The sequence below is a fragment of the Spermophilus citellus genome (genome assembly GCF_964194105.1).
Source record: "Spermophilus citellus genome assembly, chromosome: 5".
NCBI classification, from domain to species: domain Eukaryota; kingdom Metazoa; phylum Chordata; class Mammalia; order Rodentia; family Sciuridae; genus Spermophilus; species Spermophilus citellus.
In genome coordinates, this window is record NC_138186.1 from 38,857,161 (window position 1) to 38,929,249 (window position 72,089).

The 72,089-nt window shown below is 37.4% G+C and overlaps 2 protein-coding genes and 2 pseudogenes across 4 annotated transcripts; 1 reads left to right on the top strand and 3 right to left on the bottom strand.

The window, feature by feature from the left end:
- Positions 1-5,841: 5,841 nt before the first annotated feature.
- Positions 5,842-6,792, bottom strand: LOC308650523 (putative olfactory receptor 2W6; annotated as a pseudogene). Its single transcript has one exon. The product of its transcript is annotated as a putative olfactory receptor 2W6 (transcript).
- A 20,345-nt stretch (positions 6,793-27,137) lies between these two features.
- LOC308649660 (phosphoserine phosphatase) lies at positions 27,138-28,227 on the top strand. Its single transcript, XM_081295395.1, has one exon. The coding sequence runs from the start codon at positions 27,152-27,154 to the stop codon at positions 27,827-27,829; it is 678 nt and encodes a 225-aa protein (XP_081151521.1). The 5' UTR covers positions 27,138-27,151; the 3' UTR covers positions 27,830-28,227.
- Positions 28,228-51,944: 23,717 nt separating this feature from the next.
- LOC308649016 (olfactory receptor 2W1-like) lies at positions 51,945-52,889 on the bottom strand (the record flags this gene model as incomplete). The annotated part of the gene is made up of 1 exon (XM_081294289.1): positions 51,945-52,889. The coding sequence occupies one exon, from the start codon at positions 52,887-52,889 to the stop codon at positions 51,945-51,947; it is 945 nt and encodes a 314-aa protein (XP_081150415.1).
- Positions 52,890-70,354: 17,465 nt separating this feature from the next.
- Positions 70,355-70,885, bottom strand: LOC308649308 (mitochondrial nicotinamide adenine dinucleotide transporter SLC25A51-like; annotated as a pseudogene). The gene has a single exon. The product of its transcript is annotated as a mitochondrial nicotinamide adenine dinucleotide transporter SLC25A51-like (transcript).
- Positions 70,886-72,089: the final 1,204 nt, after the last annotated feature.

The following is a 72,089-nucleotide window of genomic DNA, read 5'->3' on the forward strand; positions in this document are numbered from 1 at the left end:
TAATTGTACATATTTCTAAGGAGTGGTGTGATATTTCAGTACATGTATACAATGTGTAAGTATCAGAGCAGAGTAATTGTTATGTCCATTACCTCAGAAATTTATCATTTCTTTGTGTTGGAGAGCATTCATAATCCTCTGTACTAGTTATTTTGAAATATACAATTAAATATGATTAATCATAGCTATCCTACTGTGCTATAGACCATTAGAAGTTATTCCTTCTATCAAACTGGTCCTGTACCTGTAACCATCTTCTCTTTATTCTCCTCCTTCCACTGTTTGCAGGCTCTGGTCACTGCTATTCTACTCTTTACTTGTAGGAAATCAACCTTTTAAGCTTCCACATGCAAGTGAAAACATGCAGTCTTTGTCTTTCTGTGTCTGACTTATTTCATATAACATATCCTTAAATTTCATCCAGTTGTGGCAAATGACAGGATTTAAAATTTTTTTTGTGGCTGAATAATAGATATACCACATTATCTGTATCTCTTCTTATCTCACTTTTATCTATCCCTCCACTGATGAACACATAAGCTGATTCTTTTTCTTGACTACTGGGAATAGGGCTGAGATAAACATACAAGTGTAGATGTTTTGTCAATATGTTGATTTTATATTCTTTTGATGTATACCCAGAAGCAGTATTGCTGTATTCAATGGCAGTTCTATTTCTATTTTTTTTTGAGGAGCCTCCATTACCATTTCCCATAATAGCTGTACTGAATTATATTCCTACCCACAGTGATAAGTGTCACCAATATTCTGCATCCTCACCAGTATTTCTTATGTTTTTAAAAATAATAGTTATTGTAACTGGGGTGAGGTGATATCTCACGGTGGTTTTGATTTTCACTTCCCTGATGATTACTGATTTTAGCATTTTTGGCTATACTTGCTGGCTATTTGTATATTTTCTTATTATTTTAACTAGTTTTGTCTTTTAACCTTCCTACTGAAGTTATTTACACATACATTACAATAGGATTCTCAATTTGATCATGTACTTACTCTTCCAGTGTGTTTTGTACTTTCATATATTTTAGTATTACTAATTAGTAATCTTTATTTTTTCAAATTGAAGACTACACTGTTTAGTTAGATATTAGGAGTACCCTGAAAACTAGTGTGTGAGATTATGCAAGAAAGTTTAGAGGTAAGTGATCAGATTATCAAAACCTGAACTTAATCAGTCCATTAATCCACTTTGAATGGATTAACTGGGTAGTGACTATATGCAGGTATGGTGTGGCTAAGGGAGGTAGGCATTCTACTGTCTTGTTGAGATATCCTGACCAAAAGTGAATTCTGTTTATTTTTTTAAAAAAGTGTTTATGAAGTAGCATGTAACTAATACAATGAAGAAGAAATGGGATGTCTGTTTCCCCAAATTACTAACAACACTTTACTCCCACACTTAAAAAATATATATAGTGCCAGTAAATTTCCAATATTTTAACTTGATTAACTAAAGGATGCATATTGAATTCTTAATGTTAAGGCCTTCATCAGGTGCTGGAACCTGAGTGTGCCTATCCTTTGCTTTAGAGGGAGACTTTCTTCCAATTATCTTTACAGAGAGGGAAAACCCAACACCAAGTATTCTCAACCTGTTTTGTTTTTATTATCATCATTTTCTTCCTAATGGTTTTAATGCCATACATATACTGTGTATATATGTGGTGCAGTGCCTTTTGAAGAGCCACCAACCATTTTAATATCTGATTTTTGTCACTTTTCCTCAGTTTTGACTTTTACCCCCTTGGGGGTGATATCATCATTGATATAAAAGCATACACTGAGAGAAATATTGGATACTAAATGGAATATGATAAAACTTTAATATAAATAGGAATAAATAAAATCAACTAAAAATTTCGATGACTATTTATGGGCTAGAGATAATGAGTATGATTTTATTTTTATTTTTCTAGTTTCCAAGGAAATATATTTGAAGAAAATATATATTGAAGATTTTACAATATTATGCCTGTGAAAGAAAAACTGTATTACCTTTCTCTTCCTCTAAGTCAGAGGTGTTTTAAGTGAGTTAAACATTAACATAAACTAAAGATATTGCTTTCATATTACCCAATGGATATTTTCCTTATTCTACAGAATTGATAATATTTTCATGAAGATTTAATAAATGACTACTAATTTACTTAATCACTCTATAGACATTTATTGAATATGCAATTCATGTCAAAAATCAATTTAGACATAGCAAAAAATATATTGTTAACAAAGGGTATTCTCCCAAGTTGTTACTGGGGGTCATGTTGTGTTTTTTAGTTCTTATGTTCTTGTATGAGAATATTTCAGGCAAGATGCAAAACATAGTAAAAAATATAGCAGAATTTATTATAGGAGGGAGGAAAGATGTCCTCAAGGGAGAGAGTGGGTCTTCTTAGAGAGGAGAGTGATGTTGTATCCCCTTGGTTCCCCAGTTTCATCGGGGGCTTTAGGGAAAGTTTTAGAGAGTCCTGCCCAGGTACCATCTCTTAGTTTTGACTGACAGTAAGATTGCATCAAAATTTTAAGTCTCTACTGAGCATGATCTTACCCATAGGTATCCACGTGAAACCCATGGGGGGATATTTTCATCAGCTTTTTCATGGTTGTGGCTAAAAGACCTGATAAAGGACAATTTTAGAGGAGGTGCCCATGGTTTTAGAAATCTCAGTCCATAGATGACCAACTCCTTAGTTTTAGGCATAAGGTGAAACAGAACATCCAAGCCTGGTGGAAGGGCTTGGGGGAAGAAGGCAGCCTAGGACATGGCAATCAGGAAGCAGATGGAGAACACTGCTCACCGGAGACAAAATATATACACCAAACGTATGCCTACAGTGACCTACTTCCTCCAATCACAACCTTCCTGCCTGTAATTATTACACAGTTAATCCATATCAGTGGATTAAGCCATGGATTGTTACACCTCTCATAATCTAATAATTTCACCTCTAAACATCCTTACATTGTCTCACATATGAGCTTTTGGGGTACACCACATATCCAAACCATAATAGAAGAGATTTTACCATTGTGGTGAAATTAAAATGACATGTTAAAAACCTAAACGCAACTTTCCGTTCCTTTGACCTGTGCTGATGGGTTCTGATTGGAATTTGGTTTTTACAGATTTTACGGTTGGTAGACTTTTGCTTTTATTTATTTTTTTTGTCTTCTTGAGTGTTGGACTTTTTTGGTCTGTGTAGTGGTCTGTGTTAAGGCCACATGTTCCCCTTTCAGGTCCATTTATGTCACCAAGGAGGAGTCTTTCTTCATGTATTTTTTGACCCTGAGAGAATATCCCTGAGGATAATAGTTTATTTGTCAGGGAATGTGGCATCCTACTGAATTAAGACAGAGCAGTGCCATAATGGCCACAATGGTAAATTGCTTTTTAAAAGACAGCATGTGGACAGCCAGCATGTAGGTCCAGTTTGTAGAATTATCTCCTTAACTTCATGTTCTTACTACTCATACCTATTAATAGGAAGCTCTATGTTGTTGAGAAACTCACCAGTGCCTTTTCTTCCAAAACACATACAAACTCAAATAAAACGGGACAATGAGTTAATTTTTTTTTTTTTGGTGTGTGTGGGTGCTGGGGATTGAACCCAGGGCCTTGTGCATATGAGGCAAGCACTCTACTAACTGAACTTTATCCCCGTCCTGGACAATGGATTAATATTTATATGGTCTGAATTTTGAGAGAGTTTAGAAGACACTGAGGTTTTTTAGGAATTTTCATGTGAGGTAAGATTTAATTGGTTAGAGAAGTTGCTTATAAGGTTTTAAAGTGATAAATATAATATCTGTCAAAAATTGAGATAGGCTTTCATCACAAAGTTGATACTCATTTTCAGTGGCCATAATTTTGTCAGTTTTTACCTTTGTCTTTCTTCCATAGTCCTTATAATACTATAACCTTGGTATTGTTTGCATGCTTTAACTGTTGTGTGATATCACTCTCATATTCTTCACTTTTATCAAGACTTACACAACTGACAATTTTAAAGACACATGCAAAGACCATGATTGGTCTTGGTGCTTGTGTTTTACATATATATCTTTATCTCCTTAGTATTTCCTCAATTTAATATCTATTTACAAAGTTAAAAGTCTCTGGTACAAATTCTGGTAAATTTTAGACATGTATTCATGTAAAAGAAAGATATCATGTTTCACCAAAAAATTGGGAACTACAGGGTTTAAGTATTGGAGATAGAAGATTATAAGTCCTTAGTACTCTTATTCCTTCACCCCATTACTTCATGTAGGTTGTGGACAACTCTGCCTATGAAATGTCACAGTAAGGGTATTGCAGAAATGGGGAATTTATCACTTGCAGAGAGGATTTCAAATCTCTGAGTTAGTTTATTTATAGAGAAGTAGATTACTTTATTCTCCAGGACAGGGACCTCAAGACTTTGAATGTATTTACCAGCAAAACAAGGTGATAAATGTGGAGCAAAGAAAAAAATCACTAAATTTTGTTTTGCTAATTAATAGGTTCAAGCTCTTTTGTAAGAAATAACCATAAACTACCACCACATCCAACAAAAAATAGAATACCATAAAACCAAAATGTCTAAAGAGTATGGTATTAAATAAGAAGTACACTTTACACTGATTTCATTTAATTTTAAGTGAAACTTCTTATTTTCCTCATTTTTCTGGTGATAGAAAAGAGGTCTTTAATGGATTGTTCCTGATCTTTAGTCTGACATTTTAGGGTATTTATGTAAATGCTTTGAGAAATTGGTATTCATTTTATCTTCTATATCTACCAGGGAGGAAAGTAATTCAGATCTACCAGACCTCATATATTTAATGTTTAGATACACTTTATATCTCCTAGTTTTTCTACAACAGTGGTTCTCAAACTCTAACCTGAGCAGAATCACTCGAAATGTTTGTTTAAAAAATGTATATTTCTGGATTTATCCTCAAATTATTTATTCAGTAGTTCTACGGTGAGGCCTAAGAATTTGTATTTAATAATTTTTCAATTGATGTTGATGCTTCTGGTCCAAGGACCACAGCTCCCTCCAGGACATAGCCCAAATTCCTTATCAGGTCTTATAAGGGTTAGAGCTAAGCTATTCCAACAGAGAGACACAAATACACAGTTAATTGATTATTATTACACAATGGTCTGGAGGCATTGCTCTGCCAGTGAGCTACTGTATATTTTCTCTTAGGGTTCTGTACCCATTTGCATGGTCCAAGTGACATTCACATTCCAGCTAACAGGAAGGGAACTGAGGAAGGTGAGAGTAAGTAGGTTCATATTAAAGATATTCAGAATTTGTACCCATAACTTCTGTGACATTGTACTGATAGAGGCTACACTAGGAAATGTGATTTGCAGCATGGTGACCATATGTCCAATTAAACTTTGAGGTGGAATGTGTATTGTTTGATTGTTAGTGTTTACCACATTGGTTGATCCAGTCCATCATGTGAATGAAGGGATGTGTTATTTCTCAGAGAATTAATAAAACAGGGAAGAAAAAGATTCATAGTTTCAAATAATACTGATTTAAAATAGATTCTTTAATACCTTATATTTACTTATTTATTATATTTCATCATTACATTTTTACCTATAGTCCATGATTGGTCTTGGTGCTTATGTTTTACATATATATCTTTATCTCCTTAGTATTTCCTCAATTTAATATCTATTTACAAAGTTAAAAGTTTCTGGTACAAATTCTGGTAAATTTTAGACATGTATTCATGTATTTGAATAAATTAATGAAACTTCATTAATAAAGAACAATATTTCTTTGCTTTTCTGTGCTTTGATGCATTTTTTCCTTGTCACTCATGACTTTGTTGAATGTTTTTTTAATCTGTAATATTCTCTTCACTGCACTCTTCACATCTTTGTTTCTTAAAGTGTAGATCAGAGGATTAAGGCTTGGTGTGATGACTGTGTAAAAGAGAGTAAAGAACTTTCCTTGTTCTTGAGATGTGCTGTTCTGTGGTTTCATGTACATATAAATGAGTGTTCCATAAAATAGAGTTACTACTGTGAGGTGAGAACCACATGTATTAAGGATCTTTTTCCACCTTGCTGCCAACTTGATTGTCATTACAGCTCGAATGATAACTCCATATGAAATGAGAATTAATGATAGAGGTACTAGAAGAAATATAACTCCAAGAGTAAAGACAACAATCTCAATTACTTTTGAATAGACACAAGCCATCTTGATCAATGCTGGCATTTCACAGAAAAAATTATCTACTTCCCGGTGTCCACATCTTGGCAACTTTATAGTCAAAGAGCAAAGAATTAAGGCACTGCCAAGACCACCCAACCAGGAGGTCAGCACCAACTTTTGGCAAAGCTCAGGGTGCATTATTACTGTGTAGTGAAGAGGTTGACAGACAGCAGCATAGCGATCATAGGCCATCACAGCCAAGAGAAGACATTCTGTGGCTCCCAGGTCAAGGGCAAAGAAGAATTGGAGCACACACCCTCCATATGTAATAGATTTTTTTGGGACCCCATAGATTTGCCAGCATCTGGGGTATAATGCTAGTTGTATAACAGAGGTCCAAAAAGGACAAATTAGATAAGAAGAAATACATGGGGGTATGAAGCTGGGTGTCTAGATAAGATACAAGAATGATGGTTGTGTTTCCTACCAGAGTCACAATATAGAAGATAAAGACAACCACAGAGATGATGCTCTCTAGTTGAGGTTGATCAGAAAACCCTAGAAGGATGAAGTCTGTTCTGAAACTTCCATTGCTTGTTTCCATTGTTTCTTATGAAAGACAATAATATGGTAATCAAAGACAGTATTAGCTTTAGGTAGAATTCTAAATCTCTGATGTTTGTCATGGGTATCAAAACTTAAATAATTGAATGCTTTTCCCCCATTTGGCTCATTTTTCATATTTGTTTTCGTGACTTTAGTATCTCCATATTCCACCATAGCTAAAGTGATTCTAAAAATAATATGCTATATGCAATCACACTGAATTGTAAATCATTGAAAAGCCTTAATATGCCATATTATCCATGGTTCCATGTATTTTAATTGAGCAATAAATCCATAAAGTCAATCACTTGATTTTAAGAGTGGGATATATTTTGAGGAGTTTTTTCTCCTTGGAACCATGACACTATTTGTCTCTTGATCACTTGATTATGATGTCTTTCCTTTATCAAAGGAACTGTGCTTGAGGTAAAAAAGTAAAATGGCATGTTTACTTTTTAAACTCCACTGTTTGGTAGCAGAAAATATTTTCCATATTCACTTCTAAACATCTTTATCTGATTATCTCTTTTACTGCACTTATTTTAGTACTCATATATTTCCTTCTTTTTGTAATAATTCTGGCATTCATAGCTATACTTTTTAAAAAACTGTGTTTTGGTTGCTGAGAAATAATATTTTTCCTTTTCTTTTCTTCTCTTCTGTTTTTTCCCTGGTACTGGTGATTGAACTCAGGAGCACTCAACCACTGAGCCATGCCCCAGCCCTTTTTATATTTGTAGTTAGAAACAGGTTCTTTCTAAGTTGGTTAGGGCCTCACTAAGTTGCTGAGGCTGGCTTTGAACCTGTGATCCCCTTCCCTCTGCCTCCTGAGCCAGGGGGTTTATAAGTATGTGTCACTGCACCTGGCTAATATTTTTCATTATATTTATTTACATGTATAGATGCCATATTTTTGGCAGTTGTTATAATTACTAATACTTCATTACCTAACTAAGCTAATCTATTTGTTACAAAGTTAAGAATTGAACTTTTGGTCACAACAAACACATAGCAACCATCATTATAAGCTCCTATCATGTGTCCAGTTTGCCAAATTAGGTAGACAGGTAATGAAAACAATAATTTATTAAGCTATCAGTAAATTGTGTATACTTGTAAAATTTACTGATCACATGAGTGAATCTTTTGTTGCTTTGGAACCCTTTCTATAAAATGATCATATCTTTCATGCTAAAATGAGGACATACAAGGATACAGATTTAATCATTTTTACTATTTCTGAGTTTTGTATCATTAAAAATATAGACTCTTTAATAATTGAATTAATTTTTTATATGTTATTTCTGACCATACACTTCAGACCCAGTATACTTTACTTTTACAGTGTCTTTGCAGACAAGGAACAAACACTTGAATTATTTCAGTTGCATTATAAAATATAGATAAAATATCTCAAATATCATTAATATAAGCACTTTAGTTAAAACATGATGATAACATAATGGTCATATGGAAAATACTTTTATTATCAGATTGGATGAAATAAAGATGTAGTTTTTCCTCAGTAAAAACTGAATTCAATTTAACTAGAGAATGTCTCATTTTTACATAGTAGGATGTCAGTTAAGTCAAGGACAGTGCTTAAGTACAGATTCTAAACTCCAATTGCCTGCATCAAATCACAGCTCCACCCACTGGGAAGCATGTTTTTTTTTGTATTTATTTAACCTGATTGTGTACCAGGTTCTTTATATGTAAAGAATAGAATATAGTCATAGACTCTAATAATAGCCCCTTACACAATGGTAGGTTGTGAGGGTTAATATTTGTGATAGCACTTGGAGCTGTGTTATTATTTAATTCTAAAATTGATAAAACATATCCACTTATATCTGAATCATTATTATTCTATGTATTCTTTATTCTCTTCATTTTTCACACTAGTTATTTTACCATCGTGGTTTTAAGCTAATCTTGATTGTCTTAAATCTTTTCCCATAACTCTTAAAAGGTATAAACATACCTTTGCACATAAATATGTACAATTATAATGTATTTATTGAGGTGATAAAGCCCATGAACAGAAGATGGCTTGAGCTCCCTAAATACAAAAATACTGGGATGTTTTGGTTGCTTAAAATTGTTATGGTACTTGTAACTTTCAAAGCATTAATTTTAAAGTTGAAATGGACCTCAAAATCCAGCTTTTGTTCTTGCATAGGATATCCTTCCACAGATTATTCACACAACTCATATTTCATACAACATTTATGACAGGCAAGTCGGTTGTACATGGAGTGCTTTTCTTCCTTTAATCAATGTTAAATATGCTTCCTTGTAACATGTAGGCACTGAATCTCTTTCTTTATTATAAAACAACACAGAATAAGTTATTTCAACATGCCTTAATTTAAAAACCTACCATATGTTAGTATCATTATAAAATAAAAGAGGGATACACAAACAAAAGTAGAAGCTTGAGGAGTATAGGAAAATATTTTTTTTTAACTATCACCCGAGTGAAGAAATAGAAAGTTACCAATTATCTTTATTATACTGCCTTGCTGTCCCCTGGAGTATCCACTGTCCTAATGTTTATAATAATGACCTCCATCATTTTAACTGTTAGAAAGCCAAATATACTGGAACTGTAGCTGTAGCTCAGTGGAAGAGCATTTATCTTACATGTGTGAGGCACTGGGTTCGATCCTCAGCACCACGTATAAGTAAGTAAAAAAATAAACGTCCATTGACAAGTTTAAAAAAAAGCCAAATATACTTCTCTGGATGATGTTGTGTTAGTTTGGCTTATCTGAAAAATCTTACATATGTACTCTTAGACTAAATACACTTACAGTTTTTCTGAGCAGTACATGATCTAAATTTTTATGTTTTCTTGGTTAATTTCTACTAGACACATCATAGTTTATCAAATATTTCAAATTACTGTGTACAAAAGTGAGCAGAGTACACCAGGTGTTTTATACTGTTGGAGAGCACAGTGGATGTCTATAATCTGTATACACATTTTCTAAAATACATGTGACTATTTTTTTTGAGAGAGAGAGAGAGAGAGAGAGAGAGAGAGAGAAAGGAGAGAGAGAGAGAGAGAGAGAGAGAGAGAGAGAGAATTTTTTAATATTTTAGTTTTTAGTTATTGGCGGACACAACATCTTTGTTTGTATGTGGTGCTGAGGATCGAACCCCGGCTGCAGGCATGCCAGACGAGCGCTTGAGCCACATCCCCAGCCCCACATGTGACTAATCTTTAAAAAATATTTATTTTTTAGTTGTAGTTGGACACAATACCTATATTTTATTTATTTATTTTTATGTGGTGCTGAGGATTGAACCCAGGGCATTGCACATGCTAGGCAAGCGCTCTACCGCTGAGCCACAACCCTAGCCCCCATGTGACTCCTTTTAGGAGGTGAAAAACATTAGTTCAATCTGAAGCTTGGATTAGATAAGGCCCTAAATATTCTTAGAAATACTGCCATGACAAGAATTATTCATTATAGTACTTAATGTTGTGAGTTCAATCATAAGTCATTTCATTTAACATTTTTAAACATTTTCCATATTATTTAAGTATTGGACTGAATGCTAAATATTATTTTAATTTCAATTTAAAAATGAGTTGAAAAAGCTAATTATTTTGATTAAATCATTACTATACACATATTGAATATTGTCTAAATCCTAAATTTATACAATAAAGTTTTTTTTTGAAACAAAATAAAGAAAAATTATATAAATATAAAAAATGGGATGTTACAGTGGAATTGAAGAAATAGAAAATAAAAAAGATGCATACTACATTTTACTTGAAACTAAGATTTTCATTTTTCATATTATGGACTTTAGTTCCCAATAAGCTACCATAGTTTGGCATTTTATTTTCTTTAGTGAAATTTAAAACAAGATGAGTAAAAAAATATTTAATCATACTTCAGATGTACTTAATGATGTGGCAAGACAATGAGAAAGAATTAAAAATGTGCAACATTCGATTCTCGGCACCACATAAAAATAAAATAAAGATACTGTGTCCACCTAAAAGTGAAAAATAAATATTAAAAAAATAAATTGATTGGCTTTTTTATTAATTATAAAGGAAGAGGTATATTATCATAGCCATACAAAGCCCAAAAAGAAAAAGACAATATCACAATAGTTAAGACCCTAGACTGTGAATTCAGACTACCTGTGATTTTATTACATCTGATCTCAGTCACTTTCTCACTATGTGAAGGTGAGGAAGCCAATTATCTTCTGTTAGCTTCTACTGATGGATAAAATAGTTATTATCGTAGTACCTATTTTGTAAGATGGTTGTGAGGAAGATTAGATTATATAGTAAATACAAATTATTTTGCATATGCTTGATGCATGGATAACATTCAGGCACTTCAAAATACACTAACTGCCATTGTTGAAATTTAACCTTCATTCCTTAGAGGGCATTAGTATGTTAGTATTAGTTTTATATTATATAAATATACTGTATTTTCTATTTATATTTAATTTCAGACTAAGGCCTGTGCCAACTAGGATCTATTTTCTAACCTGTATCTTTTTCAGATAAGAGAGAATACTTACCAGAAGTAAAAAAAAATAGAATATATTTTCAAGAGCTAAGAATCCACAGCTGCCACACTCTCATGTAGTCCAAATGCATCCATGTTTCCATTAGGAGTATGATTCATTTAATTAATAATTCAGAAAACATTCTTATGGGGCAAGTTATTGAAAAATTGGATTAACCAAAATTTATTTATATGGATATTACAACCCAATCACATTTTAATTCAACAATTGAAATAGATAAGATTTAATGGCAATCTCTATTTAATTCAGATGCTAGAGAAAAACTAGATGTGATATTGGTGAAAAACTTGATGAATCAGTTTGGTTAAATGTATTTTTGGCCCAATATTTGTAGTCTTTTAGTGTATTCTCTTGTTACTCATATTTGTAGGTAAATTATTGCCTAATTAAACCAGAAGGGCACTGTATTTGTTTATGTGTGTCCCAAAATTAGTTACTATGTAGCAAGGTTGTATTTATGTGAAGGCTATCTGTGTTGATGTGGCTTAGACCTTTGGGACTGATGCCCCATGGAGGTGATTAAACAAATCAAAGAGGTCATATATCCAAATTACAGTTTTATGAAAAATTGTTTTAGGACATTATGTATCATCTTTTCTTTTTCTTTTTATATTTCTTTGATGGAAATTAAGAAATGATTTAATTATGTATTACATCAAACTTAGGAAATTAAATATTTAAACCTTAGCTATAGAAATTAACATTTAATTGAAAATAGTTTCTGCAATGGGTAAGATATTAATTAAATGGAGAAATTAAGTTATCTAGGTATAGTGTTCACAAGACAGAAAATATTCGATTTTAACAAATTTGGAGAGTATTAATAATTCTAGGTTTATGACCATATGATCATTGTTTAATTTTCAATGAATTAAAAAAAAGAACATCCTTGAATCTAACATTTATTCAAGGACCAGAAACTTGCCAAATGTCAAACTTATCTACATTCTTTTACATTCTTCCTTTGTTTCTGACTGAAATCCAGGAAAACCATGACCTTGAGTTTTGTGTTAGTCACATCTATTCTTTAGGAAATAATTCATATACAACATATGTGTGAATGCATAAATATCATGTATTTTAAAGTTTAGTTGTTTTTGAACACATAGAAAGGACACCATATTGTATGTACTGTTTTAGGGCTTTCCTTTTCTCAATATTTTTACTAAGCTAATTTGTGTATTTATGGCTATTTTCACTGCTATAAAATATTTCATTGTGTGTATATATTACAGTCATTTTACCTATTTCCTTGTTGGTGGGCATTTTTGGTTCACATGAAAGGTGTTACAGTAAACAATTTTTATGTCTCTTTGAGGCATAGAGTCAAAAATTGTGTTGGGTATCTAAGAGGAATTACTGGGGTATAAATAAGTAAATATGTATTTTTTTTGTGCATTGTAATTATACATAATAGTGGATTCATTGTGACATATGCACATAACATAATTTGTTCCATTTCATTTTCCAGTACTTCCCCTGTTTCTCTCTTTCTCCCTCTCCCAATCTCTTTCCTGTATTGTATTGGTATCCTATTTATCTTTTAAATTGGTGCATTATAACTATACTTAAAATGGGATTTGTTGTGATGTAGTCATATATCCACATAGTATAATTTTGTCAGTTTCATTTCTCAGTACCTCTCCTTGTCCTCTCCTTCTCCCTCTCTCTCCCTCTCCATCTTTTCTTACTAGTCTCCCTTCTATTTTTCTTCTTTTATTTCCTTCTCTCCCTTCCTTCCTGGGTATTGAATACAGGATTGTTTTCCAAATGACCTGCACCCCCAGGATTTTTTATTTTTTATTTTGAGGTAGGGCCTTACTAAGTTTCCCAGGATGGTCTTGCAATTGTGATCCTCCTACCTCAGCTTCATGAATAGCTGGGATTACAGGTGTATACCACTATGTGCAGCTTCCCTTCTATTTTCATAAGATCCATAACAATTTTTTTTACTCTCTAAATATTCAACTCTTGACTTTCAGAGTTTGTTTCATTTCATTTCACATAATGTTCTCTAGTTCCATCCATTTACCAGCAAATGACATAATTTCATTTTTCTTTATGTCTAAGTAAAACTCCATTGTGTATATATACCATATTTTCTTTACCCATTGATCTGCTGATGGACACCTAGCCTGGTTCCATAACTTGGCTATGGTGACTTGAATGCATATATCATGATAGTATGCTGATTTTAATTCTTTTGGATAATTAACAAGAGGAGGGATAACTGGGTCATATGGTGTTTCCATTATTGGTCTTTAAAATTTTCTTTTAGTTGTAGATGTATACAATACCTTTGTTTTATTTATTCATGTGGTGCTGAGGATGGAACCCAGTGCCCCACACTTGTGAGGCACATGCCCCACCACTAAGCCACAACCCTAGCCCCCATTGATATTCTTTTGAGGAATATCCATACCAAGTTCCATAGTGATTGTACTAGTTTGCAGTTCCACCAACAATGTATAAGTGTTCCTTTTTTTACCACATCCTCTCTAGCATATATTGTAGTTTGTGTTTTTTAAAAACATATTTATTAGTGAATTATAGTTATACATAATAGTTGGGCTTATTTCAACCTAATCATGCATGCCTGAAGTTTACTTTGCTCAATTTCAGTCCCTAATGCCTCTTCCTTCTCTCATCTCCTCCCTCCCCTGTTTTGCTTCCTCTACCATACTGCTCTTCCTTCTATTTATTTATCTGTTCATTTTTTAAATTTTTTAATTTTTTTTAGATTTTTTTTATTTTTTATTTTTTTTATTGTTGGTTGTTCAAAACATTACATAGTTCTTAATATATCATATTTCACAGTTTGATTCAAGTGGGTTATGAACTCCCATTTTTACCCTGTATACAGATTGCTTTATCACATCAGTTACACTTCCATTGATTTACATATTGCCATTCTAGTGTCTGATGTACTCTGCTGTCTATCCTATTCTCTAGTGCTTTATAGACATAAATTCAGAATTCACTGTAGTATATTTATAAATGCAAATAGCTTAATTCTAACAAGTTCATTCCTTCATTTCTCCCTTTTCCTGTCTTACTTTTATCCTTACCAATATCCTTCTACTCCACCGATTATCCTTCTGTCTTTGTGATATCCATTTCCCCCTTATTTTGCTTTACTTTCTGCATATGAGACAAAACATTTGAACCTGATTTTCTGAGTCTGGCTTATTTCATTTAGAATAATGTTCTCCATTTTCATGCATTTACCAGCAAATGCCATAATTTTCATTCTTTTTTGTAGATGAGTGAAACTCTTTTGTGTATGTTTTCTAAATCCATTCATCTGTTGATGAGCACCTGGGATAGTTCTATAATTTGGCTATAGTGGATTGTGCTGCTATAAATATTGGTAAGTATGTATCAGTATAATATGCTGATTTTAATTCTTTTGGATAAATTCTGAAGAACATAATAGCTGGTCATATGGTGATTTCATTTCTAGATTTTTTATTTTTAAGGAATCTCCATGCTGCTCTCCAGAGTGATTGAACTGATTTGTAGTCCCAACCATGATATATGGCTGTACCTTTCCCCACACATCTTCACTAGCATTTATTATTATTTGTTCTTGATACTTGTCAATCTGATTGGTGTGAGATGAAATCTCAGTGTACTCTTGATTTGCATTTCTCTGGTCACTAGGGAAGTTGAACATTTTTTCACATATTTGTTGACTTTTTTTGTTTCTTCTTTTGAGAAATGTTTACTTAGTTTATTTGGCTTGCATTTATTGATTGTTTTCTTTTTAGTGTTAAGCTTTTTGAGTTCTTTGTATTAATCCCCTGTCAGATGTGTAGCTGGCAAAATTTTTCTTCCATACTGAATGCTTGCTCTTCACTTTGGTTTTCCTACGGATATCTTCATAAGGTCTGAGTCTTACAATTCCATCTTGTGAAAACTGCCATTAGTATATGGAGGTCCTAGAGTTTCAGGGTGAGGTATGGAGGGAGGAAGCCTTCTTTCATCCTGAGACCAGTCAGTAAGTGAGCCTGAGACCCTGGGCTTTGACTTTCTCAAGTCCCTCTCATTCCTCCTCTTCAGATGTGACTGGAAGTGCAGAGGGAACTGGAGGTAGATATTTCCCTTCTCCCCAAAGAAGGCCAGATGGGACTAGATTTGGAGCCTTCCCTTCCCCCAGGCCAGGGAGACTCTGTGGGAACCCAGGCTGGTTAGGCTCTGCTCAGATGGTTTCTTCTAAGGGATTATGTTGTATTCATGAAAGGAGAATGGATCCAGGTGGACCTAGAAGCCAATGCCTCAGTTTCCTCTATCACCACTGGAAACATGAGGGAAGCTTTGTCTGACCTTCCCCCTGAACAGTTGGTGTAGTAACTGGAGGGAGATGTGTGGAGGTGTGAGGAGCTCCAGGAGACTGGTTCTTCCCTTGGGGCCTTTTAGTTATATAGTGGGACCACACTGCACCTCCAGCCATTCAGCAGTGACAGTGTCAGCTTTCCTACCCAGATACAGTCTACAGCTACAGTCTTCAGCCCCTGCTCAGTTAAGCTGGTGGTATGAATTTCCAATGACCCAATTTCAGGAGTTGGTTGGCCCTTGGACCTCCATCTACTCTGGGGGCTGAGAGCTATAGTCATTTTCAGTTTAGACTTCCCTGGGAGGGCTGTGAGCATGGGGATGATGACCACAGAGCTCCACATGCATTGGTCCACAAATTGAAAAAACCTTTCAATATTTTCCTTAACACTAACATCTGATTAAGTTTTTTTTGTTCACACAGAAAACACTCTACTACCATCCCAATTCCAGAAAGTGGGAAGATGTACTCAGGGAGCACTCCTCCTTTGTCAAAGCAGAATGACACAAATGCCTCAAGAATATGTTACACCCTTGAATTAATTTTTCCCTAGGTTCAAAAAAAAGTGAGTTTTATTTTCTTGTTCTTCCTGGGCCAGGTGTTCTGATGCCAGGCCTGCACTCTCTGTGGAAGATGTTCGTGATGGTGATTGGCCCAAGACTCACAAACTGCACAAAGGATCAAAAAGAAGAGGCCACCTCAGAAAGGGAAAAATGTGGGCTGGGGATGTGGCTCAAGTGGTAGCGTGCTCGCCTGGCATGCGTGCGGCCCGGGTTCGATCCTCAGCACCACATACCAACAAAGATGTTGTGTCCGCCGAGAACTAAAAAATAAATATTAAAAATTCTCTCTCTCTCTCTCTCCTCTCTCACTCTCTCTAAAAAAAAAAAAAAAAAAAAAAAAAAAAAAAAAAAAGAAAGGGAAAAATGTGGGCAGTGGATGTGACAGATGATGCAGACCCTTCAAGACCAAGGAAGTGGGTGACATGTGGCAGCTCATACAGCAAGTGTGAGTCTTCCCTTAACACTTCCAGTTGGGGCACTAGATCAGGGGCCAGCATCCCTTCAACTCAAGAAACATTTTGAATAGGCCAGAAAAGGAGATTCTTCATTTTCCAAGAATGCATCTATAGGCCAAGGCACATGGTCTCCTTCAGAGTGATGGTTGCATTCTACATCTTTTGGGGAGCCCAATCTACTCGGTGGGAAGTCCCACAAAAGTCATGTAGTGCACAGTACATGAGGTGGATCTCTCACCCATTCAGCTTCTCCTGCCAGTAGCCATCTGGCTCCATCACCTACTCCATGGCCTTTGTCTGGAGTGGTGTCAAATCCTTCTCTTTCTAGAAGAGACAGGTTTTCTCTTCTCAGCCTTGATTTTGAACATCTCAGGACTCTCCTGGTTAGAAGGGGGAAGGAGGCAATTTTGGTTGAGCATGGCAGCATTCCCCCTTGATCTGAGCCAGTTAGGGACCTGCTGCCATGTTCTTTGATTGGCTGCCTGAATTTTCCAAATTAGTTAGTCAGTGTCCAGCAGAGGGAGCTCTCCACAGTCCCAACCATCCACCTGATGATGGAGATCAGAAACTGAGAGCCCAATCTGTAACCAGGTGGAAAGGACTCTGACCTGGTTTTAGGGAGGGACAGAGAAGGTCAAGAGGAACAATCATTGAACACATGAAAGCTTGATATATTCCATCTAGGGTTGGTCTCCTGAACAGACACGTGAGATTTATAGAGGGGTTGTCAGCTAACCAGGGACTGTGGGTTCCCAGGATGAGAAGGGCAAATCATCTTCTGGTGGTGTCTTTCCTCCTCAGATGTGGTGAATGAGGGTTAGAAATGTCTGAGCCATGAGGAGTACTTCATGAAGGCCTGTCCACTTATCCATGAGTTTCGCTTCTGATCTCTGGTTTTTCTATGTCATAAGCAGGATTGAGTCTGCAGCCTAGAATGTATGAGAAGGGTCCTGAGGAGAGGGTGTTGTCCTAGAAGAAGGAAATTCCTGCATGGAGGTCAGAATTAGTTTCAGCAGCTGTACAGAATATTGGGTGCTGCCTTCACATTTTCAAGGTGGAGAATTAATTCTTCTTAGTGAGGTCGGAAAGGGTCTTCCCTGTGTGATCTCATAAGGGTTCAACTGCAGCCCCATTCTGGGGACAGACAGGATGTGGAGATGGGCAGTAGGTAATATCATTTCCCACATCAGTCTAGTTTCTGACATAATTAGTCTACAGTTATTTTGTAACCACACCATGGAGTTGAGTGGGTTCTTTGCCTTGTTAATCCATTAAAAAAAATTCCAGACATAAATAGTGGAAGGGTAAGGGCAAAGTGTCAGAATTTACAAAAACAATATAAAAAAAGCAGAACTCCTGCATGGGTGGGGTCCCAAGAGAGGATTGCCAGTGAGTGGCAGTTGTCTCAGGTTTTATAAGGATCTAAGGGTTAAGAAAATCAGCCCCCAGCTCACTCCTGGGTAAGGCATTCAGTGACAATGTGCTCTTCACATGCCCTTTCTTCCATTCAGGTTAAGGTCACTGTGTTGAAGTTTGTCCCTTTTCAGAAAGGTCTGGGCTCTGGATAACAGATGTCTCACCCTTTGTTTGAAGCTCAGCCTTGCATCTGTGGTCTTTGTATCCTGTTCCACTGTGGTCTTTCTGTTAGGAGAAACCTGACCTTGGTGAGCCCAAGTCTCCCATCTGCCTACCCAGCTCTTTCCCTACCTCCATTTTAAAGTGTGAGTCATTTTTTTTGTGTTCCATGTTGATTGAGGTCTCCAGGCATCACAAAGTCTCAAAAGTTCTCATTATTTGGAGACAAAGATGAGAACATAATTACATTGAAAGGAGTCACCTATACTCTACCTGGGGAAGATGTCTCCCAATAGTCACCCTCAAGGTGCTTCTGAGCCCTTTTCATTTAATTTTCTACCAGTCTTGGATATTTAGGTGAAGTTCATTGCCAATCCTCAAAACAATATGGCCCTCAAATTGGGCCCACTATTTTGAGCAGTTCTTTCATTTTCAGTCTTTTTTGGGCACAGAATTGGCATCTTGAGTCACCTCTTTTATTTTCTGTCATAAGCATTCCATTTTCACAGAGGAGTGGTCTGGATAATTGCTTACACATATATGGCCCAAAATGAGATTTTAAGGGACAAAACCAATGTAATCAGAGCTCAAGGAAACCTCATCTGGTGATAAGCCCTTCCCTACCAACTGCAGGAAGAAGTAGAGAGGCATGACCCACAGACCCTTCTGTCTGCATCACACCACAGGAATACCAGACGCTCCCCATCCTCTTGACTAACAGAGAATTCCACTCCTTCACACTGTGGAACTTGAGGCCCAGGGTCAGGCCTCACTAGTCACAGGTAGAGATGCAACAGGGAAAAGAGGCAATGGAATGCATCTGGAGTGAAACTCAACACCACACACCAAACAATCCCTAGCCGATTGCACCAGGAGAAAGCAGTTGATAATAATGGATCCAAAACAAGTGTGAGACACAACTGGGCAGTGCCTGCCTTTAATACCAGCAGATGGGAGACTGAGATAGGAGGATTGGAATTTCAAAGCCAGTGTCTGTAACACAGTGGTACCCTATGCAAGTTAATGATAGCTTCTCTCCAAATGAAAATTTAAAAAAAGGGCTGAAGATGTGGCTGGCTCAGTGCTTAAGCTCCTCTGTGTTCCATACCAGATTTAAAAAACAAAAACAAAAACAAAACAAAACAAAACAAAACAAAAACAGAGACATATCCATCCCATTGGCAGTACAAGTGTCAACACAAATATGAGAAATTTCACAATACAAGGCAACCTGACGCCACCTATGTTCTATAATTTTCTTGGCACTGATGCAAAATATTTGAACATGCCAGACAAACTAATGCAAAACATTAATCTTTTAAAAATATCAATGGAATTTGAGAGAATGCAACTGAAAATATGAAGGGGGTTAAGGCAGAACATGAACCCAGAGAGAGAGAGTGTTTGAAAAAAACCAGACTTAAACAATGAGTCACAATGGCCCCCAGAAGGAACTTTTGATTTGAAACCCTCACTGAATTGGACAATTTCTGTCTCTGGACAGGAAAGTGGGCAAAAATGTTCAGGATTTTTGAGATATGCTCCCGTCCTTCCCTCTGCTCTCTGTTCCTGTCCTCCTCTCTGTTCTATCTGTTCTCCTGCTCCAGTCTTCCTTGTTTGGAAAATCCCAAACTCCTTCCCATTGTTCTTCAACCTCTTTTTCCACATTCTCAGAACCACCAGAGCTGCTCTCAGCCCTACCTTACCCATCTTCCTCCTCCTAATACACACCAATCTGCTCCTGCCACCACTGTCACCCCTCCACCCCTCCTCCTGCCACCACAGCTCCTCCTCCCTCGCTCCCCACAACTCCCTCTTCTCCTGCAGCCATGGCTTCTCTGCCCACCTCTTCTACTGACACAACCTTTCCCCTCCTCCTCCATCCCCCTCCCCCTTCTGTCCTTCTTCCTCTCCTGCAGCCATGATCACCTCCACTCACTCACCCCTCATTTCTCCTGTCAGTGTCCACGCCCAGTCCCACCAGAACCTCTTACCAGACAACCCAAAGTTCCTTTGTCCTTTCAGGGAAGTGGCTGATGCTGAAGGGATTGGCCAAGTACATGTCCCATTCTCACTTCAAGATCTTTCCTAGATTGAAAAGCGCCGTGGGTCCTTCTCTGCTGACACTTCTACTTATATTAAGGAATGTCAATACCTCTCCCAGACTTGTGATCTTATCTGACATGATGTCTATTTTGTTCTGTCCTTCATCCTTACCCAGAATGAGCAAGCCCACATCCAGCAGGCTCAATCAACCTATGATATTAGATAAAAGCTCAAACAAGCTGAGGAGGGCCCTCAGACTCCTATCCAAGATCTGGTGAAAATGGCCTTTAAAGTTTATAATGCCCAGGAGGAGTCAGCTGAACCACCCAGGCAGGATCAATTACAGAAAAATGTAACACTCCAAACCCAGGCCTTACCAGCGGCCCTGAGGCCTACAGCTCAAGCAAGAGCTTCATGGGGGATTTAGGATTCCTCTATGCCAGGGACTTGCTTCAAATGTGGATGTGAAGGTCACTGGGCTCACCAATGCCTAAGTCCACACCCTCCTTCCAGGCCATGACCCATCTGTAAGCAGACAGAATATTGGAAAAGTGACTGCCCCATGGCTGGCCCTTCCTTAGTGCCTCTACATGGGGGTATGACCAGCTAGGTGGTCCCTTCTCTTGGTGTTCACAGAAGACTGAGGAAGCCCAGACTTGAGGACCCCCATTTCACTCATGGAGCCCAGGATAATGGTCTAGGTAGTGGTTAAGTCTACAACCTTTCTTGTGTACACAGGAGCTGCCAATTCTGTCTTGCCTGCCCACTCTGGGCCTCTGTTTTCTTCCCAGGTCTCAGTTATGGAGATTGACAGCAAATCTTTCTACCCAAACTGAACTGCTCAGTTGACCTGTGCCCTGAAGTGACACCCATTCACAAACTCTTTTCTGGTCATTCCATCCTGTCCAGTTTCTCTCCTAGACAGAGATGTTCTCCAATTACTAGGAGCCATGGTCCAAATACACCACAAGAATACTACCTCCCATGTCCTTCTGCTGCTAATCATTATCCTCTCTAATAACCTGACACTACCTACTGACTTAGTCAATCCCCAGGTCTGGGACATCTCCAAGCTGGTCATAGCCTCCCACCAGTCCATACTTGGCTGAAACTGCAAACCAAACTTCCTTTACGTCCCAATTTTCCATCTCTGAAACCCATAGGGAGGAACTTAGACCCATCATAGACTGGTTACTTGCCCAGGGACCCCTTCCTACTGACTCCCCCTGCAACACTCCCATATTGCCAGGACGCAAACCCTCAGGAACCTATTGCTTAGTTCAGAATCTCTGCCTAACTAAAGAGACAGTTATTCCCATCCACCTGGTGGTTCCCAACCCTGACACTCTTCTTTTTCATGTCCCCCCTTTGAACACTCACTTTACTGTCCTGGATCTTAAAGATGCCTTATTTACAGTGGCCCTCCATCCTGACACTTATTAGCTCTTTGCCTTCACATGGATAGACCCTACATCCTTTAGGTCTCAACAGATGACATGTACAGTCCTACCTAAAGGCTTCAGGGACAGTCCCCATCTATTTGAGAAAGCCTTGGCATGGGAACTAACTTCTTGTGACTTGGGGGAAAGCACACTCTTAAAGTATGTGGATGACCTTCTCCTATGCAGTTCATCACTCAAGGCTTCCCAAACTCACACTGCTCAGCTCCTCAATTTCTTGGGGTCCCTGGAATATCTGGTCTCTCCAGCCAAAGCCCAGCTTACTATCTCTTCAGTTATCTATTTAGGTACACTTCTCACTCCAACCTCTAAAAGCCTGACAACGGACAGAATTCAAGCTCCTTGTGACCTACAGCCACCCCAAACAGTGGACTACATCCTCTCCTTCCTGGGTCTGGCAGGCTTTTTCAGGCATTGGGTTCCCCACTTTGCACTTCTTGCCAACCCCTTATACAAGGCTGCTAAGGAGACCCCTCACAGGCCCCTCACCTCCCCTATCCTAGTAGCCAATTCCTTTCACAAGCTCAGGGGTGCTCTTATATGTCCTCACACTCTCTCTCTTCATAACCCTAACTATCCTTTGTACCTATTTATGGATGAAAGACAGGGTATCACCAATGGTCTCCTCACTCAACCAAATGGACACTCCTATAAGCCAATGGGATATCTCTCCAAGCATCTTGACTCTATGGTTCGTGGATGGCTTCTACTGAGAAGTCAACTTGAATATATTTCTAAAAGACAACAAAGAGAGCCTAACTTATTTAAAGGTTAAAAATATGGGCTACAAGTGTTTTACCACTTTCCCTTAAAACAGAATTAAAACTTCTCTTACCTGTTTCATGTTTCATATATAATAATAAATTATGTTCACTAATTCATATTAATTCAAAAATTATATATATATATATATATATATAAATTTCTATAAAATAATATTCAAGCAAAAAACTAAGATTATTTCAAAATCAAAACATCTTGCCCAAGGTTGACCAAGAAGGCACCTTACCTAAGTTAAAATTCTTTCATCTCATTCCAAGGTAAGATAATTATTCAAGTTTATTTAAAATTAAGTTCAGAAGATAGGCTTTTGTTATAAAGATTACTGTATTCCTAAAGTAAACAAAAATACTATATATAAATAAGTAAATGTTTCAAATTACATAAAATTATATTCCTTAATTTATAACTATTATAAAATTAAATGTTTTACTCTTATTAGTTTTATATTGTGTTATCCTTACAAGTTTTAAAACTATTATCTGTTAAAGCCTTAGACAAGTACAAATTCTAATGTAACAACTGAAGTTAATTTATAATAATAAGGTCATTGCCTATAAGACAAACAAGTTGTAAAACTGTATTTCAGTATCTATACTGGCCCCATTTTATAATTTTATTGCTTAGCCCATTAATAGACACAAAGGAAAATCATAAAACACATAAAAACAACAAAAATCTAGGCCTCTTTTTGCTGTGGTGCCTTCTTTGGCTCGACAGCATGAACTTATCAATCCTCACATGCATCACAGGTCACTTTTGCTAATTTTCCTGGCCAAATAAAAATATTTATTGTCACTTCTTGCTGTTTAAATACTTTTAAAGTGCTGGGCCATTCTCTAATTTAAGCTAAGTATGCTCCAACTTATATCAACTTTTTTCTACAATTTAAAAAATAAAAAGGAGGAAACAAAATCTCATACAACCCCACTAAATCTCACAATTATTTTAAAAAGTTTCAAAATTGTGATATTAAAATCTCACTCCTGCTGAGTGACACATGGAGCACTAGAATAAATCAGATTCAGTAATAACATAGGGTAGAGGCTATGCTTGTGTGTTTCCAGGAAACCCAACCTGTCATTGGGGAGAAAACTGAAGGACCTGGCCTTTCAAGCTGAGCAGATAATTTAACAACAAGGAGGTAATAAGTCTCAACCACAATGTTTGTAGCTATGCTGGTTCTGTTGAGTTGCCAGGTGAGTGGAGTCTATGGAGAACCTTATTGGAGCTATTTCCCAGATCTACCTTTAGTACATCCAGCTTTGTGGATTGGAGAATCCATCCCAGTATCTGCTAATGATATTCACATAATGGGAGGTTTTACAGATGAATGCATGTGCCTGGATTTAATTACATTGGCTATAGTGGGAATCCACCTATGTTAGTCCCATGATAAACATGGTGGCTGTTTTAAAAGTAACTTTTAAGGAAAAGAGAGCATACTGGCCCCTTGGACTTAAGGTCAAATGGATGGACAGTTATTAAAATGGGAGTTGCCCATAAAAAGCCAGCCATCCCCATGGAAAATCCACCAATAACTTACTGCCCTAATTATTCTGCAATAGAATTTGGCACCTGGCCTAAATCGACAGAGTTTGTTAATGTCTTGCCATCACAACATAATGCCTCTAGAAATGTGGATATATTTTGGATTGGTCTCCAAGAAATGATAAAAGCCACATCAGGATGCTATGACCCCTGTAGGTTCCATTGGTAATATTTTAACTTTCATAAGGGTGGTATTCCAAAAGATCTCTGGCATTTATTTGCTGCCTCAGATTTTCTCAATTTTACTGATGGCTCCATGTCTGACTTTATAGACAACAATTGCAAAGAGGGCTCCTATTATGGCCTAGGAGCCTGAGTTCAATCTCCTTAGGCTTTAATTACTGGAAATGTAAGAGTGAGGAGAAAAGGTGATAAATATCCTGGAACTTTTTAAGAAATGTAATCTAATGAAGCTCATTGCCTCAATAATTTGGCTCAAAATACTTCCAAAGCCCTTACAATTGGGAGACTATTGAAGAAAAGATTAAGACTAAATTAATACTTTGAAAATTTATGTAGGAAATGAACTTTCCACACTCAAATTTGAACAAAGGCTTAGATGCCATGCTGGCAATAAGCATATCTGTCATAACTGCAGACAAATAATATGCTTTCCAATGGGGTTGGGAAAAATTATCTAATGGTGTTTGGCATAGCAATAATAATAGCTTGGACCTTATGAACCTTAGCTCACAGCCCTAGGGTCAAACACAGTCACCCAGAGATGGGAATAACCCGTGAAGCCTCAAACAATTTGTTTTCCCCACTCTTATCCTGTTTTTCTTATTATGCTCCTCACTGAATCCCTTTGGTGTGTTTCATTATAAATGAAGCATTCCCAGGCTTTTCTCCTTGTTAGCATCAGACCCATCAGTTCTCTTCCACTTGTCAAGCCACTGCTTCCAATATTGTCCTGCATCTTTTGTGTTTAGTTCTTAATGTTACTATCCTGGCCTTTATTTTCAGCCAGCCCACACTTCAGTGGTTACTTCCTCCCTCCCCATGCAGGTCACTAGCAGGAGTGATGTATTTCAAGCACTGAAAGAACAGAGGTGCCAACCTAGATTACTGCACCCAGGAACATAGTACTAGCCTTCAGAACTGGAAGAGAATTAGAGACCTTCCAAGATGAGAAGATCATAACAGAATTCATGGGCACTAAACCAGCTGGACAGATACTTAAAGGAATCTTACACACAGAAGAGGAAGAAACATGAACACAACTGTGAGAGCTCAGGAAGTGTCTCTAGGAGAATAGATACACAATTGAGAAATGAGAGTGTCACATGTTATCAATTTAGAAAACCCTGAAACATCTGAGCATTCCATGTTTCCTTCTTCACCAAGAAGACAAGCAAAGAAAGAAAGAAAGAAAGAAAGAAAGAAAGAAAGAAAGAAAGCCAACAAAAATAAGAAACATACCATACCTTTCAGAATAACCTCAAGTACACATGGTCTTTATTCTTCAATTTAAAGATAGAGGGATAGATTGAATTTTTTTTAAAAAAATCTACTTCCCACAAGAAAATCCCCTCTCCTGAAAAAGTGAGCAAGAGTGAAAATGGAAAGATGGGAAATAATTTTCCAAGCAAGTGGAGTGTGGAGGCAGGGAGAAGTCACTATGCTTATATATGACAAACACACTGAAGCCAAAGCCAGGCACAAGATACAAACAAGGTTGCTCTATGTTCATCAAGGGAAACACAGCAAGAAGGTATCACAATGTCACCTATATATATATAAATGCACCAATGTTGGAGCACCCAATTTTATCAAACACTACTAGACAAAAAGGAAGCCATAGGCTCCAGCAAAAAACAAAACAAAACAAAAACTGGGGGACTTCAGAGCCCTTCTCTCCAGGAGGTAGATCTTCCAGATGAACAATCAACAAGGGAATGTCAGAGTTAAGTGGCACTATGGGACAAGTGGACTTAACAGACATTGATAGAATAGGCCATGCAACAGCTGTGGGGTACACATTCCACTCACCAGCACAAGGAACATTCCCCAAGGTATATTATGTATTAGGCCACAAAGCAAGTTTTTAAAAATACCAAAAAATCTTATATGCTTTCCAATCATGATGAAATTAAACCAGAAACTAAGAGCAGAAGAACCTACAGAAACCTCACAAACACTTGAAGATTATGCCTCACACCATCAAACAAGTGAAAAATCCCTAGAATCAGAAGAATATGGAAAGACAACATATCAGAACTTGTGGGATCCAGAAACAGCACTATGAAAAGGAAAGACTACAGGAAACTGTACCTAAAGACAAAAGAGAGAGACCTCAAGTAAATTTCCTGGTGATGGCTCAGGAAAACAAAAACCAGTCTAAAATCAGGAGAAGGAAAGAAATAGTCAAGATTAGGGTGAAAAAATGCAATAGAAAGTAGAGAAGCACCACCAAAGTTCAAGGGAACAAAGAGTAGTTCTTTGAAAGCATAAAGCAAAGGTGGCAAAACTCTAGCTAAATTAACAACAGAAAAAGAGATTAGACCCAATCCAATACAATGAAAATTGAAAAGGGAGGTCTTACAACAGATACCAAGGAAATTCAAAGGATCATTAGGAAGGATTTTGAACAACTACATGCAAATATGTTGAAAAATCTAGGAGAAACAGACAAATTTAGGGACCCAAAATGAATCAAGAAGATATAAACATTCAGATAATAGGAGGGACAAGTAAGGAGACTGCAGCAGGATCTTATGACAGAGATGAGCTCAGGTCCCAATGGAGTCAATGCTGAATTTGATCAGATTCTAGAAGAAACAATAACACCAGTATCATGTTACCCAAAATATTCCAAAGCCTAGACATGGAAGGAACTTGTCTAAACTCAGCCTCCAAGTTCACTGTGTTCCTGATTTAAAAACCTGACCAGGCTCTCTCTCTCTCCTGCTAGCCCAGAGTAATCCTCGCTGCCCTGCTGGGCGGCTGGAGGCAGGAACCAGGGAGGTGAGCCGTCTGGGACCTAGCAATATAAATAAGGAGGAAAGATCTCCTGAGGATGGTCTCCCACTCAGAACTGAAGCAGCTTTTCTGCACAGCTGATGCAGTGTGTTTCGACGTGGACAGCACTGTGATCAGAGAGGAGGGGATCGACGAGCTGGCCAGGTTCTGCGGCGTCGAGGATGCTGTGTCAGAAATGACACGGAGAGCCATGGGTGGGGCAGTGCCTTTCAGAGCTGCGCTCACTGAGCGCCTGGCACTGATCCAGCCCTCCAGGGAGCAGGTGCAAAGGCTCCTGGCAGAGCACCCCCCACACCTGACACCCGGCATCAGGGAGCTGGTCAGTCGCCTGCAGGAGCGGAACGTCCAGGTCTTCCTCATCTCTGGTGGCTTTCGGAGCATTGTAGAGCACGTTGCTGCCAAGCTCAACATCCCTGCAGCCAATGTCTTTGCCAACAGGCTGAAATTCTACTTTAATGGTGAATATGCAGGTTTTGATGAGACACAGCCAACGGCTGATTCTGGTGGGAAAGGAAAAGTTATTAAATTTCTAAAGGAAAAATTTCACTTTAAGAAAATAATCATGATTGGAGATGGAGCCACAGACATGGAAGCCTGTCCTCCTGCTGATGTTTTCATTGGATTTGGAGGAAATGTGATCAGGCAGCAGGTGAAGGACAACGCCAGATGGTACATCACTGATTTTGTGGAGCTCTTGGGGGATCTCGAAGAATAATCTCCATTTTTTTTTACATAGCTCGTGACAACTTCAGATTAATTTTTACAAGTTACACAGATTGACACTATTTGATTACAGTTGCCTGTGACAACTTAATATATAAAGTCGGTACTGATTTTCTATATGTTCAAGTAAATTATAGTTAGGACTCCTAGAAGATTGCTTTCTTTTTCTTTTTTAACTGTAGTTCTGGTATTGTTATGACCATCAATTACCTGGAGAGTTGTATTATCTGAATTCCTGTGTACCCTGTGTACATTGCTGGCTGTATTTTACTTGAGGCCTTTTAAGGGTGTATGGTAAAATAAGTACCTTCCCTCTGGCAGCATCCATTCGGCAGTCTCACGGGAACCCTGGTTTTCCCCTTTGGTGTACAAATAAAAATCTATCCACCCTCCAAAAAAAAAAAATAAAAAAAAAATAAAAACCTGACCAGGACAGAACCACAACAACTATGAGCAGAACAATGTGAGGGGGACGTCCCTGCCCAGGAATGGAACCAGGTGTTGTGGGGGGTGGAGACAGTGGTGAGTGCAGTGCAGGTCTCCTAAGTGGTTTTGGGAGGCTGCAGGGGAACCTGCTCCTGGGGCTTTTCTGCTGCTCCTGTAACAGGCACAGTCTAATTAGATTTCTGTTGGACTGGGGAGTATTGGGGTGTCAGCCTGGTGAAGGATGAGAGCCTCCACTAGGCTTTTTGAAGAGATGACTCTTGTCTGCAGTTTGTGAGCTAGAATTACGACAGCATGAGACAAAGATGCTCCAAAAGGGTTCCATCATTTTCAGGGTCATCATGGTTAGAAAGTTAAGATTCTTTGTGTTTAGAGACCAGAAGAGGAGAGGGAGTGTAGGTTGAGACAGAGCAAGTGGCTGACCTTGGGATTGCTCCCATGGGTTGTTGTCTGAGGGGACATGGCCTTGCCCCACTGAGGTGGGTGCCCTGGCCAAAGTGCCCTCACAAGTCTTCAAGTGCAGAGCATGCCAGACTCACCATCCTATGGTGGAGGTGATAGGATGCCCAGTGACCCCATGGAGTGGAGGCAGCTAAGGCCAGCTGAGGGCAGTGAAGGACTGTTGGCATCTAGGCAGTGTCAGTTCTTAAAGCAGTTAGCATCACCCTATCTGGGTAATGGGGCTGAAGGAAAGCCCAAGTGTGCTCTTAGTGCTTTCTCACGCTTCTTGTTTCTCCATTGGGGCTGATGACCATGGCCCCAAAGGCAGAGATCAGATCTGGGAGCCAGTCTGGACTCCCAGGTCTTATAGATAGACTATGGGTGGACTTTAAAGTAGAAATCAATTTTTGGGGTGTGGTGCTGGTTTTTGCTCAATTTTCTTCAAGATTTATTCAAACATTGGTACTTCTTCATTATATTTTGCCAAGATTTTATAGGTTCAGGACCATCATCCTTGCAATTTCCTATGTGAAAATTTTGTAATCCAAAAAGTTTGTATTCCTTATGTCGGGAAGTATGGGATATGAAGAAGGAGATGAAAATATAAAAACAAGTGGATGGATAATGTTTCAGTTGCATGTGCATCAGGAAAACAATTGTTTAACCCCTTGTCAAATACATTATTAGTTCATTTAATGCTTTGAAAATTCCAGCTTCGGACATAGTAGAGTTATGTTGAATTATAAGTCATTAAAACTATGGTGATCCATAGCCTTAAGAGAAACCAATTTATTTTAACAATGTGTAATGTGAATTGTGTTTGATTCTAAATACTTTTTGGAATGAACATTCTATTTTCATTTGCCTAAGCACCAGATATGTGGAGAATGTGAACTTCAGAAGATTCCAAATATTTGCTATCAATGGAGGCAGGAAAACAGGGAATAAGAGGACATGGTGGGAAAGGTCAGTTATCATCCGTCTATTCCACTCACTTCATTCTGAAGTCCCAGGCAGCCTGTTTTGCATTGCCAATCTGCAAGATGAGCTAGGCATTGCCAATCTTGGCAGAGATGATCTGGCAAAATAAAGGAAGACATAGAAAATAAAATCCGAATATGCTAGTAGTTTACAAAGATATTTTTGACACAAAATTTGAGTGGTAATGTTAAATGCTGTTTCATTAAGAATTTTTTAAAAAAGGTGGTGTTTAAACTACAAGCCATGGATGCAAAGTAAGGGATTATGGTAAAGCCCTACTTTCATTATGGGTTCTGACAACAACCCTTTAAGATAAGTAGTATTATTCTCATTTTATAGAAGATAGAAGAAACTGAGATTCAGAGAATTCACCCAGCTAATATTTGGCAGAAGGAGAGTTCAAAGTCTAGGCTGCATGATGCAAATGGCAGTAACTGAAGAGGCTGTGTACAATCCTAGGTAAGACTTTATTATACTTTTGCTTTTTAAATTAGTCCTTTCCTGCATGCTACTATATTGATCAATGTTTCTGCCCTTCCTTAATGTTACTTCATTTCTTCCCTTCTATTGATATATTTTATTCCCTATTGTGGTTTCACACAACTGGATTATGCAAATGAAATATTAAGTCTAAAGTTATCCAGCACCTCTTTTTTCCCCAGTAACTGAACAACCTTAAAATGTTTTAATTCTCTAGACTTTTCCTGTGTGAATGTTATTATAGTATTATAGATCTCTCTTTTTGAGTTTTTTTTTAACACACACATATCAATAAGAATAGGATTTTACCTTGTTTTAACATACCATAGCAGTTACTCATTACTTATGAAAACAATGCTTTCCATGTATGCCCTATGTATTCATGTAAGCATGTTTGTATTTCAGATGCCCTTGATGATAGCGTAGCTGGGAATCAAATTCTATTTTGATTACTTTGGTGCAGTTTAAGGATACAATATAACTGTATTCTGGTTTCTACTAGTGGTATTGAATAATAAATAATACATTTATTATTTGTTTTTATAGACATGTTATTCTTCTGATTGTTGTAAATTTTCTTGTTCCTAATATTCTTTTTAAAATGTCATTTAAAAAATATTGTTTAGATGTTGATGGACCTTTATTTTATTCATTTTATTTATATGTAGTGCTGATGATCAAACTCAGTGCCTCACACATGCTAGGCAAGCATTCTAACACTGAGCCACAACTCCAACCCCCTGGTATTCTTAAATCTATAATATGCCTAAGTGAAGACTTATTTTTTTTTCAGTAATTCCTTATTGTTTTTCTCCTCTTACAAAAAGACACTTGGAACAAATAAATATAAAATGGTATATATCATATTTATCAATGGCCAAATACACATTTTCTTGTTATCCCCCACAGGAATAAACTAATGAAATTTTCAGAAGAACACTCACCCACCCCTCCCACCTTCTTTAAGGAGAAAAAGTCAATTCTTTTAATTATCCATAATTTTTAACAATGGATTCTCAAAATCAGTAATCTAAATCTACTCAGGGACAAGACATCTATATCAAAAAGTTAAAAAAAATACACATGTGTACACACTCACACAATGAGTGAAATGATGTTGCCCAGAAACTATAACTAATGAATATTCTTAAAAGTTTTTCATTTCTTATGAGTCTTTTGTGTTTAGATCTACACAGTGTATAAAACAAAGCTGAGTGCAATGTATGTATATATGTACATAGTTTCCCATCCTAAAAGAAAGCATTAAATACAGGTATATTTAGTATACACAGAACACAAAATTCTGATTTCCTATACCTTGGAGGTAATGCAGAAGGCAGACACATACCAAAACTACATGTGACCAATTTACTCTGACTGTTTGGCTCACAATAATGTACAAAATTTGAGCAATGATTAATAACCAAGTGTATTTTTTCACTAAAATTTATCTTTAGGCCAATACTTGAAGAGTTGAGCTTTGCTAATGCTTTCAATTAAAGATTCCTTTTTAACAGGTTTTCCATCAAGTGGAAATATGCACAACAGTTATTTCAAGAACAAAGGGGGTGATTTTTCCCTGTCCTTTAAAAAATCATTTGTAAAAATCCATTTCAAGTAATCCCTTATTTTATGCTTACATAATTTTCCACTTTATGAAAACAATCTAGAAAGGCAGAAAATAATATAAAATGTTTAAAGGGTCATCATCAAAATAAACAAATGAATTTTAAATTTATTTTTATATAGCTTCTGAACTAGCTAGGTCCCAAGCTGAAAAGTACCTAGAGATAGCTCTGACACCCTAGGTTCAAGTTTCCACGTACATAACAGCTTCAGTTCTCCAAAACACTAGGGGGATGGATTTCAGTTCCATGTCTAAAATTTTCTTTAAACTCAAAGGTAATTCAAAAGAAACTGGTATATATAATAGGGGGTAGAAACATTTGAAATTTTTTGTGGGTGAAGATCATTAAACTATGGCAAGTCACAACCCTGCATAAGTGCAAATAAACACTGGAAAGCCCAAAACCAAAGCCAGTACGTGAACATGCACAATCCAGGATTCAATGACCAAAGTAACCTCTTCATGGCAGAAGTCAGTGTTTCATGATGGCTGCAGATTATGTCCCCACTCTGAAGTCCCACTCTGTGATAATTCATAAATCCAAACTTAACTCAAGAACGTGTAAATCTGAAGTGTGAATTTGGAGAGACAGTACAAACAGCAGTTGAGGGGATCCAACATGGCGGCGGGTGTGGAGAGAACAAGTCTCTGACCTCTTCAGCTGTGCAGGCATAGGGAGTCGTAAACAGTCTAAATGCTGTTTTCTCAGGATCACTAGGCAATGCTGAGCTGATGTGGATCTGGGGCGAACAGTCTGGGCCTCTCAGAACACACACTGAGCCCGGATTGGCTGAATTCAAGCTCCCGTTTGCCTGCTTCCTGCAGACAAACAGCTGTGACTCAGCACTAATCCATCCCGCTGAAACAACTGGTCAGCCCTTCTGATCCTATGGAGGTAAATGCCAACCGAGCCTTCATAGATAGTGGCCACAGGTTTGAAACGGGGCTTGGGAGAGACAGTCAGGACCCACCCATTGCATTGGTCACCAGCAAAGGGAAACGAACTATCGCCATTAGCAAGAGATACAACCATGGCAGAGAACTGACGTCACCAGACTGCGGCAGAGGAGATAACTTTATTGAAACCTGCGGCTACAGCATCAAATAAATTTATAGGAGTAAACAGTAACTCAGCAGTCAAACAGAAAAAGAAGTAACATGAGCAGCATGAAAAAGCAAGGAAGAAAAGGAGTACAAACAATGCAGGAAAGCCTAAATATTCAGGAGGACATAGAGTCATCAGAAAAATGGTCATATAAAGAACTCAAGGAACACCTTAGACAGATGGAATGGAACCTTAAAGAGGATATGAGACAGCAAATTCAAACAGTGAAAGAACACATTGAAAACGAATTACATAAACAGATAAAAGAAGAAGTTAAGAATCTTTATCAGGAGATAGAGATTATAAAAAAAATCAAACAATAATTCTAGAAATGCAGGAAACTATAAACCAAATTAAAAACTCAATTGAGAGTATCACTATCAGAGTGGAGCAAGTAGAAGCCAGAACGTCAGATAATGAAGACAAAATATATCATCTTGAAAAGAGTCTAGCCAACTCAGAAAGGCAGGTAAAAAAATCACGAGAAAAACATCCAAGAGATATGGGATAACATAAAAAAACCAAACTTAAGAGTCATCAGGATAGAGGAAGGTATAGAGATTCAAACCATGGGAATGAGTGACCTGCTGAATGAAATAATTACAGAAAACTTTCCAGAAATAAAAAGGGAAATGGATATACAAATTGTAGATGCATACAGGACACCGAGCATACAAAATCAAAGTAGACCAACGCCAAGACACATTGTTATGAAGATATCCAATATACAGAACAAAGAGAAAATATTAAAAGCTACAAGAGAAAGGAGGCAGATTACATTCAGGGGTAAACCAATAAGGTTAACAACGGATTTTTTATCACAGATGCTGAAAGCAAGAAGGTCATGGAACAATATATTTCAAACACTGAAAGACAATGGATGCCAACCAAGAATTCTGTATCCAGCAAAATTAAGCTTCAGGTATGACAACGAAATAAAAATCTTTCATGATAAACAAAAGTTAAAAGAATTTGCAGCCAGAAAACCAGCATTGCAAAGGATTTTGAGCAAAACACTACACAAGGAAGAAATGAAAAACAATAACCAAAACCATCAGTGGGAAGTGCCTCAGTAAAGACAGAGGGTGAGGGGAAAGATAATCATGGAGAAACAAACTAAATTTTTTTAAAAAAGGATAAATAATCAAACATGGATGGAAGTACAAACCATATATCAATAGTAACTCTGAATGTTAATGGCTTAAACTCTCCAATAAAGCGACACAGGCTCGTATCATGGATTAAAAAAACAAATCCAACAATATGCTGCCTCCAGGAGACACATCTGATTGGAAAAGACATACACAGGCTGAAGGTGAAAGGATGGGAAAAAATATACCACGCACATGGTCCTCGTAAGCAAGCAGGGGTGGCCATCCTCATATCGAATAAAATCGACTTCAAGACTAAGTTAATCAAAAGGGATAAGGAAGGACATTATATACTGTTAAAAGGAACCATTCACCAACAAGACATAACAATTATCAATATTTGTGCACCAAATAATGGTGCTGCGACATTCATAAAACAAATTCTCCTCAAGTTCAAGAATCAAATAGACCACAACACAATAATTATGGGTGACTTCAACACACCTCTCTCACCACTGGACAGATCCTCCAAACAAAAGTTGAATAAAGAAACTATAGAACTCAATACCACAATCAATAACCTAGACTTAACTGACATATATAGAATATATCAACCATCATCAAGTGGATATACTTTTTTCTCAGCAGCACATGGATCCTTCTCAAAAATAGACCATATATTATGCCATAGGGCAACCCTCAGTAAATATAAAGGGGTGGAGATAATACCATGCATTTTATCTGATCATAATGGAATGAAACTGGAAATCAATGATAAAAGAAGGAAGGAAAAATCCTACATCACATGGAAAATGAACAGTATGTTACTGAATGATCAATGGGTTACAGAAGACATAAAGGAGGAAATCAAAAAATTCTTAGAGATAAATGAAAACACAGACACAACATATCGGAATCTATGGGACACAATGAAAGCAGTTTTAAGAGAAAAATTCATCCCCTGGTGGTCATTCCTCAAAAAAAGAAAAAAACCAACAAATAAATGAGCTCACACTTCATCTCAAAGCCCTAGAAAAGGAAGAGCAAAACAACAGCAAATGTAGCAGAAGGCAAGAAATATTTAAAATCAGAGCGGAAATCAATGAAATTGAAACAAAAGAAACTATTGAAAAAATTAACAAAACTAAAAGTTGGTTCTTCAAAAAAATAAATAAGATCGACAGGCCTTTAGCCATGCTAATGAAGAGAAGAAGAGAGAGAACTCAAATTAATAACATATGGGATGAAAAAGGCAATATCACAACAGATGCTACAGAAATACAGAAGACAATTAGAAGTTATTTTGAAAACCTATATTCCAATAAAATAGAAGATAGTGAAGACATCGATAAATTTCTTAAGTCATATGATTTGCCCAGAATGAGTCAGGAGAATACACACAATTTGAACAGACCAATATCAATGGATGAAATTGAAGAAGCAATCAAAAGACTACCAACTAAGAAAAGCCCAGGACCGGATGGGTATACAGCGGAGTTTTACAAAACCTTTAAAGAAGAATTAATACCAATACTTTTGAAGTTATTTCAGGAAATAGAAAAAGAGGGAGCTCTTCCAAATTCATTCTATGAGGCCAACATCACCCTGATTCTGAAACCAGACAAAGACACCTCAAAGAAAGAAAACTACAGACCAATATCTCTAATGAACCTAGATGCAAAAATCCTCAATAAAATTCTGGCGAATCGAATACAGAAACACATCAAAAAAATTGTGCACCATGATCAAGTAGGATTCATCCCTGGGATGCAAGGATGGTTCAATATATGGAAATCAGTAAATGTTATTCACCACATCAATAGACTTAAAGATAATAACCATATGATCATCTCGATAGACGCAGAAAAAGCATTCGACAAAGTATAGCATCCCTTTATGTTCAAAACACTAGAAAAACTAGGGATAACAGGAACTTACCTCGACATTGTAAAAGCTATCTATGCTAAGCCTTAGGCTAGCATCATTCTGAATGGAGAAAAATTGAAGGAATTCCCTCTAAAATCTGGAACAAGACAGGGATGCCCTCTATCACCACTTCTAATCAAGATAGTTCTCGAAACACTGGCCAGAGAGATTAGACAGATGAAAGAAATTAAAGGCATAAAAATAGGAAAAGAAGAACTTAAATTATCACTATTTGCGGAAGACATGATTCTATACCTAGAAGACCCAAAAGGGTCTACAAAGAAACTACTAGAACTAATAAATGAATTCAGTAAAGTGGCAGGATATAAACTCAACACGCATAAATCAAAGGCATTTCTGTATATCAGTGACAACTTCTGAAACGGAAATGAGGAAAAACACTCCATTCACAATATCCTCAAAAAAAAAAATACTTGGGAATCAACCTAACAAAAGAGGTGAAAGATTTATACAATGAAAACTACAGAACCCTAAAGAGAGAAGTAGAAGAAGATCTTAGAAGATGGAAAAATATATCCTGTTCATGGATAGGCAGAACTAACATTATCAAAATGGCGATATTACCAAAAGTTCTTTATAGGTTTAATGCAATGCCAATCAAAATCCCAATGGCATTTCTTGTAGAAATAGATAAAGCAATCATGAAATTCATATGGAAAAATAAAAGACCCAGAATAGCAAAAGCAATTCTAAGCAGGAAGTGTGAATCAGGCAGTATAGCGATACCAGATTTCAAATTATATTACAGAGCAATGGTAACAAATCCAGCATGGTACTGGTACCAAAACAGGTGGGTGGACCAATGGTATAGAATAGAGGACATAGAGACTAATCCACAAAGTTACAACTATCTTATATTTGATAAAGGGGCTAAAAGCATGCAATGGAGGAAGGATAGCATCTTCAACAAATGGTGTTGGGAAAACTGGAAATCCATATGCAACAAAATGAAACTGAATCCCTTTCTCTCGCCATGCACAAAAGTTAACTCAAAATGGATCAAGGAGCTTGATATCAAATCAGAGACTCTGCGTCTGATAGAAGAAAAAGTTGGCTCCAATCTACATATTGTGGGGTCGGGCTCCAAATTCCTTAATAGGACACCCATAACACAAGAGTTAATAACAAGAATAAATAAATGGGACTTACTTAAACTAAAAAGTTTTTTTCTCAGCAAGAGAAACATAAGAGAGGTAAATAGGGAGCCTACATCATGGGAACAAATTTTTACTCCTCACACTTCAGATAGAGCCCTAATATCCAGAGTACCCAAAGAACTCAAAAAACTAGACAATAAGATAACAAATGACCCAATCAACAAATGGGCCAAGGACCTGAACAGACACTTCTCAGAGGAGGATATACAATCAATCAACAAGTACATGAAAAAATGCTCACCATATCTAGCTGTCAGAGAAATGCAAATCAAAACCACCCTAAGATGCCATCTCACTCCAGTAAGATTGGCAGCCATTATGAAGTCAAACAGCAACAAGTGCTGGCGAGGATGTGGAGAAAAGGGTACACTTGTACATTGCTGGTGGGACTGCAAATTGGTGCGGCCAATTTGGAAAGCAGTATGGAGATTCCTGGGAAAGCTGGGAATGGAACCACCATTTGACCCAGCTCTTGCCCTTCTCAGACTATTCCCTGAAGACCTTAAAAGGGCATACTATAGGGTACTGCCACATTGATGTTCATAGCAGCACAATTCACAATAGCTAGACTGTGGAACCAACCCAGATGCCCTTCAATAGATGAATGGATAAAAAAATGTGGCATTTATACACCATGGAGTATTACGCAGCACTAAAAATGACAAAATCATGGAATTTGCAGGGAAATGGATGGCACTAGAGCAGATTATGCTTAGTGAAGCTATCCAATCCCTAAAAAACAAATACCAAATGTCTTCTTTGATATAATGAGAGCAACTATGAACAGAGCAGGGAGGAAGAGCAGGAAGAAAAGATTAACATTAAACAGAGACATGAGATGGGAGGGAAAGGGAGAGAAAAGGGAAATTGCATGGAAATGAAGGGAGACCCTCATTGCTATACAAAATTACATATAAGAGGTTGTGAGTGGAATGGGAAAATAAACAAGGAGAGAAATGCATTACAGTAGATGGGGTAGAGAGAGAAGTTGTGAGGGAAGGGGAGGGGGGATAGTAGGGGATAGGAAAGGTAGCAGAATACAACAGTTATTAATAGGGCATTATGTAAAATTGTGGATGTGTAACCGACGTGATTCTGCGCTCTGCATTTGGGGTAAAAATTGTGAGTTGATAACCCACTTCAATCTAATGTATGAAATATGATATGTCAAGAGCTTTGTAATGTTGTGAACAACCAATAAAAAACAAACAAACAAACAAACAGGGGTTGAGTGGACCTGCCTGCAACAATTTTTATTTTTAACTTGTTTTTTCCTTTAAGGCTGCAGAAGATCTGCACATAAGCAAGGCAATTAATTCTCATAATAAAAATACCCCCTTACAAATAGCCAAAGTGTTCAGTCAGATTCCATGGTGAGTATATGCTGTAGTACATTCTATTCCACAGGTGTACATTCCAAGTTCACGATTGTTTTTAACAAAAAAGCTGGTGTTTATCTGTTTTTCACCACAATGAAAGTTAGCTTGATACTTTATAAATTAGGATAAGGTGTTTACTCAATCATCTTAGAAACATTCAGGGTGCTAGAACATTGCAAACTTAGAATCTATTCAAAAGCCTGTGGACAGCAGCCATACACCCACCCATACAGCACAGTTTACAGTCTTAGTTTATTCATGTGGTGCTTTTTTGCAAGGCACAGTGGTATGAACTAGAAAACCTGAATGACTTATGTAAAAACCTTGGAAAGACACATGAAGGATGTTATGATAGTCAATCTGAGGCAGGATGCTTCAACGAATTGTTATTAATCAGGATATAGAACATCAGGAGTGAATTCTAGTTAAAATTCACAGAATAAAAACACCTTAAGGTGAGTGACTTATATGTCCTTCTTGATGCTCTTAATAATCTGGAAAATTACAGAGCCACAGACTAAAGGAATGAATGAGTGAATGAATGAATTAGTAAATAAACAAATAAATAAATAAAATAAAAAGAGCCAATAACTAGGATGATTATTGATGCCTCCTCTTCAGGGACATTTTGTGAGGTCTTGGGGACGTAGCCATGCTGCATGACCTTCTTGCTGTACATACTTTTTGCCATCTGGATCTGGGTGGTCAGACCCACCCAGCCTCCCTGCTAGGCTTTGTTCATTCCCCTCCAGGGTCTGCTGTGAGGATGGGCTCCTGCTGCTCCCATGACAGGCGCTGGCTGCAGCCGCTGTGCCTAGGTATGGGGGGGGCAGGCACAAGGCTGGCTGGGCACCTGGCACCAATGGAGGAGTGTTGGGCTAGCCGGATGGGCCAGGAGGCACATGGAAACACGGAGCAGACAGCCAGGACATTCTGGAGCAGCTGCTCTGGCTGCTGTCCTGAGCCTGAAGAGAAAGAGGAAGGAAAGGCAATGCCCAGACAGTGTAGCCCACTGCCTCAGTGAAGCAGGCTCTTGTGCAGAATGTAAAACTGTGTTTTACATCAAGTTATATATGGTATTGACCAGGATAAACTTCCATCCTTGGATTAGCAGGACAACAATTATGGCCTATGCCAACTATCCTTTTTCAAAAATCATAAGGATATTTATTATTCAAAGAGAATCCTATGACCAGAGGCTATTAGATGTAATTGCTATACAGGGAATTGACACATTTTTTTTATATGGGAGATCAAGGTTGGGTCTCAACTGGTCCCAGGACTGAGTAAATTCAACACTGGGCAAAAATGGGCCTAGAGGTGGATAGTAGGGGTTCACGCCAAATTAAGAATGATTTATCTCAGCACCAAAGTGGGCCTTGCTTTCCTTGTGATGCTACACCCATTAAGATGGGCATGTACTCTGAAGGGATGGTCAGTCAGAAGCCACTAACAGTTAGTGCTGGATCACCACATTGTTGATTTTGTAATGATTCTGTGGTTTGGAAGATCTATTTCTAAAGTTACTAACCACAACCTTACTGTACTGAGTAGATTATTGATTAAAGTCCATCTTTAAAGACATCATAGCAATTTACTGGTAGAATTTCTGTCAGGATCACTGTAATACAAATTAGAATGTGCCATTAGACTTCTGTTTACTCTCCTTATATGCCATTTTAAGGCAAAGATTAATTTTTTGGCTTCCAAAAATTTTAGATATATTGTGTATAGAAATGTAAGAAAGAATAAAATTAAGTCTCTCTTTAAAGGATACATGTGCAATGTAAGGTGAAACCAGGTGTTATGGTGGATGGAGACAGCAGTGAGGGCAGTTTGAGTCTCTTAAATGGCATTTGGGAGCTGTAGGAGAGCTTTCTCCAAGGGCTTTCCTGCTGCTCTTGTAATAGGCAGAGTCTGGTTAGACTTGTGTCTTGAGGGAACCTCCCACTGAACTGGTGTGTGTTTGGGGAGTCAGTGTGGTAAAGAATATGCATCTCCACTGGGCTTATTGAAGAGGAGATGGCACTGGTAAGCAGATTGAAAGATATAAATGGATGTCAGGAAGCAAAATTGCTTAAAAAGGGTTCCATTATTTCTCAGGATCATCATGTGCCCTGACTAGCATGGTTAAACTTGTGGGTTTTATCAAGGAGCAATGGGGGATTAGAAAATAAAGATTCACAGATACATATTTTGAATAAAAATAGCTGGTATTGGGTGGAGTATTGCTTGCTGATGAAGAAGCAGAGCCAAAAAATTAAATTACACCAGGAATCTTTATTTATATATGGGTCATTATCAGGTTAAAGACTATACAAGAATTATTCTTTGTACTCAGAAAGTTACAGTAACACTTACACAGCTTTTCCACAGATGCAATTTACAGTTGCAGCAATGTTAGGAGCTTTGTGTATCTCTCAAGAAAGTGCATTGTTTAAAGTTACTGTTAAGCAGGCAGTTTCAGAAGTAAGGGAGCTGATGAAACATTGTGGTTATCTAGCAGGAGAGTTCCTCTTTTCCCAGGAGCAATGTGCCTGAGATCAATGTCAAGGCAGATAAAACTCTTCTGCAGAGCCTCCTCGTGCAGGACATTATCACAGCAGCTAGGCATCCTGCATCCTTGCACAGGAACAGTCCCAGGCAACAGGCTTGTCACAGCTATGAGGTCATCAGAGACCCCAATCTCAGACACTGCTCTCCCATTATCTGTCACTACTCTCCACCATCATGGTTAAGAAAGTTAAGATTCTTTGTGTTTAGTATACCAGAAAAGGAGAGTAGGATATAGATTGACAAAGAGCCAGTGGCTGATCTTGAGATTGCTCCCATGAGCTGTTATCTTAGAGAGGATAACCTTGCCACACTGGGGTGGGTACCCTGGACAAATTGAGTGCCCTGAGAAACCTTTAAGGGGCAGAGCCATGCCATATTCACCATCTTGTGGTGGAGGAGATAGGATGCCCAGTTGCCCTGTGGAGTAGAGAGGCAGGGCAGGCCGAGGCCCAGATGAGAAAAGTGGAGGACTGGGGAACTTCAGGCTTTAAAGCACTTAACAGTATTCTGTATTCCCCTTGGACATCTCTGCTGTTGTCCAGCAAAGGCCTCTCTTTTGGCACCCAATGACTTTGCACCATGAGAAGTGTCTTGATTGTGTAAAAGTAGGAAAGATTGAAATATGGCATTCCATTCCACTTTCCTGCTCTCAGAACTTTCCTGCTCTCAGAACTCATATCTGCCTTTTGGGCCATGTGCCTCTCCTCCCCAAGAGGAGGGACCCAAAGAACCAGACAGAGCCATGGTGCAAGCTTGGGACAGAACAACTACACTACCCCTAGCCAGAGCACCAAAATTTTGACCTATAATTTAAGCCAAAATATTGAGCTATAAAATAGATTTTATTGACCCATGTCTACTGGTTTAGCACATACCTATGGTTTAGCCACTATCTCACCAATCCTTGGGGTTCCTGGTGGGCAAAAGCTCAGAGCGCAAACCCTTCCTAGCTGCCAGCTGTTTGGACACCTGGGAGCTCCAGTTCCCAGTGCAGCCCCAATTCTACCCTTGATAGCAGCCCCCCCAACTTTGGGCAGCCCAACCCACTCAGCCCTTGGGGCTCAAACACAGAAATCCCACAGATGGGTGCCCATGCCAGAACCTTCTGCTTGGGAGGAAGAGCCAAAGCAGCAATTGTCTGGCTGCAGGGTCCTCTGGTGCATCTAATACATCTGCCTCAACCTCTGTAGCTGCTAGCCAGAGGCCAGGGTCTGTGGCCAGTGTTTGTCTCTGGCAGCTCCAGGCAACTTGGGAAAACCACGGTTCATCTCCCTCAAGCCTGGCAGTGTCAGTGACCTCAAAGGCAAGTGGGAGGACAGACTTGTTCACAGGTATCACATTATCCATGGCAGTAATGAGCATCTGCACAAAAAGTAAAGGGACACCCAAAACCAGACAGCACCTTGGAGCAAGCTTGGGACAGAAACATCAACAGCAGCCCCTAACCAGACCCCACCATGGGGACCAAGAAACACAAGACAAAGAGCTAACGGGGGCAGGGAAACACTGGTTTTCCTACACTGAGTGTCATCCCCCAAAGCCTGCCCCAACTCCTAAGCTCATCTTGGGGAACCAGCACCAGTCCCAGAAAGGCTACCTCTTTTCTCATCTGTGCCTCAATGGGATCTGGGAGCTCAAACTTGCTCTCAGAACTCATATCTGCCTTTTGGACCATGTACCTCTCCTCTCCAAGAGGAGGGACCCAAAGAACCAGACAGAGCCATGGTGCAAGCTTGGGACAGAACAACTACACTACCCCTAGACAGAGCACCAAAATGGGTACCAAGGGACACAAGGCAAAACACAAATCAGGGCAAGCAAGCACTGGTGTTCCTATAATGATTGCTATTCCTTAAAGCCTGCATACGCAGAATCCCTTGGGGAAAAAGCACTACCCCTTGGAAGGCCACCTCTACTTGCAAGTCTGTTCCCATGCCATCAATGGGATCTGGGAGCCAAGCCTTGCTTTCAGGTATCATATCTACCTTTGGGGCCATGTGCATCTCATTCCAAAGTGGAGGAACTCAAAGCAAAAGACAGGGCTAATGGATATTCTTGGGCTTCAACACCTTCAGCCCATTTAAGCAGACCATCTCTGTGGTAACCACCTTACATGGGACAAAGAACAACTGTGTTCTTGGAGCCATGGGGCCCACTCCTTTAAGTGCCAAAAGGCCACTCCTTGCAGACACTTGCAAGTCCCCCTCATGGTACCAAGACCATCATGAGAATGTCTGCTTCTAGGTTCACATCTGTTCTGTCCTCTTATCCTGGAAGATCTGCTTCACATGGGTGAACAGTGAAGAGGAAACTGGCCTTTAGGGCCCCATACTTATCTGGTCAGGGATCTCCTGGAAATAGGATCACTGGAGCAGCCCCAGATCCTAGGATGTAGGTCAGGACCTACTCCTGTAGGGTCCAGAAGGAAAATGCTGCCTAAGCCAACTTCCACCTTCTCCCTTTCAGGACCTGGTGTGAGCCCTGTTTAGATGCATACCACAGGGCTTGCCCTGACCTTTGTGATTCTGGGGCAAATCAAGGCTCAGAGACAAAGTATCCCATCCCCACCCACTTCCTAGGCAACTTTGCTCTCAAAGCTGGCTAGGAGGAGGGTGGGGTCTTATTTGGGCTCATTGGTTGGGGTCATTACCACTATAGGCACAGGCCCTCAGCCTGGCTCTCTCTGGTTTTCTTGTAGTTTTGAGCTCTTTGGAGCTTTTGGGCTTTGGCCATTTACTTGATTGGGGAAAAGTGAATGTTGGCAGATTTGGGGGTACCACAGAGTGAGAAGGAATGGAAGGTATACAGATAAGCAGGCTATTGAGGAAATCGCTATTGTCATTTGTAATTGTGGTCCATGTTGAGCCCACACTATCAGGAAGCTCCCTGCAGAGAAATTTCACTGACTGCTCTGCCTGTAGCTCTGAAGCTGTGAGCACAAACAAGATGACCGCCTGCTAGAACACAGCATGAAGGCAAAATGGTGTCCATGAATGTGGCTCCAAAGGGAGCCAGGGGCTGTGGCGCTAAACCTGCCAATGTGCTCAAAGAGGAAGGGAGGGAGGAAGGGCCAAAGCAGCGATTGGCAAGCTGGGGGAGAGGGGGACACTGAGGTTGGGAGTGGGAGGATGTCTCTGAGAGGAGACAGCAGAGCCTACCCATGTAGTCTGGAGGCCTCCATGGTGCAGGTGCTGGGGTAGTAGGGAAATGTCTGGCTGAGGCCAAGTTGAAGCCAGAGGCCTGGCCCCTCCCCATGCACAGGGGGCCCACACATGTGCTTGGCAGTGCATAGTACAGATGTCCCTGAGGGCCTGGGCCTCACCCATCAGAAGGCAGCTGATGTGCTCCAGAGCTTTCTCCTTCTCCTGGTCTATGTCCTCAGCAGTCACTAGAAAGGCCAGTTCTGGAGTTGGTGGCAGCCTCAGAGGGTCCCTTTGGCAGTGTTGCAGCATAGAAAATTTTCATTTATGTGGCCTACTGGTGTTCCCCGTGGATGAGGACATTTCCTCAGCAATGGCTGTCCCGGCCTGTCTTCTACCACCTTCTCACACTGGGTCTTCTTCAGGGTAATTTCTGCAGTTGAAGAGCATCCCAGGGGCAGCTTCCAGATGGATAAACCTGAAGCCCTCCTCTTCAGGACTAAAAGACCTTGAGTGGAGATGTAGGAGCTGCTGATGGCATTTCTCTTGGGCAAGAAGTCATACAGGAGGCCTGAGAGATCTCAGCTCTGTCTTGGGATCTCTGGGTGTGGAGGTTTCCATGCGAAGCCCCAGGCCTGGACACAAAGGAAGGCAGGGAGCTGTGGGTCACCAAGGGCCTAAAAGCAGATTGTGCTCCTCTAATAACATGGGGGTTCCCCCTCTGATGTTCTCTATCTGTGGGGTCTTCCAGTTGCTCAGCCACTCCTTGGCCACTGTCTTCAGGGGCTCTGGGCACAATCTTCCCTGGACAGGGGTCTTGGGTACACCATGATGCTGCAAGCTGGCAAGGAGCAACTTCCTGCTCCTGTGCTATAGAAGGGTTGCTCAATCAGTGGGGTGAGCTGCAGGAAAGGTGGAAAGGTGCAGCAGGCAGCAACATCTTCTTCAGGGGAACAGGCATGTGGAGGATGCAGGTCATGTCTATGTCTCCCAGAAAAGATGGAAGAGTTCATAGGACCTGGGACAAACACCTAGGAGGCACATTTCCCAACCACTGATGAGCAGTTGTAGGATGCCTGCAAGATAACCTGCTAATGCTCCCAAGGCCCCTGGCAATCCAGAGCGATCAATAGTGGAGGGAAGTGGACATCTGGGACCTCTGTGAGCTGTGGTCTCATTTGGGACCCTTTGAGCAGTTCTCTGCCTCCCAGGCTGGGGATAGGGGTGAGGAACAAAGCTTGTCCTGGAAACTACCCATGGAAGCAGAGAAGGTGGGGTTCAGGAATTGCAGAGGAGGGCACAAAGGTTCATTCTTCTGCTTGCGAATGCGGCTTCAGGCTAAACAGCAATGTCAGACCTATAGCCAGGTCTCAGCTTTGGAGGGTATGAGTAGAGAACCTCCAGGCGCGTGCAGAAAACCGTCGACCTGGGCACGAGGCAGGGGCATGCCAGGGAGGGGCGTGCATTTGCAACGTTCTTTGTACACGCACCAGACGCAGGAGGGATAGGCGCGAGAACTGGGTGCCCCTTGCCCCTGTGGGTCTTGGGTAGACTGTGGAGTGCTGGCACTGGGGCTGGGGATCCAGATCCCGCTGATTCACAAGCTGACCCAGTGAGGTTTCCTGATCATGTGGGAAGGGTGGAAGATGTTGGGTTTAAGGGTCAGCAGCCACAGCAATGGCGGGGATCCCTCTCCTAGGGCTGGTGCAGCGCCCTCGCCCAATCCCTGAGGTGGCCAGGATGGCTGCACAGATGGTCTGGTCAGACGGTGGCCAGAGGGCTGAGCAGTTTCTGGTTGGCAGGTAGAAGGCGGCCCTGGGGGCGCGAAGCAGGTGGGGTCTAGGGTGTACACGCGGGTGTTGGACAGGCGGTACCTGCACGTCCTATACAGGGTCAGGCTGCCGGTGTTTCCTTTGGGTGCTCTATATTGGGCAAGGTGGGAAGGGCCCCAAAATGCGCAACACGCATGCCTCCAAGGGTGGAGCTGGGCAGCAGAGCGGAGCCACCCCCAGTTCTCTGAAGGGGGAAGGAAGACAGGGGGTGGGGGGATAGGCAGTGCACCAGCACAGGAATGGTGCTGCAGGTGTGCAGCCAGTGAGCAAGTGTGGATGGTGTCACCAGAATCTCGCTCCCTGCACTTGAGCAGGACACTCTGTCCTCTTCTGTAGCAGTGAAGGTGTGAACTGGCGATTGTGTCAACCTTGCTCTGGTGAGAATGGGCAGTGTTAGATTTGACATCTAGGATCTCTTGCAATGGCAGGGATCCCTCCTCCCATGTCATGGACCTAGAGCTGTCAGACAGCTGTCTACTGTCCTTGTTGGGCCTGGCCATAGGTCACAGGACTGAGGATAACAGAAAACTTTGTCAAAGCAGACAAGCATTAGGAAAATCCCAAACTCCCCAGAAAATTAATTGTAATACCTTACAAGAACTCTTGTTTCAAGATTTCTTGTCACCAGGCCCATTGTGAGAGGTCATCACCAAAAACAGGGCACACCCCCTTTTCCACCTTCAGGACCCACACAGATTTTCTGAAGTCTCTACAAAGGGTAACAAACCACTTACTGGAGTGTGAAAAATTGAGGTAAGATGAAAGTGGAAGTGGTTTCTTTTTGCCCCATTGAGTGTGTTCTTGGCAACTTTGTAAAAAAAATCAATTGATGTTAACATTAAATGTTTGAATTTATTTTTGAATCCTATAATCTGTTGTATTTGTTTCTGTTTTTATGGCATTAAAATTCTGTTGGATTACTATAGCCTTTTCAGGTAGTTAATGCCTCCAGTTTTGTTCTTGCTTAAGATCATCTTGCTTGTGATCTTTTGTGGTTATATGAATTTTAGGATTATTTTCCCATTTTTGTGCAGAATATCATTGGAATTTTGGTAGGGACTGCATTGAAACTATAGATCATTTAGGATAAGAAGGACAATCTAATAATATTCATTCAGTCTTCTAATTCATAACATGCATATCTTTTGATTTACTTTTGTCTTCTTCATCTTCTTATTTTAAATATATACTCATATATTTATTTTTTAATTGGTCATAATTGTACATATTTCTAAGGAGTGGTGTGATATTTCAGTACATGTATACAATGTGTAAGTATCAGATCAGAGTAATTGGTATGTCCATCACCTCAGACATTTATCATTTCTTTGTGTTGGAGAGCATTCATAATCCTCTGTACTAGTTATTTTGAAATATACAATTAAATATCATTAATCATAGTTATCCTACTGTGCTATAGAACATTAGAAGTTATTCCTTCTATCAAACTGGTCCTGTACCTGTAACCATCTTCTCTTTATTCTCCTCCTTCCACTGTTTTCAGGCTCTGGTCACCACTATTATCCTCTCTACTTATAGCAAATCAGCTTTTTAAGCTTCCACGTATAAGTGAAAACATGCAGTCTTTGTCTTTCTGTGTCTGACTTATTGACAGGATTTTAAATTTTTTTTTGTGGCTGAATAATAATTCATTGTGTATATATACCACATTATCTGTATCTCTTGTTATCTCTCCTTATCTCACTTTTATCTATCCCTCCACTGATGAACACCTAAGCTGATTCCTTTTCTTGGCTATTAGGAATAGTGTTGAGATAAATATGCAAGTGTAGATGTTTTGTCAATATGTTGATTTTATTTCCTTCAGATGTATACGCAGAAGCGGTATTGCTGTATTCTATGGCAGTTCTATTTCTATTTTTTTTGAAGAGCTTCCATTACCTTTTCCCATAATGGCTGTACAAACAGTGATAAGAGTCACCAATTTTCTGCATACTCACCAGAATTTATTATTTATTTAAAATAATAGTTATTGTAACTGGGGTGAGCTGATATCTCACTGTGGTTTTGATTTGCATTTCCCTTGTGATTACTGATGTTTAGCATTTTTAGCTGCACCTGCTGGCTATGTATATTTTCTTATTATTTTTAACTAGTTTTGTCTCTTAACCTTCCTACTGAAGTTATTTATACATACATTACAATAGTATTCTCAATTTGATCATGTACTTACTCTTCCAGCATGTTTTGTACTTTCATATATTTTTGTATTACTAATTTAGTAATCTTTATTTTTTCAAATTGAAAAAACCTGCAAATTCTATGATTTTGTCATTTCTTAGTGCTGCATAATACTCAATTGTGTATATATGCCACATTTTTTTTTATCCATTCATCTATTGAGGGACATCTAGGTTGGTAAAAATGTGAATATGTAACAGATGTGATTCTGCAATCTGTATTTGGGGTGAAAATGGGAGTTCAAAACACAATTTGAGTCAAATGTATGAAAGATGATATATCATGAACTATGTAATGCTTTAAATAATCAATAAAAAAAAATTAAAAAAAAAAGAAAAAACCTCACTGTTTAGTTAGATGTTAGGTATCTCCCCAAAACTAATGTATGAGGTTATGCAAGAAAGTTTAGAGGTAAAATGATCAGATTATTAAAACCGTAACTTATTCAGTCCATTAATCCACTTGAATGGATTAACTGGGTGGTGACTATATGCAGGTATGGTATGGCTAGAGGAGGTAGGTATTCTACTATCTTGCTGAGATATCCTGACCAAAAGTTAATTCTGCTTGTTTCTTTAAAAAATGTTTATGAACTAGCATGTAACTAATACAATGAGGAAGAAATGGGATGTCTGTTTCCCCAAATTACTAACATTTTACTCCCAACTTAAAAAATATATCATGCCAGTAAATTTCCAATATTTTAATCTGATTAACTAAAGGATGCATATTGAATTCCTAACCTGGAAGATTATCAAGGCTTCTATCAGGTGCTGGAGCCTGAGTATGTCTATCCTTTGCTTCAGAGGGAGCCTTTCTTCCAATTATCTTTACAGAGAGGGAAAACACCAATACCAAGTGTTCTCAACTTTTTTGTTTTATTATCATTTCCTTCCTAATGATTGTTATGGCATAGTTATACTGTGTGTATCTGTGGTACAGTGCCTTTTGAAGATCCATCAACAATTTTAATATCTGATTTTTGTCATTTTCCCTCAGTTTTGACTTTTGTTCCTTTGGGGGTGATACCATCACTGATATAAAAGCATACATTGAGAAAAATAAAGGATACCAAATGGAATATGATTAAAACTTTAATATAGATAGAAATATAAATAAATAAAATCAACTAAAAATTCCCATGACTATTTATGGGCTAGAGATAATGAGATGATTTTATTCTTATTTTTCTAGTATTTTTCAAGTGTAGCAAAAAAGCTAAACATCAGGAATCATCAGGGAAATGCAAATAAAAATGTATTTCCAAGAAATATATTAGAAGAAAATATATATTGAAGATTTTACAATATTATGCCTGTGAAAGAAAAACCGTATTACTTTCTCTTCCTCTAAGTCAGAGTGTTTTAAATGACTTAAACATTAACATAAACTAAAGATTTTGCTTCAGTATTCCCCAATGGATATTTTCCATATTCTGTAGAATTGATAATATTTTCATGAAGATTTAGTAAATGAGAAGGAGAAGGAGGGAAAGGAAGAGGAAGAGGAAGAGGCAGGAAGAGGAGGGCAGGAAGAAGAGGAGGAGGGGAAAAAGGAGGAGGAGGGAAGAGAGGAAAGAAGAAAGGGGCTTAGAATAAAGATATAGTCCCCAAGGGAATGTTCCCAGTGACCTACTTCCTCAAATCATGTTCCACCTGCCTAGAGTTTCCACCTCCTTCCAGTAGTCCATTCAAATTAAGAATCCACCAAATCCACCAAATGAATCAATCCATTGATGAGGTTAGAACCCTCATGATCCAATCACTTCTCAAAAGCTTCCCATATGCAATAGGGACCAAGTTTTCAACACATGAACTTTTAGGGGACATTTCATTTTCAACCATAATGGCATATATATATCCTTTGCCTCAGGGAGTGTCTTTCATTAAGTCATCTTTTCAAATAGGGAAGAATGTAACACTGTTCCATCAAACCTTTTATTCCATTATTACCATCTCCTTTCTAATGAAATTTTATACCACACTTATATTGGATATTTGCTTGTATATACAGGCTATTTGATGAAACTCCAATTATTAGAATATCTATAATTTTTGCCACACTCCCAGTGCTACCTTTTGCCCTCTTGGGAGTGAAAACCTTAATGTAAAAGCTTACATTGAGAACAATAGCGAAGGAAGACAATCTGAACAAGATCCAAAGTTTAATGTAGATGGAAATATGTAAATAAGTCAAAAATGAAATTAGTTAAAAATTTTCAGATTATGTCTGGGTTAGAGATGCGTATTATTTTATTATTTTTGTAGTTCCCACAAAGATAGAATTTCTAGTGTCTGAATGACTGACTTATAGAGAAAATAAACTATTTTATTTTATTTTCCAGCCCAGTAAAATAAAGTAAAAAATGATGGACATACAGAAAATCACTAAATTTTTGTTTTGTGAATTAAGAGCATAGTGCTCCTTCCCCCAGATTACTATGTACTACCACCATCATTCAATATAAGAAGGAAAACTATAAAATCCAAGTGCCTAAAAGGAATAGATCAAAGAGCAATATTTAATACTGACTTCCTTTAATCTTAAGTAAAGATTTATTAAAGATTTATTTAATTTATTAATTAAAGATTTATTTTCTTCATTTCTCCATACTTGTGATAAGAATTTCATAAACTGTATCTGACCTGGAATCTTGCAAACTCCTTATCAGGTCATAAAAGGATTAGAGCTAAGTTACTCCAACAAAAAGCACCCCAAATACAGAGGTTTAATTAATATTACACATAATGGAATTTTTTTTTCCTGAAATGCTCTGGAGGCATTGCTTTGCCAGTGGGTTACTATATATTTTCTCTTATAGTTCTGTTCCCACTTGCTGGTCTAAGGGAGGTAGCTTCCACATTCATATTCCAGATAATAGTAAGGGAAGTGCATAAGGTGAACTCAAGTAGGTTCATATTAAAGAAGTTGATCCAGAAGTTGTACCCATAACTTTCCTGGCATTGTTTTCATGGAGGCCACACTAAGAAATGTGATTTACAGTATGGTGGTCATATGTCCAATTAAAACTTGAGGTCAAAGTGGAATATATATTGGCAGGTAGTCTATCAAAAAAGCTCCTCAGGCACTGTCATATGAATGAAGGGGAGTATCATGTTCTATCACTTTTCTTAAGTAGTATGTCTGGGAAGAAAGAGAACATTGTCTAATATAATTCTACATTAACATAGATGTCCACATGAAAATTTTCCTTACAACTATTTACACATCTCTTAACTGTATTTACTACATTTCTTAATTGTTTATTTGACTACAGTTCTTGATTTGACTTGGAGTTTTATATACATTCATTGTATTATATTCATGTATTTGTATTTCCTTACCATTCCTACTTCCCATTTATTTACAATGTTAAACCTTTTATCTAGTAAAATTCTTGGTAAATGATGAGTACCCATTTTGTGGTCTTTTTTTGGGGGGGGGTACTGGGGATTGAATTCAGGGTACTTGACCACTGAGCCACATCCTAGCCCTGTTTTGTATTTTATTTAGAGACAGGATCTCACTGAGTTGCTTAACACCTTGCTTTTGCTGAGGCTGGCTTTGAACTCGGGATCCTCCTGCCACAGCCTCCTGAGCCAATGGGATTATACTGTGTGCCACTGTACATGGCTTAGATGGTCTTTAAATGAATTGACAGACCCCCTATTGATAAAGGCCAATATTTCTTTAGTTCTCTATACTCTCATATTATCCCACCTAACTCATGACTTTGCTGAACATTTTTCTATTGATAGTGTTCTCTTCACTGCATTCTTTACATCTTTGTTTCTTAAAGTGTAGATCAGAGGGTTAAGGCTTGGTGTGATGACTGTGTAGAAGAGAGTAAAAAACTTTCCTTGTTCTTGGGATGTGGTATTCTGTGGCTTCATGTACATATAAATGGCTGTCCCATAAAATAGAGTTACTACTGTGAGGTGGGAACCACATGTATTGAGGACCTTTTTCCACCCTCCTGCTGACTTGATCCTCATCACAGCTCGAGTGATAACTCCATATGAAATGAGAATAAGTGATAGAGGTACTAGAAGAAATACTACTCCAAGAGTAAAGACAACAATCTCAATTACTCTTGAATAGACACAAGCCATCTTGATCAGTGCTGGCGTTTCACAGAAAAAGTTATCCACCTCCCGGTTCCCACATCTTGGCAACTTCATAGTCAAAGAGCAAAGAATTAAGGCACTGCCAAGGCCACCCAGCCAGGAGGTCAGCACCATCTTCTGGCAAAGCTCAGGGTGCATTATTACTGTGTAGTGAAGGGGTTGACAGATAGCAGCATAGCGATCATAGGCCATCACAGCCAAGAGAAGACATTCTGTGGCTCCCAGGTCAAGGGCAAAGAAGAATTGGAGCACACACCCTCCATATGTAATAGATTTTTTGGGACCCCATATATTTACCAGCATCTGGGGGATAATGCTAGTTGTATAACAGAGGTCCAAAAAAGACAAATTAGATAAGAAGAAATACATGGGGGTATGAAGCTGGGTGTCTAGATAAGTTACAAGAATGATGGTTGTGTTTCCTACCAGAGTCACAATATAGAAGATGGAGACAACCACAGAGATGATGCTTTCTAGTTGAGGTTGATCAGAAAACCCTAGAAGGATGAAGTCTGTTCTGAAACTTTCATTGATTATTTCCATTGTTCCTATGGAAGTAAAAGAAAAAAAAATGTAAGTTTCAGATAGAATTGAAAATATCTGTTGTTGTCCTGTGTATTGAACATCCTTATTTGCTTGCTTTTCCCATTTGGAATTTTTAACATTTCTTTTTGTTTAGTAGCCAGAGCTTCGACATGTTATATCTACAGTGAGTCTATTGATATATGTTAAACTCGTCATGCTGAATTTTAAATCACTGAGAAGGGCTAATAAACTATGCTACCCATGTTCCTGTGCATTTTCTTTAAGTAATAATTCCATAGTTATATAATTTCAAGATGGGAATGTATATTTGTGTAGCTATTCCTCTTGAAACTAAGATATAAGCATCACTTAATTGTGATACATCTTTCCCTTACTAAAGAAGTTGAGTTTGAGGTAGAAAGTTAAGTTACATATTTCCTTTGAAGAAGCTCCACCATTTGTTATAGAATCATTTTACTTATTGCCTTCTAAATATCTACATCTCAAACAATATAATCATCTCAAACAATATAATCATAATCAAAATCATTGCTCACCTTCTCCTTTTTATATTTTCTTATTCTTCAACATTGCTGGCATTGTAGTTATTGTATTGATTTTGGTGTTTGCTGAATTTTCATAGTAAGACAACATGTAGATAAATTATCTCAAATTATAGGAGATAGGTTGAGCTAGGATATAGCAGGAACTATGTTAAACTCTTCAAATGTTTTGGTTGTAAAATGCACTGGCTTTTTTGGATGGCTTGCATTTGGGATGCTGTTTTAAAAACAACTAATTTTTAAAAATTGGTGCATTATAATTGTACATAATAGTGGGATTCATTGTGATGTATGTTTATATGCACATATCATAACTTGGTCAGTTTTATTCCCCAGTACCTTTTCTTTCCCTCCTCAAGACTTCCATCCTCTATTATTCTGGTCTCCCTTTATTTTCATGAGACAACCCCCATATTTTAATTTTCCTTTTTTCTCTTTAGTTTCCTCATATTTGAAAAAATTAAACCCTTGACTTTTATGAACCTGGATTATTTGCTTAGCATAATGTTGTCAAGTTTTATCCTTTTTTTCTGCACATAATTTCTGTCTTGTTTATGACTGAATAAAATTGTGTCCATAATCCTATACTTTCTTTATCAATTTATCTGTTGAGGGACATCTAGTTTGATTCTATAATTTGGCTATTGTGAATAGTGCTGTGCTAAGCATGCGTATGCTTGTATCTCTACGGTGTGCTAACTTTATATCTTTTGGGTAAATGCTGAGCAGTAGTATAAGTGAATCATCTGGTATATCCATTCCTAGTTTTTTTGAGGAATCTGATTTCCATAGTGGCTATATTAGTTTGCATTTCCATCAACAATATATAAATGTTCCTCCCCAACCCCATATCCTTACTAGCATATATTATTATTTGTATTCTTGATGGCTGCCATTCTAAATGTGGTGAGATTAATTCTCAGTGTAGTTTTGAGTTGCATTTCCCATATTGCTAAAGATGAACATTTTTTTCCATTTGACATTTGTATTTTTTCTTTTGAGAAGTATCTGTTTATTTCATTTGCCTATATGTTAATTTTCGATGTTTTTTGAGTTTTTGATTTCTTTCAGTCCTGGCTTTTGATCTTTTGTCAGAAGAGTAGCTGGCAAAGATTTTCTCCCATTCTGTTGGCTCCTTATGCACCCTTTTAATTGCTTCTTTAGCTCTGAAGAAGTTTTTTAATTTGATGCCATCACACTTATTACTTCTATTGAAACTAACTGATTTTTCACAAGGTTCTCAGAGAACACACTGGGGAAAGGATAGTATTTTCAATAAATAGTGCTTAAAAAATTGGATATACACATTCAGATAATGAAATTAGATCCTTATCACTCATCAGTTATTAAAAAAGTCAACTCAATATAGGTTAGAGACTTACCTAGTCCTGCAACTATGAAATAACTAGAAGAAAAGATAGGGGAAACATTTCAGGACTTTGGAATGGGCAAATCCTTTTTTTTGGAAAAGACCCCAAAAGCACAGGGATAATAAGTAAAAATAGGCAAATGTGGTCATATCAAACTAAGAATGTTCTGCATGTATACGAATCAATCAACTGCATGAAGAGACATTTATATCATGGAAGAAGATATTTGCAAATTATGCATCTAACAAGGAATTAATAGCAATATTATGTAAGAACTCCAAAATTTCAGTAGGAAAAACACACAAAACTCCCAAATCTCAAATATAAAAATGGTCAGTTGACATAAAAAGACTTTTTTCAAAAGTATACATGTAAATGGCCAACAGGTATATGAAAAAATGCTCAATATCTTCAGTCAGGGAAACTCAAATAAAAACTACAATGATGTATCCCCTCACCTCAGTAAGAATGGCTATTAAAAAGAGAATAATTGCTGGTGCAGTTTTGGTGAAAATGGAATCCTTGTAAACTGTAGGTGAATATGTAAATTAGTACAACCATTATGGAAAAAGTAAAGCTATTCCTCAAAATGGAAATCAGTATGTTGAAGAAATATCTGTGCTCCTATGATTATTGCAACACTCTTTACAGTAGGTAAGAAATGGAGACAAGTTAAGTGTCCAACTAATGAATAGATTAAAAAAAACATGGCACATATATGCAATGGAAAAGTTGATTAATGTTAGAAGTAAGAAGTCTGGTAAGCTATTGTAAAGAAGGGTAGGTAACAATAATGTACTGTATATCTTAAAAAGCTAGAAGAAAGCATAGTGAAAGTTTTCTCCATGAAAAAATGGTAAATATTTGAGAAGATAAATATGTATAACCAGATTTAAACATTATATATTGCATACATGTATTGAAACATCATATGCTGTAACATTATTATGTAATTCATACATATTAGGTAAAATAAATTTAATTTACATGCAAAAATTATTTTAAAGAAAAATTAAGTTGGGATGATGTTTGGAATATAAAGATTTATGAATTTTAAATTGGAACAAACCTAAGCCTGAATCTAGCCTTCTGTTCTGTACAGGAGATTTTTCCACAGAATATTCACACAGCAACTATTTTTTGCATATAAAGCAGTCTTTTTCCTTTAGTCACTGCCTCTTACTTATATTAAGGTCTAAAATGCTTCTTTGTAATATCCAGGCATTGCCTTTAAAAAAAAAACGTGAAAAGACCAAAGAGAATTCAATTCAATATGGGTTAATTAAAAGAAAACCAGTTTTAGTATAACATAAAACATGTATACAATGAACAACAGAAAACCAGTAAAAGCTTAATAATTTAGGTGAATATTCTTGCAACTCTCACCTGAGTCAAGAAATAGAATATTGCTAACTACCCCAGAAGTCTCCCTTTGTGCCTCATTGTAAATCATAACTCTTTCATGTCCCTGGAATTATCCACTTCCTTATAATCACCTCCTTGTGATTTAGTAGCTTAATTAGCTAAATGAACATGTAGGTGATGTTGTTTAGTTTGGTTTACATAAAAATCTTATATGTGTTTCAAATATGCTTTAATATTAGAATTTATAATCTACATACTCTCAGAATATTCTTTTTCTGAAAAATCACCATTTGTTCCTAATGCAGCATGATCTTTAATTACCATGGTTTTCTGGTGGTTCTCCATAAGACATACCAAGGTTCACAATGCCTCAAATTAGTGTATTTAAAAGTAAGCACAATACTCCTCCAGATATGCAACACTACTGAAGAGAATAGTGAACATCTGTGTTCTGAATACATTTTCTGAAGTATTTGTTAGTTATTATTATTATTTTGGATGAAGTTTCATTATATTGCTCATGCTGGCCTTAAGCTTTTGGGTTCAAGTGAAACTCTTGCCTCAGCCTCCCAAGAAGCCAGTACAACAGGCATGTACTACCATGCCACGCTTGTCCCAGGCGTTCTTTTGGAAATGCTTCCAATCCAGGGATTATAATTGTGTAACTTTATGTTGTGAACTCAAAAATATTACCTTTCATTTATGCTCATTAGTATTTTCCATATTGATTTACGTCTTGGGTCTTAAATTTTAAAGTGACCATGATATTTAAAACGAGACTGAGAATACTAGAGAAGAATTGATAATAAAAAGAGGCATACTACATTTTAACTGCAACTGAGTTTTTCATTTTTCATGTATGGATGTATTTTAGTTCCATAATATAAAACATATTTTTACTTTCTCCAGTGAATTTAAAATAAATGACCCCAAAATATTTAAGCCTAATTTGGATGTATATAATAATATTGAGAAAAAATTAGAAATATGAAATACCAAAAGTGGCTGAATGTTAAAAAAAACCCCTTTTAAATGAATCACTTATTAAATTATAAAGCAGGAGGTATATTGCTGTAGTCAAAGTTCAAAGAGAAAAAGACAATAGGTAAGATCCTAGACTCTGAATTCATCCCACCTATGTTTTCATTCCATGGATGTCCGACACTTCCTTAGTGTGTGAACCTGAGCAATCTAATTAACTTCCATAAAGTTCGGTTTCCTCATATGTAAAATATTCATCCCAACAGCACCTGCTGTAGGATGGTGGTGAGGAGGATTAAATGACATACTAAGTATAAAACATTAAGCATAATTTTTAATGCACTCGGAAAATTCAAAATACACTAACAGCTCTTATTGAAATTTAATCTCTACGGAGAGGACACCGATATATTTATATTCCATACACCCTTCACAATTTTGTTTTCATGCTGGACTGAGTTCTGTGCTATCTAGGATTTGTTTTTTTTTCTCTCCTGAATTTTTTTCTTCAGAGAATAATGAATACTTACCAGAATCCAAAGATTAGAATATATTTATATTTTCATGAGGGAACATTTCATAGCTGTCAGGTTTTCATGTAGTCCAAATAACTCTCTTCTCATTATGATGATTCTTCATTGCATTAATAATTTAGAAAAAAATTTGAAGTGTAGGTTACTGAACCTGAAAAATTAGATTAATCATGATTTTTGAAATGTTGATACACAATCCTACCTACATTTAAATGTTAATGGAAATCTCTATTTAATTTGAATTTTGGGAAAAAAACTAGCTATATCAATGGTACAAGAGTTGATGAATTAGTTTTAGCTAGATGTATTTTTGATGCCTATTTGAAGTCTTCTGTGTATATTTTTGGTATTCATATTTATGGGAAGATAAATGCCTAATTAGACAAGAGGAGTACTATGTTGTTTGCTGTGTATTTTAAGAATCATTAATACCAGCAGGGAAGTATTTTTGTATAATTATATAGGCTACCTATATTAATATGTTGTAAACCCTGGGGATTGATGCCTCACAGAGATGATTAAGGAAATCCATGACTAAGGTCAGAGGCATATCCAAGTAACAACTTCATGAATAGTTCCCTTAAGACCTTTAGTTTTATCTTTTCATTTTTAAAGAGATTTTTCAAAAGAAATTAATTTGATAAAAATTTAATTTCTCATATTAAACATACATAAAATTGAAAATATGATATAAACCATACCTGTAAAATTACACATGTAATTGAATTTTGATGTAAACAACAAAATCAGTTAAATTGAGAAATTAGGTTTTCAGGTGTTGTCTGAACAGGACATAAAATAATTTATTTTTAGCAAATTTATAGAATAATTCCAATTTTATGATTCATATCATCATTGTTTGCTTTTCAATATATTAAGTAGCATGATATCTCTTGAGGCCACCATCAGTTCAATGACTAGAAAGTTACTAGTAGCTTAGTAACTTTGCTTTTATGTTCTTTCCTTCTTTCTTTCTAACTCAGAGTGATCATGGTTCTTTTTTTTTTTAAAAAATAAAAAAAGTTGTAGATGAACACAATACCTTCATTTGATTTATCTATTTTTATATGTGGGGCTGAGGATTAAACCCAGTGCCTCACATGTAGTAGGCAAATGCTCTACCACTGAGCTACAGCCCCAGCTACATAATCATGGTTTTGAATTTTGCATTCCTCACATACTTCTTTTAGTAATATATGTTATTAAGTATAATATATACATAACTCCCTAATATGTATTAAGTACTGATATGTGTCACTTCCTTACATGTAATATATAGGTATATATATTGATATGTATAGTATAATATATATATATATATATATATATATATATATATATATATATATATATTAACCATTCATATACACATGGGAATGCCTAAATAATATGTTTAAAGTTTACTTGTTTTTGAACTTATACAAAGGGTCTCATACTTTAATTTCAAATATGTTTTGGGAACTCTTTTTACCTAACATTTGCTAATCAATTTTATCCAACACATTTTGTTTAACTATATTTCATTTATTTTTCACTAATTATCATTACTGCCAATTAAAAGAGTATAAATGCTATATCTGTGGCCTTAATTTTCATTTTCCTAAAAACTAATGAGGTTGAACATAATTTAATTTTAGTTATTGCAATATATGGTTTCCCATCTTTGCAAAACCTTGTAGATTCTGCCAATTTTCTGTTGCATTGCTTGTCTTTTTTCCATATTTATAGAATATCTTTGTACTTGAATTTTTTCCTGTATTGTTTTTTGTCCTACAAAAATTTTCTCTCAGTTTTTTTTGTTTATTACTTTTTTCCCATCTTCCACCAGACCTCACCTCTTTTTTATTTTTATTTTAATTAGGTGTATATGACAGCAGGATGCATTTTGATTCATTGTACATAATTGCAGCACAACTTTTCATTTCTCTGGTTGTTCACAATGTAGCATTGCACCATATGTGCAGTCATACATGTACACAATGTAGTGTTGCACCATATCTGTAGTCATATATACACATAGGGTAATGATATCCATCTCATTCTACCATCTTTCCTGCCCTTATGTTCCCTCCCTCCCCCACTTTGCCCAATCAGAGTTCTGGTTTATTACTTTTAAAAAATTACTCTTGATAATCTGAAGCTCTTAACTTCAACATTGAAGACATTATTAATCTTTTCTTTAATGGCTTTGAAAAGAAATCCTTATCCATCCCAAAGTCAGAAAGTCATATTTTCCTACAAGTTTGCATGTTGTATCCTTAATCCATCTGGATTTAATGTGTGTGAATGGTGGAGGGTAGGGATCCAAATTAATTTTCCAAATTGTTAACCAAATTCTAGCATAATTATTTAAAATGTTTATTTTTTTTTCCATAGATGCTATAAAATCTTTCATATGTTAAAGTTCTATGTGGAGGGAGAAGGAGGAAGAAAAGTGGGGGAGAATATGCATGTATGTATCTGAGATCTGTATTCTGCTACATTGTTCAATTTGTGTTTTCCTGCATCAATATCAGCCTATAGAGATGGAGAGGGGATCCAACATGGCGGCGAGCGCGGAGAGATCAAGTCTCTGACCTCTTCAGCTGTGCGGGCATAGGGAGTCGTAAACTGTCTAAATGCTGTTTGCTCAGGATCACTAGGCAATGCTGAGCTGACGTGGATCTGGGGCGAACAGTCTGGGCCTCTCAGAACACACACTGAGCCCGGATCAGCTGAATTCAAGCTCCTGTTCGCCTGCTTCTCGAAGCCAAACTGCTGTGACTCAGCAATAACGATCCCGCTGAAACAATTGGTCAGCCCTTCTGAACTTACGGAGGTAAATGCCAACCGAGCCTTCATAGGCAGTGGCCACAGGATTGAAACAGGGCTTGGGAGAGACAGTCAGGACCCACCTGTTGCATTGATCACCCGGCAAAGGGAACGAACTGTCACCATTTGCATGGGATAGCACCATGGCAGAGAACTGACATCACCAGAACACGTTGGAGGAGATAACTTCATTGAAACCAGTGGTGACAGGTGTGTAATCCCCTAGCCATCCCTCTCCACACAGCGGGGAAACCTTAAGGGCCCCTCCCAGCTCTCCCGTGAGCGCCATAGCCAGACGGAGGGAATCAGGAGTGGCGCGGGACTCACGGTGCGGAACTCCAGGCTACCGCTCCCACCAGTGGTGATAACTGAGGTCTCTTGCACCAGCTACTGGGGGCGTGGCTACCGGAGGGCAAGCAAATTCGCTGGGGGTTCTCAGCCCCAAGCTTTACAAACTTAGGGTCTCAGGGAATGGCAAACAGGGAGAGTGTGCCCAGGCATTCATGAAAACAGGGCTCCCAGGAGCAGCAGACCTGGCGTGTAGCCAGTATTGTGGTGAGCATCACCGGTGAGCGGGGCCTGGCTTGAGGAAAAGTGGGGAAGTGACTAGACACAAGAGAAGGCCCTAGGCACTCAGGATTGGAGACCTGCCCAGTCTGGGAGGAAGAGCTGCTGCACAGTGATTGGTTCCCGCCTATTGAGAGGAGAAGCATGGCCCAGTGGGCACAGCTCCACCTACTGGAAGAGAAGTTAATCAAACTCTAAGACTGCATTTATTAATTTTTTTTTTAATTTGGGTTTTTTTTATTTTCATTTTTTTGTTGTTTTTTAAATTTTTTTATTTTTTTATTTTTTAAAATTATTTTATTTATTTATTTATTTTTTAAATTTTAATTTTCATTATTATTATTATTATTTAAATTTTTTTTCTTTTTTTCTTTTCTATTTTTTTCTTTTGTCTTTTCATTTCTTTTCAATTTTCTTATTCCCCCTTCCTTGAATTCTACCTGCTTACTCTCATTCTCTTTAGTGACTTCTTCCCTTCCCTTCTAATACCTTTCCTCCCAAGCATCAAATAAATTTATAGGAGTAAGCAGTAACTCAGCAGTCAAACAGAACAAGAAGTAACATGAGCAGCATGAAAAAGCAAGGAAGAAAAGGAGTACAAACAATGCAGGAAAGCCTAAATATTCAGGAGGACCTAGAGTCATCAGAAAAATGGTCATATAAAGAACTCAAGGAATACCTTAGACTGATGGAATGGAACCTTAAAGAGGATACGAGACAGCAAATTCAAACAGTGAAAGAACACATTGAAAATGAATTACATAAACAGATAAAAGAAGAAGTTAAGAATCTTTTTCAGGAGATAGATTATAAAAAAATCAAACAATAATTCTAGAAATGCAGGAAACTATAAACCAAATTAAAAACTCAATTGAGAGTATCACTATCAGAGTGGAGCAAGTAGAAGCCAGAACATCAGATAATGAAGACAAAATATATCATCTTGAAAAGAGTCTAGCCAACTCAGAAAGGCAGGTAAAAAATCACGAGAAAAACATCCAAGAGATATGGGATAACATAAAAAACCAAACTTAAGAGTCATCAGGATAGAGGAAGATATAGAGATTCAAACCAAGGGAATGAGTAAACTGCTGAATGAAATAATTACAGAAAACTTTCCAGAAATAAAAAAGGAAATGGATATATAAATTGTAGATGCATACAGGACACCAAGCATAGAAAATCACAGTAGACCAACGCCAAGACACATTGTTATGAAGATATCCAATATACAGAACAAAGAGAAACTATTAAAAGCTACAAGAGAAAGGAGGCAGATTACATTCAGGGGTAAACCAATAAGGTTAACAAGGGATTTTTCATCACAGACGCTGAAAATGAAAGGATCCTGAATGTATTTCAAACACTGAAAGACAATGGATGCCAACCAAGAATTCTGTATCCAGCAAAATTAAGCTTCAGGTACGACAATGAAATAAAAATCTTTCATGATAAACAAAAGCTAAAAGAATTTGCAGCCAGAAAGCCAGCATTGCAAAGCGTCTTGAGCAAAACACTACACGAAGATGAATGAAAAACAATAACCAAAACCAACAGTGGGAAGTGCCTCGGTAAAGACAGAGGGTGGGGGGAAAGCTAATCATGGAAAAACAAACTAAATTAAAAAAAAGATAAATAATCAAACATGGCTGGAAGTACAAACCATATATCAATAGTAACTCTAAACATTAATGGCCTAAACTCTCCAATAAAGCCACATAGGCTGGTAACATGGATTAAAAAAACAAATCCAACAATATGCTGCCTCCAGGAGACACATCTGATTGGAAAAGACATACACAGGCTGAAGGTGAGTTGGGAAAAAATATACCATGCACACGATCCTCGTAAGCAAGTAGGGGTGGCCATCCTCATATCGAATAAAATCGACTTCAAGACTAAGTTAATCAAAAGGGATAAGGAAGGATATTATATACTGTTAAAAGGAACCATTCACCAACAAGACATAACAATTATCAATATTTATGTACCAAATAATGGTGCTGCGACGTTCATAAAACAAATTCTCCTCAAGTTCAAGAATCAAATAGACCACAACACAATAATTATGGGTGACTTCAACACACCTCTCTCACCATTGGACAGATCCTCCAAACAAAAGTTGAATAAAGAAACTATAGAACTCAATACCACAATCAATAACTTAGACTTAACTGACATATATAGAATATATCAACCATCATCAAGTGGATATACTTTTTTCTCAGCAGCACATGGATCCTTCTCAAAAATAGACCATATATTATGCCATAGGGCAACCCTCAGTAAATATAAAGGGGTGGAGATTACACCATGCATTTTATCTGATCATAATGGAATGAAACTGGAAATCAATGATAAAAGAAGGAAAGAAAAATCCTACATCAGATGGAAAATGTTGAGACCCTCATTGTTATACAAAATTAAATATAAGAGGTTGTGAGGGGAATGGGAAAATAAACAAGGAGAGAAATGAATTACAGTAGATGGGGTAGAGAGAGAAGATGGGAGGGGAGGGGAGGGGTGATAGTAGAGGATAGGAAAGGTGGCAGAATACAACAGTTACTAATAGGGCATTATGTAAAAGTGTGGATGTATAACTGATGTGATTCTGCAATCTGTATTTGGGGTAAAAACGGGAGTTCATAACCCACTTGAATCTAATGTATGAAATATGATATGTCAAGAGCTTTGTAATGTTTTGAACAACCAATAAAAATAAAATAAAATAAAATAAAAAATACCAGCCTATATCAATTATTATATATTTATTAAGAGTCTCAATATTCAGTAGGACAGGGGACTCCTATTTAGAAGGATTTTGCTAGTTTAACTCTTTATGTTTCCATGTATATTTAGAAACAATTTTTCCAGTTCTACAAAAAGTGCCAAATTTTTAATGAAGTTTCACATATTTATTACTGAACCAACTGAAACCAGTACTACAGGACCCTCATGGCCAATGAAATTGACATTTCCAGTTAAATATTCCCAACTGTCTGAGCAGCAGTGACATTTTCAGCTTGATATGATAAAATGATCATAACCTTGATACAGCGTAAAATATGTGTGCCATTTCAGATATAATTCCTTATAGACCCAGTTTGATTCTCTTCCAGTATCTCCTCTTGGAGTTGTATCTGATTTTATTATCAGTTTTCATTCAAATACCTTCATGTGGGATAGGTTGATTTTTTATTTTGTTTCTTGGCCAGGAATCATTTGACCCTGAAATTCTTGTGAGAAGGGTAAGAACCCTAAAACAGAATTTCTCAGTTATCTGTATCACAGGGTAGTGACTCGTGCATTGTTGGCATTTATTAAGAAATTCTGCTGAAGTGACATTCATGTCTCTGAACAAATGGCTAAAATCCTGCACTTTCTCAATGTGGAATGCTCTCAATAGCCAACTTCTGGTCCTGATGCCCAGTATATTGTTCATGCCATGGTTAGCCTACAGTGGGCCAATTTGAAGGAAGTACCTCGCTTCTGCCATCCAGGTGAAGCAAAGTAAGAATTCTTGTGCTCCTGGGTGGTGTTCCATGAACCATGGCATGCCCTGGAATCTATAGCACCAACTAAGCTGCTCCTTCCTGGGTACTCCCTTGATTGCTACCTTCCCACCAGACCTTGGGTTAGAGCAGTGGCCAAACTGGACCTTCTCTTGAAAATGCCTTTAGAATACACTTGCCCCTCATGTTTTATGCAGCCTTGGCCATTCTGCAGGGGCCTAATGTCTTAGGATTATTTTATGGATAATATGATTCAAATGTAAATGCCCTTCCAAAATGCATATATTAGAAGATGCTTGTTAATTTTTGGTGAAATAATAATGAGGAAAAAGTGAATTGACCATAAACTGTGATGATATATTTGTCAATTTATCTTTGTAGTTCCATTAACTTTTTATTTTATCTTTTTTTTATGATGAGAAATTTTAGTTACTATTACAACTCTCTCACTGTAAATGTCTTCCCTTACTCTTGCTGACTGTGTATTCTCAAAAGGCTGCGATAAGGTCCTGCATTTTTCCTTTTTAATATTTTTCTTTTATTAGTGCATTATAGTTATACATAATAGTTGTGTTCATCTGGTCAAAAATTAAATATGTGTGGAATTTGATTTACTCCATTTCAGTTTAGGTTCCCCCTTCCTTTCCTCCCTTGATCCCTCCCACTATTCTCCTTCCTTTACTGGTCTCCCTTTCACTTGTTTATTTTTGATTGGCATTTTATAGATACACATAAAAGTGGATTCACTGTGATATAGTTATATATGTGCATGGCATAGTTTTGTTAAATTCATTCTACATTTCCTTCCCTTTTCCTCCCCACCCCCATCTCCTTCTATTCCATTGATCTTCCCGATTTCTTTATGGTATCTGACCTCACTCTCTTTTTTCATTATTTTACACTGGCTTCTGCATATGAGAGAAAATATTTGACCATTGATTTTCTGAGACTGGCTTATTTCATAAACATGTTGCTCTTCAGTTCTATTAATTTAGCAGCAAATGCCATCATTCCATTCTTCTTTATGGATGAGTAGAATTCCACTGTGTACATTTCACACATTTTCCTAATCCACTCATCTATCAATGAGCATCTGGGTGGGTTCCATGACTTGGCTCTTATGAGTTTTGTTATAAACATTGATGTATCTGTATCACTATTGTATGGTGATTTTAATTCTTTTAGATAAATACTGAGGAGTGGGATAGCTGGGTCATATGGTGGTTCCATTCCTAGTTTTTGTATCAACTTTAAAAAATAATTTCTATTTTATTTTTTGGTAGCTTTTTCAACTTTTCAAAATATTTTACAGATTATTTACAGGTAATTTTCAGTTATATGTTCAACTAGGAAAGAAATATAAATTATTAAACAAAGAAAATTTATTATAAAAATATTTTAGACAAGTGTTGGAAGACTTAAAAAGTAGAGGAAACAGTGAAATGAAACACAAGGTTACTGTAGGAACTGGCTTCCACTTCTTTGGTGATACAAAGGGAAGAGAATTTAGAAATTCAGGGAGGAACTTGCAGAGCTGGGATTCAGACTATATAGAAAGGTCTCCACTTGTCTGTGGCTCATGACTCTGAAGCACTGAGGAGGGTTTGAGGTGCATCTGATTCTGATTACTCTTTAGAGGCACATAAGATCACCAAAAGAGCTGAAGATTGGAATTATTGCTGTTTTTGATTTAGGTGCTATTGCGGGAAGCCATCTGTAAACTGTGCCTGAACTAAAGCACTGTTGAAACCATTAGGCAGAAAAGTCTGATGTCAGGAACTTCCAGTAACAACCCTGCTGTTTTAAGAATGCCTGGTTCACATGGTGTCTTACCCAGCTCCCTCACAAGTTCAGGACAGCACCAGAGATGGGGTGACCTGCTGGAGTCACAGAGCCTCTTGGAGATGGGTGTGGCTTGCCAAAATGCCAATCAATCTGTTTACAGCAAGACCTCTGCCCCACTGAAAAGCAAGAAAGAATCAAAACTCCTCCCACTGAAACCTGCCTTTGAGGTACTCACCCTTAAATAAACAATCAGGATCCTTTTTCAGTTGTTGAGTTCCAGCTCCTATCAGGACTGGAAGATCCTTCAGGTGCTCCGCTTTTCATAACTGATTTCTGGCTCTCTCTTTATTTCTTACTGATTATTTCAGATTTTTTATTTCTCAGGTGGCTCACACCTCCTGAGCATGAACCTACACTGGTTGGGTGCTGCTCACCTTATCATATGCTATTATGGGTCATGTTCAAAGGAATACAAAGTGAAAGAGTATGGTAACTATTTTTAGTTTTTTCCCTCCAAACAACTAGTTGGTACATACCTATAGAAAACAAAATCAATATGTAAAAAAATACCTGCATTCTCATGTTTAGTGCAGTACTATTCACAGTAGTCAGGATATGGAATTAACCTAAATGTCCATCAACACATAAAGAAAATCTCTCTCTCTCTCTCTCTCTCTCTCTCTCTCTCTCTCTCTCTCTCTCACACACACACACACACACACACACACACACACACACGCACACACACACACGCGCGCACACACACACACACACACACACACACACACACTGCAATACTATTAGCCATAAAAAGCATGAAACTCTCTCATTTGCAATAATGGGATGGGCCTTGAGGACAGTAAGTGCACAGAAAGACAAATGTTGCATGAACTCTCTCAGAAGCGGAATCTAAAAAAGTTGATTGTATAGTAAATTGTAGATCCTGGAGATATGAGAGAATGTTGGTAGAGGGTGATCCAAAATTATAATGTTGTCATTCAGTAAGTTGTGGTGTACTATTGCATGGCAGAATAAATACAACTAATAATAATTAAAATAGCTAGAAGAATTTGAATGTACTCACCATAAATAAATGATAAAATTTAAGATAATGGATACAGTAATTATCCTAAGTTGGTTAATTCCTAATATACCCATGAATCAAAATATTGCATTGTACCTCATATATAGGTACAAATATTTTGTGTTCAAAAAAGCAAAAGAAGGTGAGGAAATTTCTTCTTACCTTGTCTGTTTCATATCTCATGATGACTCTCATTGATTAGATCCTAATTGGAAGGCATCTTGCAAAGAAAAAAATGTAGCTTTAAATTAGCAAACCCAACATCACAGAGAAGTATAAGGGAGATTTGTAGTTGAAAATTTGATATCCAGCACAGTGCCCATTTTGAGTACTCAGCATCCGTACTTTACATCAATTTATAAACTTCTGTAACAACTTAATTCATCTGCCTAACAATTTGTAGATATTATTCATAGAAATGTGGATGCTTTCATTATTCTTAACAAGAACAAAAATATCTAAAGGTCATTTTATTTGTTCATTGAAAACATATTTATTTTATTTCTATCACAGTAATCCCAGATATGCTTTCAACAATGGCTTCCCCTTGTATTTCCTTTATGGTGTCATTTGAAGAGACAAAGTTTTTAATTTAAAAATTCCAATCTATAATTTTTTAAAAATAAATAGTGTCTTAAGTAATGTTTGCCTATTTCAAGGTTTTTATGCTTTTATATTTTATTCTAGAAGCAATGTAGTTTTAACTTTTATGCTTTATATTTTAGGTCTATTCATTTCAAGTTAATCTTGGGTTTGGTGTGAGGAAGAAGTTGAGTTTCAAATTTCTCCATAGCACATTTAGCAATTCCAATGCCATTTGTTGAAAAGACTATTTTTTACTTATTAAATAATATTAGCATCTTTAAAAAATAATATTCCTATATGTATGGATCTATTTTTGGACACTGCATTCTTCTCTTGACTTGTCTGTGCTTAGGTTAGTATGGCAGTGTTTTGATTACAGCTGTTTTATAGTGAATCTAATCTAATCTAATCTAATCTAATTCTTCTATATTTATTTTTCTGTTTTAATACAGTTTTGTGTATTTTGAATTTACATATTAGCTTTAGAATTAGCTTGTTGATTTATTACAAAATTGGTTGGTATGACAGTGTTCTATTGATACTACAACAAATTACCACAAACTTTGTGGCTTTAAACAATTTATTTTGATGTTGTTTCAATGTTTATGCCCTTCTAAATTCTTTTAAACTTAATTCTCAATTGCAACAGTATTAAAAATTCTTTTGAAGGTAATTAGGACATGTGGTCATTGCCCCTTGTATTAGTGCTCTTATAAAGAGCTTGACAGTGTAAGTTTGTTCCTTTTACTCTTCTGGCATGTGAGACACAGATTTCTGCCCTTTTTGCCATGTGAGTATGCCATTAGAAGATGCCAGATAACAATGCTTCGTTATATACTGAATTTATTGGATCCTTGATCTTGGATTTCCTAGTCTCCTGAAGTTCAAACAACACATTTATGCTGTTTATTAATTATCCAGGTAAGATATTTTATCATAGCAGCAGAAACAGACTAAGACAATTAATTTTCTTTTCTGGAGATGAGAAGTAAGAAAGATTTATGGAATTAGTTGCTATCTGAGATATAGCATGTAAGAAGCATGCTTTACCATACTCTGGATTCAAGAAAAACTTTTTTTTTGTTTCTATCACTTCTAAAGGAAAATTCATTTGTTTTGTAGTATTGGGGATTGAAAGAAAATTCATTGCACTAAATGATTATTTGTTTTTCTTGTAAGAATTTTTATTTAGATCCCATACTTGACATATTTTTTCTACCCCCCAACATCTTTGCTTCTGTCAGAGTTACCTATATCTATTTCTTTTACTTTATGATCTTAGCAGTGCATTACAAAGCAATATCCCTAGCATGAAATAAGGGGTACATGAAGTGAAGGACTGTCTAAAAGTTCCTTTTTTATATTAACACATGTTCAAAATAAAATTTTATGTGAGTGTTTATTTTTTAAAAGTAGTTTTAAGAGAACAGGATACTTGAATAAGACACATTACTTCTCAAGGGGGGAAAAAAACCCCAAACCTCCAAAGCCCTCTGCTAAGGTGGCACCAATAATTCAAGAAACCAAGATAAAAAGATTATGATCTATTTCATCTTCTAAACAGGATGAATACTTATAAAAACATTTAAGTCCTCTTATCTTTTGCAAAGAAATCAGTAAAATTAACACAAGGATGTTTTGGAAGGTTTAAGGGTCACATTCAGAAGTAAACAGAACATTTTCTAATTCTAGAAATTAAAATGAGAATTTTCATTAGCTGCTTGATTCTACTATGCCTGAGCAGAAATAATTTGAATAATAAACTATCAAAAAAGGTCTATAGCTTCAAAACTAACATCAACAATTCCTCATAAAATGCTTATCTCTAGTATTTTTTTCTTTGTTCTCTTCCTTTGCCCTACTGTATCTATATTTGAGTTCAATGAACATTACACTTTGCAACTTCTCCTTAAAACAAAGAAAGTACAAATGGAAAAAAGTAAGCCTGAGAAGTCCTAGAGCCCTAGAGCATTTTCTCTGGCTGACCATGGCCATTTCTGTTTCAATCCAAGGCTCAAAGCCTCTTTTGGGAACAAGAATCATAGCTTTGCTATTAGATTACCCTGTCAAAGGCCATCAGATAGACAGGTATTTACCCGGTGGTTAACCTCAAGCTTTGGGGTAATGATGAAAACAACAATAACAACAAATAAATTTCCTATTGAAACCTTTAAAAAATTTTCTGATGCTTAAGGAAAATAACTTTGCACATATTCATGTGTCCTGGAGCCAATCACATCAACTTATATTTGAGTGAATTAGAAATTAGAGCAAATTTCATTATTATATCTATTTAGCTGATAAATGGCACTTCACCAATGACCTTTTTAAAAAAATATAACCTTTAACAAGAACTCATAAGTAGCATTGATTATGCCCCAAGAGATGGTGGCCCCATGGTAATTCAGATGGGTTCCTCTGAAAATATTTGTCAGTTTTCAGTCCTATTCTTGCTGGATCATTTTGAAAACATGAAGGAAAGACTGAAATTTCATACAAATCTGAGACCAAAATGTGAGTTTTTACATTAATAAGAAAAAAACAAAAATCCCAATATGGCACCAATAGACCTCCCAGAGATGAAGTCATTGACTGAATAAGCACTGTGAGTAGCTGCAGAAGGCAGATGCTCCTTAATGGGACATGAAGACCAAAGGAAAGGACATCACTGACTTTGTATTCAAAAGAATGGGCACCAAGCCTTGATAATACCTTCCAATTTTATAGCATTTCATGAAATGAAAGCCTGATAAGTGTTTGTGAATTTGTCATGATGCTTGTGGTCTTGAAGCAATCAATGTCTGAACTCTTTTCAATGGAGTGAAAATGTCTTCTGTTGTCCCTGAAAGTACAGCCATGCCATGGATTTCAAACTCTGGGGCACTGAATGCATTTAAAGAAGGCACAGTAAATCTTCATACAAAGCAGGATGTGGCTCCATGCATGTATATCAGAATACACTCTACTGTCATTGTTGTGATTTGAATGTGAGGTGTCCTCTAAAGCTCATGTGTGAGACAGTGCAAGAAGGTTTAGAGGAGAAATGTTTGGGTTGTGAGAGTCTTAACCAAATCAGTGAATTAATTCCTAATGGGATTAATTGAGTGGTAGCTGGAGGCAGGTGGGATGTAGCTGGAGAAAGTGGTTAATTTGGGTGTGGCTATGGGGTAAATATTTTGTATCTGGAGAGTAGAGTCTCTTTCTCTGTTTCTTGATCACCATCCTGATGTGGGCTGCTGCCCTCTGCTACCCTCTCCTGCCATGATGTTCAGCCTCACCTCAAGCCCTGAGGAATGGAGCTGGCCTTCTATGGAATAAAACCTCTGAAACTGTGAGCCCTCAAATACACCTTTCCTCCTTGCTGTTGTTCTGGTCAGATCCTTTAGCTACAACAGTGAAAAAAGCTGACTAAAATAGTCATGTATGTCCAAATTTAACAAATAAAAAAAGTTAAAAAAAAAGAGCTGGGTGTGGTGATGCATACCTGTAATATCAGCAATTTGGGACCCTGAGATAGGAGATTGCAAGTTTGAGTTCAGACTTAGCAACTTACAGAGGGCCCTTTTTTTTACCCTGTTTCAAAAAGGAAACAAAACAAAACAAAATAGGGCTTGGTATGTGGCTTATTGTTAAAGTGCCTCTGTGTTCAATCCCTGGTATGTACCCCACTCCCCTCTCCCCCAATCCTCATTCAGACCAAACATAAGTGCCAGTATAGTTACTTTCTAAATTAATGGAGGAAAAGTCCTGACAAACAAATTTTGACATCCATCCCTCCTTAACTGAAGTAGTGTATCTGGAGTTTTTATTCCATATGGTTGCTGTTCAAAGAGAATTTTCTGAATATGAAATGTGATTGCTACATTGTTGAATGCTACATAGCAGCCACACAAGTAAGGCTTCATTTCACTAACATTTATAATGTAAGGTGATATATCTTGTTTTGAAGATGTTAGGAGATATGGCCTCTTTTCATGAGTTTCTGAATTCATCAAATTGCTTAATACCTTTCTTTTTCATCAAGAATTTTTTAAAAAAATTTATTTATGTGTTCTAATTAGT

Excerpts from the sequence above, each read along its gene's own strand:
- LOC308649660 (XM_081295395.1), top strand. The coding sequence starts at position 27,152 with ATGGTCTCCCACTCAGAACTGAAGCAGCTTTTCTGCACAGCTGATGCA.